At 34.0% G+C, this 58,128-nt stretch overlaps 5 protein-coding genes across 5 annotated transcripts; all 5 read left to right on the top strand.

Annotated features, from left to right (window-relative positions):
* The first annotated feature begins 2,825 nt into the window (after positions 1-2,825).
* Positions 2,826-6,395, top strand: LOC147076807 (uncharacterized). The gene is made up of 4 exons (XM_085940478.1): positions 2,826-3,061; positions 4,091-4,243; positions 4,595-4,747; positions 5,549-6,395. The coding sequence occupies exons 1-4, from the start codon at positions 2,882-2,884 to the stop codon at positions 5,876-5,878; spliced, it is 816 nt and encodes a 271-aa protein (XP_085796604.1). The 5' UTR covers positions 2,826-2,881; the 3' UTR covers positions 5,879-6,395.
* A 14,701-nt stretch (positions 6,396-21,096) lies between these two features.
* Positions 21,097-25,425, top strand: LOC147076808 (uncharacterized). The gene is made up of 2 exons (XM_085940926.1): positions 21,097-21,323; positions 25,240-25,425. Exons 1-2 carry the CDS (start codon positions 21,147-21,149, stop codon positions 25,423-25,425), a joined length of 363 nt encoding a protein of 120 aa, XP_085797052.1. The 5' UTR covers positions 21,097-21,146.
* Positions 25,426-35,493: 10,068 nt separating this feature from the next.
* Positions 35,494-39,129, top strand: LOC147076809 (uncharacterized). The gene is made up of 3 exons (XM_085941604.1): positions 35,494-35,738; positions 37,869-38,021; positions 39,088-39,129. The coding sequence occupies exons 1-3, from the start codon at positions 35,562-35,564 to the stop codon at positions 39,127-39,129; spliced, it is 372 nt and encodes a 123-aa protein (XP_085797730.1). The 5' UTR covers positions 35,494-35,561.
* An 8,183-nt stretch (positions 39,130-47,312) lies between these two features.
* Positions 47,313-51,774, top strand: LOC147076810 (uncharacterized). The gene is made up of 4 exons (XM_085941605.1): positions 47,313-47,794; positions 50,910-51,062; positions 51,420-51,572; positions 51,739-51,774. Exons 1-4 carry the CDS (start codon positions 47,618-47,620, stop codon positions 51,772-51,774), a joined length of 519 nt encoding a protein of 172 aa, XP_085797731.1. The 5' UTR covers positions 47,313-47,617.
* Positions 51,775-52,016: 242 nt separating this feature from the next.
* Positions 52,017-56,357, top strand: LOC147076811 (uncharacterized). Its single transcript, XM_085941606.1, has 2 exons — positions 52,017-53,421; positions 56,137-56,357. The coding sequence occupies exons 1-2, from the start codon at positions 52,233-52,235 to the stop codon at positions 56,355-56,357; spliced, it is 1,410 nt and encodes a 469-aa protein (XP_085797732.1). The 5' UTR covers positions 52,017-52,232.
* The last annotated feature ends 1,771 nt before the right edge of the window (positions 56,358-58,128 follow it).

Below are 58,128 nucleotides of genomic sequence, written 5' to 3' on the forward strand. Positions count from 1 at the left end.
GGGGGTTCGCTGGCAAGCACTTTGAGGTTTGACTTGCAAGCCGCCCGAAATGTCCATACGGAGGGGAAACACTGGATGCCAACCACATCCTCTGGGAATGTCTGAGTAGGTATGTGCTCCGAACAGGAGGAAGTGCTCAAGTCGCACTAACCTGCTGTAGGCCTTACTAACCTTTGTAAATTCTTTAAACTCAGTCAGCGGTCACTTAGAGCATTAGAGCATAGTAACGTCAGTATTGGGCATTTGCTCCCAAGACATTCCAAGTCATACATTAAATAAATAACTCACATTGCCACTGTAGTATCCCGTAATACCCTCGATTACGACCGAGTGTGGTCCGGGGCGGGTTAGGTTTGGAGGGATTAACTTCAATTTTCTCATGAGTGTTCCTTTCTTCTCGGTCCACCATGTTCTGTCAAAATCACTGGGCCACACACTGAAAGATGTATGAATTATAAATGTGTTAAAATTGCCGATGAATGAAACGTTTTTAAAATGTACAGTAACAAATGTTAGGTCTCAACCGATAATGAAGGTCGCTGCGAGACCCTCACCCAAAACAAAGGAGTAATGGGTAAGCAGCTGAGTGACACGGTCGGTGGCAGAACTAAAATAAATACAATTTGAGTACATAACAGAATATGTAGGAAGAATATAGAATTTCGTGCATCGTAAAATTATTATAATAATTAAATAAATTTAATAAGGACGCGCGCACAGAAACGCGGATATGATTGAGTGAGATAAATCATATTATGCTCACTTATGTGCGGCGTACTCACATTTTTTAGATATTGGATTCATGAAAGGATGTTAAAAATAATGTAGGTACTTATTAAAAAAATGAGGCGGCATTTTATCTCGAGACGTCACTGGCTCTGACTGAGTTTAATGAGTATACTTTATTGCAAAGTGCCAGGAAGAGAAATGCACATGGAAATTACGAAAAGAAAATGAAGTTACATTTTGTATAATATACCTAGCAAAGAAAAACGAAGATAATCATACAGACGGCAAAAAATATGTGTAGAGATCTTCACGCCTAAGAGTATTTTCCTGCCGTTCGGATCACATAATATGCAGACATTCCCAGAGGATATGGTTGGCATCTCATATTTTCCCCTCAGCATGTACATGTCGGATGGCTTACAAGTCCAAGCTCAAAGAGCCTGCCAGCGAAGCCACCGTGTCCAGTCATAATAATATGACATGATGCTTGGGTGCAGTTGCCACTCCTGAGCATACTACAAAGTAATCATAAATTGCATTTAAGTGGAAAGTACGGTTCGGTGTTATTAAAATATTGTACAGTATAATAAATGAATAAAAAAAATTGTAAATGGAGTGTCGTGGAGATGGGTCATCAAGTCCAGAATTCCGCTAAAAATCCAACTTTTTGGGATTATTTAAGGGGTAGGTAGTTGGTTTGTGAAGCTGTTTATTTTGGGTGTCGATGTGATTTTCTGCGAGGGAACTGCATTCAAATACTGCACTGGATTTTTCATTTTGTGATGACGTTTTAAAATAGTGCCACAATTGATACAAAACGTTTGATATTTTAAAACTTTTTTCACCGCCTAGGTATCTGGACGGTGTGTATTATTAATAATATTAAACAATTTGTATTCTATCTTCACCAACGACCTCGTTGAAAAAATCAATGGTCACTCTCGCTACCTACCTATATTAATGATATCAATCTTATCATTTTGTTGAGTTAAAAGTCGTTTTGCTAGGTGGTAAGCATCAGTACCGCACCCAGGGGGGGGCAGGGGGCAGGGGGCCCTGGCACCCCCCAAAATATGAAAATCATCAGAATGATTTTACACATTGAAATTGAAAGCCAATAAACTATACCTTGGGCTTAGACAAATAACACGGCAAAAAAATGATTTGTAATCCTCCAGCACCCTTTTTAGAAAAATTTCATAGATTTTAATTTCTAACACAAAAATTTGGAAACATTAATGTCGGGTTTTTTTATAAACCCGATCCCTAATGAACTGTCAAAAAATTCTCGGTATCCACCCGAATTCCAGAGTGGTGTAGGTCATGGCTGGGGAGGGCTGACAGGGCTTTAGCTTGGGGGCCCGGGCTGGGGGGGGGTTTGGCGTGTCGGGTTGACCAGATAAGTGAGATAAACACACAACATAAATTAGCTTTAATAGTAAAAAAGTCGCCTGCGGGGCTATTATACTTCATGGCCATGAACATTTTAAATTATATAATTGTCCAATATATTTTATAATTATTATGTGTCGATACTCGACAGCTCCATTATTAAAGTAGATGTATTGAAAATCGACAATAATTAACTGTATAAGTACCCTCAATTTAAACTAAAACACAATTTGAAATACGTTTATATAGTGTTTCAGACTGCCTTTAATCTAAGCGGTGGATTGGGGGCCCGTCAAATACCCTAGCCTGAGGGCCCGTTTCAGGATGTGGGGGCCATGGTGTAAGTACACCAAGTGCAATAGACAAAAGACCGATAAACGATATATTAGGCTGTGTTGTGTTGAGTAGGTTGTGTATAAGTTAAAGGCAATAATACTTTTTTTCCATTTTCAATTAGGTAATATTTTGGAACCTCAATATTAAAAAACCAAAAATCTACGATAAACATTCGGCGAAAAGAACGACTACACCCACTAGACCCACTACAGTTGGTGGTGGTGTAAATCAAAATAACATTTTTTTTCGGTAGAATTCGGCATAAATATTGTAGCGCTCTAGACCAGTGTTCCCCAAACTTTCGACATCTGTGTACTCCTTCTATAATTTTCGTAACACTGAGTACCCATCGTCAAAGAAAAATGCATGTTTCACACGTGGTGCTGTGAAGGTATTGAAGATTGTGTGTTAAATATCGTTTAAAATGGAAGTAAAAACCGAAACAAATGATGTCATATTATTATCTGACAAAACGGCGGAGGAAATCAGCGACGGTGCATACCAATTTATTGACAAAAACCACTTCAAGAACAAAGGTCGATCTGATGTGTCAGTCAAACAGGAATATATCGAGGACGACAGCAATATTATCAACTTAAATGATGTAAGTGAATTTTTTATTTGCTTATGCGTTGGTATTAATAATTTTGTTGAAAATTGGCACGAATATTCTACAAACTCACAAACATTACCATTATTCCTGTGCTGGGCAAAAAAAAAATGGTTTATACAGTGGTTTTTCCTTCGTTTAAGAATTCAGAACTCCAATAATAAATAGGTGCCTACTTACTACTACATTACGTAGGTACAGAAATCCAAATAGTTGCTCAATAACAATATTATTGTTATTGAGCAACACAGTGCATCGTATTCACCATTGACAGTTGAGTATTATTTTCTTCAACGACTAAAGACTTCGATATTGAAAGGCTGTCTGATTGTTTCTTTCGAATTCAAGTGTTGCAGTATTCCAGTATTCTGGTAGCACGGGAAAGACATGTCTTATTAATCCTGCGAATAACTATTAATAATAATTGATATCTGATGTAAAAGCTATTTATTGATCACTTTCATTCATCTTGGCAGGCAAGCAGTTTATTATTATTGTCACACTGAATTCGCCGTCATTTTTTTTACACATATTAAAAAACCATGAACATAATTATTGCGATAAATATATGAATAGAGGTATTATGCATTCAACCTGTCAAACGCAAACTATGAGAATTTATATTAATAAATATAATCGAATCATACCATCATAAATCGTCTGGTGTTCGAATTTAGATCCAAGTCCATCGCAGTATAAAAAGTATTGACTGATATGTCTATTGGATTCTAATAAGCATGTAGCGCTCTCACTCAGCGCACAATGTATTCTGGTAAATCTTATACCAATGTATGCAAATAGTGTAAATAATAATCAGCTATTTAATTATTAAACATAAAATCGTAAGGAGGTAAGGTAATTGAGTACCTACATGTTTACAGAGGCAGACAACAACACGTTATGTGATGTGTTATGTCTCATGACTCGTGAAAGTTTATTGGGCCGGAATGTCTCTCGTATAAAATCACTTGACTATAATCTGGTGATACTGTAACATTTTATTAATAATGATATTATTTCCAGATGAGTGAATTCGTTCTGACCGATATAAAGTCTGAGAACGATAATAAGGGAATCGCTATCAAAGAGGAATTTGTTGACAACGCAATTCGCCAAATCAATAATGACAATCCCCAACCTGGCTGCTCCGATCCACAATACAGGCCATTAGATCAGGTGTGTACGTTCAATTATAATGGTTGTTAATGAAGCCTTATATAATTATAAATTGTAAAAATTACAAGGCGATCGCAGTGCTCGTGCATTCGAACAACAACAGGATTCCAGTCAAGGTCGTGTGCCGTCGATACAATTCGCATTACACTACACGCGTCTGGACGCGTCATTAGACATCACGCGACGAGATCTAAAAAATATGTTTACAGAAGAAGCTTACAGCATGCTATAATGTGAATTAAAATGATGTAAATTTATTGGGCTGGAATGTCGCTCAGTGAGTATAAAATTATTTGATTACAATGGTGATACTGTATATAACATTTTATTTACTAATGATATTATTTCCAGATGCGTGAATACGTTCTGTTCAATATTAAGTCTGAGAACGATAATGAGGCTGTCGTCATCAAAGACGAATTTATTGACAACGCAATCCGCCAAATCAATAATGAAAATTCTCAACCCGGCTGTTATGATCCACAATACAGGGAATTAGATCAGGTACTTCAATTATAATGGTTGTTTATGAAGCACTATAAAATTTTAAATTTTAAAAATTATACACGTTTAAATTATTTTGATTATCCGAAAGATTGATATTAACACTCGAAAATCATTTTAGAGATAAGGCCTCTGCAACTGTTTCCGCAAATGAAGGGCCACTTGTTTTTTAGTACTGCCGACCGGATTGACGTATGATTTAACAGAAATGTCAAATCGCACAACTTTGGAGGCTCATAATAATTGATTGGTCCATTTCTCGGATTTAACTTGTCGCCAAATTATCGTGTGGCACATAGTGTCATCCTGTTTAAACCAAATAACTGAATCAACAAATGAATGTCATTCATAATTTCAACAAAAATGTCATCGATTTTGGTTTGGTAACAATACCAATTTACCGTACCGCGAGCTCCGGCCTTAGTTTTAAAGAAATTTATTCCGATGATGCCACCAGCGTGTAAACCCAACTGATCGGTGCATTTTTGTCATGGTATGGATGCGATGGAGGCTCTAAGGCTTCTACTAAAATGGTCTTACTTCAAATGCGGTTTTCCTTATTGATAAACCATCAAGCCAGAAATAAGCCTCATATGCTGAACGTAATTTTGCAATTGAATGCAATTAATTATTATAAGATGTGCAAATCGACAAATGATATAAAAGTAAATTTGTGTAATTTGATAGCTTTGATCAAGCGTGAGTAATCCTTAACCATAGTGAGTGAACCGTATCATTATTAACTTATTTAGTTTAATATTATTGAACTGAATATGCCAACAATATTTTTTTTGTACCTAGATTTCGACACAGCAATGTATCACAGAACCGCATCACAGTAAACCACTAAACATAGTTAGAGAAGGTGCGATTGACAATAACTTGGTCAAGAACAAAATACGACATGCAACAAATAAAATCAACTATATGACGATACAGCATTCAGAGATAACCATAGATGAATCAAACGTCAAACGGGAGGTACAAAAATTATACTTGCCAAAGGTGGTTCGAATAATCTTGAGAAGAGTTACATATTTCCCACGTAACTTTATTTGCAATAAATGTTGTGGAGTGTTTGAATCTATGAATCATTTAAATAGTCACTACACTACGTCATGCATGAACTAAAGTCCCACAAGTAAAAAACCACATCAATGCAATGTGTGTTTCAAAATTTTTCTAGATATGTGTGATCTCAAAAAACATACAATGATACATACTGGTGTAAAACCACATCAATGCGATGTGTGCTGTAAAACCTTTAATCAAATTAGTAATCTGAATACGCATAAATTGATACATACTGGTAAAAAACCACATCAATGCAATGTGTGTTTAAAAACCTTTAATCAAGTTAGTAGTCTCAAAAGACATCAAATGATACATACTGGTGAAAAACCACATCAATGCGATCTGTGTTTGAAAAAATTTCTGTGTATTGATGATCTCAAAAAACACAGAATGACACATACTGGTGAAAAACCACATCAATGCAATGTGTGTTTTAAAAATTTTTCGCAAATTGCTAATCTCAAAAGTCATAAAATGACACATACTGATGAAAAACTACATCAATGCAATGTGTGTTTCAAAAATTTTTTGGACATTAGTTATCTCAAAAAACATACAATGATACATAATGCTGAAAAACATAAAAAAATATAATAATAAAAAAAATACATAAAATGATACATTGTGGTGTAAAACTACATCTTTGCGATGTGTGTTTCAAAATTTTTCTAAATATTGGTAATCTCAATAAACATAAAATGACACATACTTTTGAAAAACCACATCAATGCGATGTGTTTTCAAAACTTTATTCAAATTAGTAGTCTCAATAGACATAAAATGACTCATACGGGTGTAAAACCACATCAATGCAATGTTTTTCAAAAATTTTCTGGACCGTGGTAATCTCAAAAAACATAAAAAGATACATGATGGTGAAAAACCACATTAATGTGATGTATGTTCTAAAAGATTTCTGCGAATTGGTGTTCTCAAAAGACATAAAATGAAACATACTTCTAAAAAACCACTCCAATGCGTGGTGTTTTTCAAAAAAATACTAATTTTTTCTCTTAAATGGCAGTCGTTGTATACCTTTAAAACTATAGCACTTCGTCGTTTGTTTATTCAGGGATGGCCAGTAAAGGTATTTCGGTCAATCGCGGACATAATAATATGTTGTACTATATATTGTGCAAACGAGTAAAACCACTTGACGTTCCAGCACTTAAAATCCGCTAGTTCTTATCTCTTCTCTTACTTTACCTGTCTGACAATCACCGCTCCTTGCAAATTGCATAGCGTTGCCGTCCACAGTGCGCTCTTTGCCGCTCACTCCTATCACTCCCCACAGCCCGCACGCTTTCCATCGTCAATGGCACCGAACCGACCGCGGAATGCGCGTAAATGCTGCATGTAACTTTGTTTCGTTAACAGAGGAACCTTTCAGTGAGAACGTACATCGTCAGTAAAATTTATATTTAATTTATTATTTCCCCATATGCGTTATTCCAACAATTTTTCCACAATGGCAAATGAAAAATATATTGGTTTATATTTGTAGACAATTTTGAACCTCCTAGTACTGATTTGCGTAAAAATAACGTGAGACTTTGCAATCACAATTGTCTCGTCAACAGTGTTTTTTCCACCGAGTTTCAGTTTAGGCGTATTTAATTATTTTAATACCGCGTAATCATCATTATGTTATAACATAATTTACAATTCGTGGGTCGGGATGTGAAGTCAGATAAGTCACAAATTGTCATTTTGAGATATAGCAAAAACAAAGTTCAAAAAATTCCCCACATTTCCCTAATTATATTTATGTATTTTTACGAGTAACAAATCAAAGTACATGTAATTGACTTTCAATTATATGTCCTAGAAGTATTCTACATATTTTGTTTCATTACAACTTACTTGGTTTTAAAAAAAAGGGAATTGAGTTATCTGGATTTGCACAAAAAATGATTGACTTACCTTACTACGCACGAAGTGAAATTATTATTTTTCCATAGTAAATCCGACTAATATTAGCAATAAACACACATTTTACACATATATCTTATTGGTTTATTGAATAAAATAAATAAATTTAAAATTAGCATTTTTATAACTTTTTTTTAAACTTTAATGTTATATACGAGTACTTAAGTAGTGAAAAGGCACACAAACGTGAATATTATAAAGTTTCATCGTTATCATTAAACGTCAGTATGGATTTCTTCAATGGTATCAGGTTAAATATCCCTGACTGTCTCAGATGTCTCAAGTGACTCATAAAATTCTCTATAATACGGTGAAATTTATGGAAGTAAGTCTATCAAATCTTTTTGTTTCGTCTCATATATGAAATTTGTTAAAATGCTGTCGTCTCGTCGAGATTTTTTTTAAATTTCACTATTCCCTGTTTATGATTGTTGAATTGAAGCCACTTAACATCCCTCCAAACAAACTTATTCCCATCTGTGTCTATTTTTCCGAATAGTTAAAAAAATCTGCACTAGTCTTTTCAGTGACTTTAAAAGTATTTTTCTTTGCAGCCTCGCACATTAATTTGGCCCAATCATGAGGATGTTCGATCATTCCACCAAATGTTTTTTTTTCTTCTCAGTTATGCTATGGTCACTATCGCACTCCATATTATTATGTTTGTGGCCAGGGACTAAAAATTTGGGATCAATTTTGTTTAAAGTCTCAGAATGTTTCACTGCTATCATGCTTAATATTATCATGTATCCCCTCGGTCAAGTATTTGAACAGGCATGAAGCGATATCGTGAGCTCGTTAGCTTCTCTATTAGCAAGAGCCTCGTGCCATACATAGCAATATCCCTGGTGATTATCACAATCATGCACTGTCAAATTTAACGTCCATAGCTGTCGTTTGTAAAAGGCCAGGGAACTTTCAACAACTGGTGTGGGCAGACATTGCTGCATGTCAAATGTTACAATTTGGCAAGAGGGATCTTTCAAGCTGTACTCCTAATCACAACTCTTAGCTGAATATGCAAAGTCAGCTTCGTCATGATGCTCTTTCAATGCCTCACGATTTTTATTTCTTTTCTCATCGTCGGTGGAATTCTTAATTTGTATATTAAGTTTAGCGCATTTTTGGCAAGTATCCTTATTTGGCCGTTTGAATGTTAAGTTCATGCCATGGAATATTTCTGCGTATAAATTAATATTGATGGGATTAGAGCTAATACTCTTCAAATATTGAGAATATAATATCTCAGTTATTGTCAAATGTGGCGGTACCTAAGTATTTTCTGACACTGACAGAGTCCCTTCTAGAGTAATGACTCTCATATTGTGATGGGATGGGAGAGTATGTGTCTTTAGTATTTGGCTATCTTCTTCGCTGTTTATTTTTAGGGATATTTTTTCCTCTAGCATCTTCTTGAATAAGTATACCGGAAGTAGTCGCATGTTTTTTTTAAAAACATGTTCAAAAAAATTGTGACTGTCACCTAATGTTTTTAGTGTTCAACCTTTATAAATTGGTTTCCGTAACAGTTCAACAGTCAAGTTATATTGGACTGTTACTTGGCGAAAATGTTGTTTTCCTGGTTCGCTTTGTCTGATAGGACTTTTTTTCGTATTCTCGTATTCATAACTTCACGGTGGCCGCGTGGCTTAAGCGTTGGACTATCATGCCGTGGGTCTCAGGTTCGAATCCTGGGTCTGGCAAGTACACATATTGTTTTTCAATTTGTGTGTGAGTCAGGGTATGGACCTAATAGGTTGAGCAAGTGGCTGACATCCATTTCTCGTAAAAAAACAAAATCTGTTAATACAAACCTCTACTCTGTGGAGGTCCATATGATCCTATTAGGATCGGACATGGTCGAAAAAAAAAAAAAAAAATTATACTTATTGTGTAATTTTTGCCAGTATTTCTTGCAACTTCTTTATCATTTCTGATGGCTTTTGTATCATCCTTTAAGTTACGTTTTTGGTGATTATTTCTTCTGAATCGAGAATGAGGGTTACAGGTTAAAACATCGTTGCGATGTTTAATCTTGGAAGCATTATTTGAGCCCGAAAGGGGTGGTTCTTTAATGTCACTATCATCAAATGGTAAATTAGACTGTACTAATTCTTGAATATTAAAATCAGGATCTTTTATGCTGTCATCTGAATCCTCAACATACAAGTTATTGGAGTATATGGTTGAACCTAGAAGCAAGATTATTTGTTTAGATATTGTGTACGTGTTTTTAGATTTAAATAAATCAAATTCGATAAATTTGGTAAATTTTGTAATAATATTTATATAAGTCATAATTATAATATGACTATTTTTCTTACGTTCTGTTGTTATTTTTTTTCAAAATATCTTAAAAAATACGTTTGATTCACCAAAATCAACACTGATTAGGTATGATGTTTGAAGGTAAACCAACTATGAGTAGTAAGGTAAGTCACACAAAATGTTGACTTATCTGACTACTCATGTGACTTAACTGTGTACACACCCCGTAAAATAAAAAATATGTTTTGACTGAAAATGCATCTCGCCAATGGTGAGACGTACGGCTCACCTGACTACATACGACGAAGGAGTATTTTTTTTTAGTATATTAGATTGATAAAATAAATTTAATGTCCATTTAATCATATAATTAAGAAGGTATATAAAAATAAACTGAAATATCTGCAAAAATAAATGATCTCGTTCTGGGAATGTGCCCTGCGAACCCTTTAGGTAGAGTCGCCAGTGGCGGCCGGTGATATCCAAAATTGTTTTCGTTGGGGGTACACTAAAAACTTTTTTACCTTATTCGAATAGAACATGAATTCGGCGTTGTTTCTGCTTAGGGAACACCTCAATAACTTTATCATTAAAGTCTGGAACTGCTGAAAAGTCTGTTTTGATTTATAGTATATCGTATAAACGATTTAATTCTTTTAACAGTTGAAAAATACTTTCCACAGATGTGATCAGAATCGTACAAATAATGTTATTCATGTCGAAGACTCTTAATTTTAATCCGAAAAAAATCCGGGTGCCGAAACAATTGGACGCCGCATGGTCGAATTAAATTCGCAAAGGAATAGACGTACTCAACGATTTGCTAGAAAAAGTAGATAAGTCAGTTTTATATGCTTCTATCTACTTAGTAATTGTACCTGATATAAATTTAGCGCTTGACATATTTTTAATACGGAATGAGAATTATTATTACTTATGTTCATAAAAAGAAAAAAAATCCCTTCGAACTTAAAGATTTGCATCATAAATTAATTTATTGTGTATACCTACATGGGTACCTATTTATATTTCCAACAACTATTTAAAATAATATTAAATGTGAGAATAAAAAAAACAGTATATTTTATCGTTTTCTTCACTTAATATTATAATAAAGTTTAAACGTGTATATTGTTATGCATAAATACGTCGGTATTTTATGATATTATGAAATTACAAACAAAATAAGTAACTTATCTGGTGAGTATATGTAAATGTTTCAATAGCTTGATTGATAAACTAGGTAGGTACTTATTTACTAGATAGCTGGTACCTACTAATGAGCCTAATTTTCATAATATTGATGGAGATTGAGAATTATTATGCCTACTGATCTTTAATAAAGGAAGTTTTTCGTTGTCTACATATTTTACAAATCAATCAATATTTGTTTGATTTTATATTTAAACTTTAGTTCGGCAGATACCTTCCCATTTTAAATTTACCTGATTTAGGTATCATCTGTTTCGAATAATGTCATAATTAGAACATTTTCAAAGTCAAATATTTTCAATTAATATCTAGGTCTATTTAGCTATCGGTGTTATATCGTTTAAGCGTATTTTAAGTGATATAATAAGCGTGGAACGAAAATTTTACCAATTTTTTGTAAGTAAGTACTCATATGACCTAATATTTATTCATTTAAAGAGTTGCCCATATTACGTAGAATTTTTTCACTTATCTACCTACTGGCATGAAGATATTTTGATATATTTTTATAATTATTTGGACCCATGTAACCAGACACTTGATAGTAGTAACTCAGACATATAATAATAAAATATGTACCTAAGCACCTAAATTAAACTATTTCAAAATAATTATTTTAAGATACACACTGGCATTATTAATCCACATATCCCTTCCTTTTCAGGCTTCTTTACATACGAAACATACTTACCTAAATATTGAAACCGCCGCGAATTGTCAGAGCTTGTGGAGGCCCTCTTAGTCTGAATGACTGAAGAATTACCCTTCAAGCTCGTAGGTACTCGGCTGAAGTAGTCTTTCGACGTGGCGTAGGAGACATGGCAGCGACGGGGGAATAAATTTAAGTGCCGGCATACCTCGGCATTTGTTTTTTTAAGATATCACATTTAATGGCGATTGGAGATAAGCAAATATTTGACTTCCGACAAATTAATTTGTAACTGGCCACGGTGGGTTCGCTGGCAAGCACTTTGAAGTTGGACTTGCAAGCCATCCGACATGTCCATGCGCCGGGGAAATACAGGATGCCAACCACATCCTCTAGGAATGTCTGAGTAGGTATGTGCTCCGAACAGGAAGAAATGCTCAAATCGCACTAACCTGCTATTGGCCTTATAAACCATTATAAATTCATTAAACTCAGTCAGACCTCACTTAGAGCGTAGAAACCTCTACCATCTGCTCCCAGGACATTGCAAGTCATACATTAAATAGATGCCTCACATCGCCACTGTAGTGTCACGTGATACCCTCGATTACGACAGAGTTTGGTCCGGGGCGGGTTTGGTTTGGAGGGGTTAACTTCAATTTCCTGGTGAGTTGTTCTTTTCTACTCGGTCGACCAGGGTCTGTCAAAATCGGTGGGCCACACACTGAAAGATGTATGAATTATAAATGTCGCTGTGCTAGTTCAATACTGTTACAACTAAAAAATGAGAGTTTTTCGACTTATTGTTGATTTGGATTCCATGTATCGACTGGTGGTGGGGAGGTATAACCCTGTAACATAACGAAATTAAATATTATTATTGAGATATCTCAACGTTTAAGTATAACACGGATAATTTGTTAAGATTCTCAATACAATACATTACAGTATACTTTAGTGACGATGTAGGCACTAGTTCAATACAATACCATTCCGAAATAATATTGTATTGTCTTAAACATAAAATTAATATCTTGGACAGAGTCAATGCAATACAATAATTTTTAGGTGTGTTATTGTATACCTACACTGTGGAAACTACAACTAAAATGAGAATATAGTAACAAGTAAGAATTCATTCATGATTGACAGTTAGCGTGGTAGTGTTGTTAGTGAGTTTGACTTTTTTTAAAGAGTTTTAAAACAAAAGTTTCTTGCGATAGCGATAATTATGGATAAATTAATAAGAAACTTGCCTAAAAACAGAGGGAAAATGATGTTGTTGGCGTGAACAGCTGAATCAATTGTAAGTAAAACATGCTCAATATTTAGTACCCATAACCTCAATATTTCAATTTGAAAATTATATTTGGTCACTCTACGTTTAGGCTTTATTACAATTATGGTTTTGGCAATAAATATGATGATAAATAGATGTCTAATTAGCCGCCGTAGGAAACGGTTGATTTGTTTTAACCGCTTGATAATTGATTTTAAAAATTAAACTCTTTTAAAATTACACAAGCCGCAGAAGACAATTTAGCAACAGTGTTTGGCGTATGGAACATAAATATATTGATTGATGTTTATATAAATATTAATGTGTTAAACAAATCTAATTATATTTTATACTCGTGCAGTATACTTACAAAACCTAAATTTGATTCCAATTTTTGTTCATTCTGTTTGTGCCAGTGCCGTGATCAATAAGCAGTAATTATCGTAATCATTATTAGTGTATCGCACTCAACATTATTATTTACAAGTACATTCAACTATAATAATATTTGCGATGCCGTGTGCTAAGTTAAACTGCGCGTTGAGAACCGGAGCTGCAGCTGACTTGGAATGCAGCATATGCAAATCAACCTTCCATCAACAGTGTACCGGATTACCAGCACTAACACTCAGAAAAATTACCTCCAGCACCCGATCAAAATGAAAGTGCGGTAGCTGCAGCGATACCACTAATACCCCTGCTAAATCTGTTGTCGGTTCACAGAATTTACACGACAATCCCGGTTTAACTGACAAATTTAATGTGGTTAAGGGCATTCAAATTGACGTTTTGGAAATTAGAGATCTGAAAAAGAAAATCTTAGACATAAAAAATACTTAAATTTTATGGACGAAAAATTTTTGTCCTTCGACAAGAAGTTTAAAGAATTTGAAAACAAAATCAACAAAAAAACAAATTTAGAAACCCAGTAAGAAGCGGTCAAAAAAAGTTAAATGACCTTCAAGAAGAAAACAACAAAAATGCTCAGTGGGGTTGTCTCCTTAATGTAGAAATAATTGGTATTCCAGAAAGAAAGGACGAAGACCTTCGAAAAATTGTCTCTATGCTAGGGGCCAAAATCGAAGTAGCTTTTCCTCCCAAAAATGTCGATAATGTCTCAAGAATAAAGCAATTCACGCCCGTTCCGAATAGACCTAATCCAATATATTAAGGATATATCGCAGGGATATAAAAGCTGCAATTATATTATCGGGAGCGCGAAAATCTAGATCCGGCGGAAGAATGTTACATTTCGCCGATATCGGCATCTGAGAATCATCACTTCCAGTGTACATTAATGAACATCTGAGGCAAAAGATTTGGGGTTTAGGACTTATACCTGGGTCAGAAATGGTCGTATTTTCATAACGAAAAACGATACCTCCCCTGCTATTTGTATCGCAAAAGAAGAAGATTTAGGGAAACTCACCTTTGTGAGCACTTCATTTTTTATTCATTTTAAGATACCAGGAATATCATATTTTGTGTAATTAACATTATTGGCGCAACGATATATTTTTACTTAACTATTTATTACTTAAGTAATCTCAGGCTCTGATATCCAAATGTATTATCAAAACGTAGGTACGTGGAGTCCGCACGAAGACGCATGACTTTTTAAATAGTGTCCTTAACTGCGACTATGATATAATTTGTCTTACTGAAACTCGGCTTTCGGACGAAATTAGAGATCACGAACTAATTGACTTTAGGTTTAACGTTTTTCGCCGAGATCGCGATTATAAATCAGTTGGGGGAAAATGGGTGGTGGTGTATTAATCGCAGTGAGATTGGAATTCAGTGCATCCCTTCAGCCTCAATAGAAAAGTAGTGCTGAGGTTCTTTGGGTTACCTTGAAGACTGAAAGTCTCACTAAAATTATAAATTTATGTTGTTCCAATCATCCACGCGGAACCGATTTTAAAACCAATCTGAGCGCGCACTTGGAAAAAAGCTCTATCATATATCATTCTCATACTGATGAAGTTTTTATTATGGTAGGAGATTACAAACTTCCAAATTTCCCTGATTACAACAATGATCCGTTTGGTACCAGTTATAAAAAGTAGTCATAGTTATATAATATATAATATAATAATAAATAGTCATAAAAAATGGAAAAAGTACAGTTCCCCAGTAGACTTTCGTCATTTTAAGAAAAAGGCAAAAACGCCTTGCTAAGAAACGTTATGAACAGTGGCGGCCGGTGGTTTCCAAAATTGCTTTCATTGGGGGTGCACTAAAAATTTTCTTACCTTATTTAAAAAGCATATCAATTCACCGTTGTTTCTGTTTAGCGAACACCTCAATCACTTCTCATTAAAGTCTTGAACTGTTTGTTAAAGTTTTTTCTCACTGCTCAACACAGGTAGACATGTTAAGTCAGTCCTGATTCATGGTAAGTAATTCTAAAAGACGATTTAATTCTTTTAATGGTTGAAAAACACTTTTCAATTTCCACAGATGTCATCGGACCATCCTTTTTTATTCTGACTTTTTTTATTATTATTGATAAAGTCTACGTTTACCGACATCATTTTAAAACACATACACTTCACTGATTAAACTATAATTATAAGTATTAAGTATTATAAATCTTTTATTCAAAATGTATCATTTTAAAACACATACACTCATACACTTTACTGATTAAACTATAATTATAAGTATTAAGTATTATAAATCTTTTATTCAAAATTTATCATTTTAAAACACATACACTTCCCTGATTAAACAATAAGTATATATATATTGTTATGAATTTATTTTTATGAACAAAACTATCGAAATAACGTGACAAAACACCTAAAAAAGCCGGCTATACCGTCGACCGCAGAAATCATACTGAATTGTATGTAAGAAAATAATATTTGAAGAAACTATTAAAAAAACAAAATGAGTAACTATCGATTGTAGGTAGGTACGTATTTTTCGACTCTCGACAAATCGTCAGTTTTTTCGTCTTCAAAAAGCAATAAAACTCCAGCAAAATGCCTGCATTGTTAAAAATATGACATGCTAATAATTCACTTACTTTGAGAATGAACATGATAACTAAGATTTTATTTTTTTATAAATTATATTCAAATATTTGCAAATATAGAACGATTAAAGGATCGATCCACAATATTTATGTTTATAATCAATTTTTATTCAATATCGGCCTATTTTCAATGAATTTTATTTATGTGAGATTTAAATAAAAAAAATCTATTTTTTTATCAATCCTGCTAAATCTCAGTTAAGTACTACATTTTTCCGCGTAACTTTTGAGCTGCGTCCCAAGTGGTCATAAAATTTTGTGTATTAATGAGTTATTTATCGTTTTCACGTGTCGGCTTCAACTGTTATTACCCAATGTAATATGAACGGCAAACTAATTCCATATTTGTGCGTTCACGTCGAGCGCACAAGTTCGGTGATTGTTTACTGAGTATATGCTTTTGGTATAAATTTACATGGATTAAATTGCGATAAACGAGTGATGACTTATGAATAGCATTGTTGCACATTGAGTGATGTTTAGGAAAAAGCAGTGCAGCGCACATGCATGGTGTTAAAGGAGCCGCCGCTGGTTATGAAGACTTCATTTTTCGGGCAGAAAAATCCATTAAGCGAAGCTCAAAATGTTTTTGGTCATTCGTTAAATGCAAATCCAATGGGTCCAATATTCCTGGTGAAAGAAATGCCCTTGATGAAAAAATTGTTTCAGATGGCAAATCTATATGTAATTTATTCAATGACTATTTTAAATCTGTATTTATTCCGTCATCCGTGCAAACACCTATTTTGCAAGATGTTAGCACTATGATAATTAGTTCAATAATATTCACTCCGTCATCAGTTCTTTCCTACATTAAAAACATAGAAATAAATAAAGGCGCAGGTTCTGATCGTATTCCTCTCATTTTGATTGCTTCTTGTGGTGAAGAATTGGCCTCCCCATTATCAATTTTATTTAACATTTCTGTTAAAAACGGATGTTTTCCCAATGTATGGAAGAAAACATTAATTACTCAAATATTTAAAAGTGGGGACAAAAGCATCATTACTAATTATTACAGGCCGATATCAAAAACTTCCTATTTTCGGAATATTGTTAGGAAAGATCATTTCCGACCATATTTTTGCAACTCTACGTAACTTCATCACACCAAATCAATATGGTTTTTTCAGGAGACGCTCCGTAGAAACTAACCTACTCGAGTTCTTTTCTAAAGCTTTCGATAAAATCAATCACTGCATCTTACTTGAAAAACTCTAAGCCCTAGGGATTCACGGTGATTTATTTCGTTGGATTTCTTCATACATCTCAAATTGGTCGCAAGCTGTTGCAATTAAAAGACTCGTTTCCAGTTTTATACACATTCCATCTGGAGTACCTCAGGGGTCCCACCTTGGTCCCTTATTATTCATCTTATATATTAATGATATGAGCACCTGTTTTCTTAACTCACAATTTTCCATCTATGAAGATGACACAAAAATATATATAAATATCTCTTCAGTCGATGATTGTATTGAGTTACAATCTGACTTAGATAGACTGTATAGATATTGTCAATTGAATCACCTTTATCTAAACGTCAACAAATGCTCGTCAATAACATTCTCCAGAAGTATGAATCCCATCAACACAGAATACAAACTAGGAGTCGAACCCTTGAAACGCAGCTCAAAAATACGTGACCTGGGTGTAATAATGGATAATAAGATGAATTTTAACGCACATATCAATGAAACTATCAATAAAACATTAAAATTACTAGGTTTCATTCGTCGGATCTCTAAACCATTCGGATCACCTGATCTTTTGAAGGTAGGTACTTCACTTCTCATAATATGTTAGATCCATAGTTTAGTTTGCTTCTGTCGTGTGGAATCCACAGTACGTTACATACATTAATCGTCTCGAAGCGATACAAAAGCGATTTCGTAAGCACGTCAATTTTAAAGTTTACTGTTATGATTTATCTATTAATCCTATTTCGACCACTGCCACTTTTATGGTACCATCTTTGGAAAGTCGACGTTCTATATCTGATCAATATTTTCTTTTTAAAATTATCAATGGTTTCTGCCATTCTTGGTGGTATTGGCTTGTGTGTCTCTGATAATTACCTTAGGAATCGAGGGCATGCGTTGTTTGTTCTCCCACGGTGCAGAACTAACCTGCCATTAGTAATGCCAATTGGGAGGGCAGTAACCATGCTTAATGAAATCGCTTCGGATATTGATATATTCCACTTACGTGAGGGTGAATTTAGGTGGACGTTGTTTTATAAGTTTTTAAGATAGGGTTTATCAAAGTTCACTCTGTGTGCTTCCATCTACTTTTATTTTGTTACTTATTTAATTTATTTTCTTATTTTATTACTTTTTCTCTGTATTTAAATTTTTTTTTAATTATTAACACTTATTTTATGTCATGTCGTGAACGCTTTGAATTTATAATTTGTTATGTTCATTATATGTAAAATAAATAAATTTGATTTGATTTGATTTGATTTGATTTGATTTGACTCGCCAAACCTACTCGAAAGGGTGGGTTTCCATTGTCCATCAAGATTTACGCGAAATCAAACTTTGTACCATATCAGTCGTAGCGCTTCTAATTATGCACAGAACTCTTTTATTCGGCGCTCTTGTTTAAAATATTATAATTATGTCGACACCTCCTACGTATAATATTGTAACTAACAAAATGATGTTTTTCACTTTTTTTCATTTTTCGTATCCATAGTATGTATTACATATGATGCCATTTACAGAATTTCAAAATTCGTATTATAAGTGCGATTTTCAAGCATTGCATATTATTGTATCTCAAATTTCTTGAATTTTTTTCGACGTAAAGTATGGTAATGTATTTAACAACACTATACGCGGGAAACGCACGGAGAACTTGCCGCGCGGGTGTATTGTTACTGCTAATTACCATACTTCACTTCGGACGGGAGGCGACACACCGCTACCACTGTGAACTTTCGGTTATATTGTATTTTTTGTATGGTTTGGTAAATATTAAATACCATAATGAAGAGATCTAGACAATGTCAATAAATATTGCGCAATATGCCCGCCTCTACAGGACTTAAGTGTCAAGAATACAAAAATTGATAAAAAATCTATGCGTGCACAAAATGTGTGATTATGCCAGATGGGACAATTAATAGTACAGCGTATAATATTATAGAAACGGATAATAAAAGTAAAACAACAATGGACGAAATAAATTCTACCCAAGGAACCTGTGACTTTAGGATTCAAAGTAAGTTAATATTTTTAATCTTTTTCTCGTACGACAACAAAAAGTATCGTAAGTTATACTTACCATTGTCTACGTCGTTTCTTTGCTTGTAACTATTATTGTATGTAATATTTACCATATTTTACGTCGGAAAAAACTGAAAAAAAAATATTGTATCTATCACTTATGGTAATTTACGTCATGCTGATTTTAGTAAAATAAATTGTATGTAGTACTTACCATATTCTACGGCGACATACAATTTTAGTTACAACATTATACGCATGATAACTTTTATAAATTCATGTTTATTTAGTTGTTTTGCTTTTTATAGAGTCACAACTGCCTCCAGGTGCTGATTAAAATATGATAATAGAACTTTTAGACATTATTTGTGACGATGATGAGAGTGACTAGTGCCAGCGTTGCTGATACAAACAGACTACATTCTGTCGAAAAGATTAACAGTAAAAGTAATTGGATATGCTATAAAATATAGAGCTATTTTTGTGAAAAATCATCTCAAGAGGTACTGTTACCATGAACTATGAGATTTATAATGCTTTATAATCATGTTGTTTAAAAAAAAACACCTCAATTTTAATGGTTAAGGTTTCGGGTGATCAAAATAAAAGTGGTAATACTTTGCTAAATTAGCGATAAATGAAAAGCAACGCAGAGTTTTTACTGAAACTCAATTGTGGCGAAGTTTTACCATTAAATATCATCTGACGAAATATCAAAATGAAAATAACATGGAGCTGGTTAAAGTCTGCAAAAAAAGTTTCAAGCTATATCCTCCATTTGTGACCAATTCGTATTCATAGCTTTGGGCGAGGTGGATAATGAAACTGGCGTTTTAACACCTGATCAACGAAGTCGACACAAAAATTACGTTGAACACACAACAACACACATAAAACTCAAACTGAAAGGCAGTCTCAATTATTCATAAACAATGAAAATTTTAAATTGTGTTGTGTCACTATGTCCCTAAAAATGACTAGTGTGACCAATGTCATATTTTCAAAAACTTACAAGTACGAGTAGCATCCACGGAGTAACTCCCAGTTTATGGCAAGAACCTTGCTCATCAGTTAAAATTATTTGATAAACATGATATTCAATCATCACATGGCAAAATTGTATCTGCGAATTTTGACTTCCTAAAAGTTTTGAATACCCTTCACGGAAATTTGAGTGTATTTTATTATAAACGTAAATTATCAGTTTTCAATTTCACAGTTTTTCAATTCACACATAAGGTGGCTACATAATACATATGGCAGGAGGCTGAAGGCTGAAGGCAAACGCGGTGCAAATGAGGACTCGAGTTTTCATCGATGTCTCGATAGGCCAGAACAGAAATCGCATTGTTTATGACTTTAACATGACTGTATGTGGTCCATAAATATAATGTTAATGTAAAGCACACATTTCTGGAAAGGGAACATACGGAAAATGAAGAGGACTATGTTCAAGCCCTGATTGAAAGATGTTCGAAAAACAAACAAATGTTTGCACCTCCAGAACGGTACTGTCTAGTTGGGTGAGCAAAACTATAATTTTTGACAAAATTATAAAATTCGTGGAATACGTGTGATAAAAAATGGCAACACTAAATTTAACTCATAATTACTATGGTAGAAAATTTGAGTATATTTGTCTATGGTCAGTGGATTATCACGTGGCGAAGTGAAGGTATTGCAAGATTTTGTGTTAAATATCGTTTATAATGGAAGTGAAAACCGAAACAAACGATGTCGCACTGCCTGACAAAACGGCGGAGGAAATCAGCGACGGTGCATACCAATGCATTGACAAAAACCAATTCAAGAGCAAAGGTAGATCTGACGTGTCAGTCAAACAGGAATATATCGAGGACGACAGCAATATTAGAAACCTTAATGATGTAAGTGAATTTTTTTATTTACTTAGGCGTTGGTATTCACAATTTTGTTGAAAATTGGCAAGAATATTCTTCAAACTTACAAACATTACCATTATTCTGGTACTGGGCAAAAACAAACATGGTATATACAGTGGTTTTTCCATCGATTACGAAATCAGAACTCCAAAAACAAAATAGGTGCCTACTTACTTATTTACGCACCTACATTACGTAGGTACTGATATCAAAATACTTAAGGCCATGCATTAGTTGAGGCACGGTCTAAAAAGATCGTCGCTAGGCGATGCGCGGATTGCGGGTGGCGGGTGAAAATGACGCCTGTCAAACGAAATATTAATTGTCATATAAATCCAACATACGTCCATTTTATGTTCTGTTTATTGTTCTATTAGTAACAATAATAATATATTCATTGACATGTTTTCTTTTTAAAGTAAATGGGTAACGTTTTTAGTCATCTTTACACGATTTTAGAATTAATTGACCCGTCGCCATCACGCAGCAAAGTGACGTGTTCCTGGGTCAACATTCTCTCAGTGAATGGCAGCGAGTCCAAAATTTCGTCGCCCGTACAGTTGAAAAATATTTGGCGTTTCACTGATGCGTCACCTTAAGTAAAACAACATATTGTCATTGAGTGAACATAGTGCATCGTATTCACCATTGACAGCTGAGTATTATTTTCTGCAACGATTAAAGACTTCGACATTGAAAGGCTGTCTGATTGTTTCTTTCGAATATAAGTGTTGCGGATATTTTGGCAACACGGTAAAGACAAGTTTTATTAATCCAGCGAATAACTATTAATGATTGATATCTGATATACTAGCTATTTATTGATTACTTTTATTCATCATGGCTGGCAAGCAGTGTATTAGTATTGCCACACTGAATTCGGCATTATTTTTTTAACACATATTAAAAACCCACTAGCTGAGCCAACTGGCGGTCGCAAGTCTGTTTTGCTAGGTCTTGCAGACGGCTTGGCGGTGTTGGATTTTAATATAATTGTGAAGTATGCATAGATGGCGCCATAGTTTTCCCTTCGGGATGGATTTTTTATTCACGTCAGACAGTTTGACATTTCGCTGATTTGTCAGTTTTACGATTTGCAAATCGTCTCTGCCAATATAAATTTGAGCTCATATGCGTAGTCTATTCAGGAGTCTGGTGTTCACAATATCGTCTTACACCACCTTAGGCTGCTATGCTTAGCAGAACAGCTGGCAATCACCGATTGCTACCACCGATATTTTAATTTTAATACAATATATGTGTAGGTATGTGCAGTGAAATATGATAAATAATTATACATCTCAATCAATCGAACATAAAGCAATATATTATGTGATTATCATAAATAGCGATCCAATATAACGTGATATTAATCTCCTTCGGGTCCCATTGAGATAAAAGAAGAAGGTTAACAGTGTAAATAATAAATTTAAACATTATTTTGTTTCATTCTCTATAAAAAATAAATGCTTGCAGCCATAGAATAATATTTTAAAAATCAAAATTTGAATTAAAAATTAACCTTAAACAATATAGTTTCCCGTTGCGGGACATTCATATCAAGACAATTGTTGATAAATAATAAAGCAATACATATTATATCTGAGAGGAATAGAACAATTCTGATAAGAATATGAATTTATAAGACCTAGAGATGTGGAATCAGCTTAAAGAAACCTTCATCCAGTAGTGGATTGATACAGGTTGATGACGATAAGTAATGACAATATAAATGGGTAGGTATATAAAATCACAAAATTAAAAAAAATATTGCAATTTATATGACCAAGTAGAGTAGAATTAGGTTGAAATAACCTTCATCCAGCAGTGGATTGATCTTGGTTGATGATGATAATGACGATATTATTAATGGGTAAATATAATATCAACAATTTTGATAAATATAGGAATCGTTTAACCGCTAGTAGTATAATCAGGTTGCGGAACCCTTTATCCAGCAGTGGATTAATCCTGGTTGATGATGATGATGAATATGATGACGATATGAATATGTAGATAAATAACATTAGCATTTTTAATAAATATAGAAATTCAATACTGTCAAGAATACAATCAACGTAGAGAGGCCTTCATCCAGCAGTGGATTTATTGAGGCTCGTGATAATAATGGCATTATATATAGATAGGTAGATAATAATATCACTGATAAATATAGCAGTTCAAATGACAGAAAGGATAGAATCAGGCTAGGGAGACCTTTATCCAGCAGTGGATTGGTTCAGGTCGATATTGATAAGGATGATAGAAATAGGTATAATATCACATATTCGTTTAACCGTTGGAAGTAGAATCAGGTTGCGGAACCCTTCATCCGGCAGTGGGTTGATCCTAGTTGATGATGATGATGATAACGATATGAATATGTAGATAAATATAAATCACCGATTTTGATAAATACAGCAATTCAAATGACAGAACAGAGTAGAATCAGGCTAGGGAGGCCTTTATCCAGCAGTGGATTGATCCTGATTGATATTGATGATGACGATATGAATATGTAGATAGATAAAATATCACCGATTTTGATAAATACACCCATTAAAATGACAGAAAGAATTAAAATCAGGCTTGGGAACCCTTTATTCAGCAGTGGATTTATCCTGGTTAATGATGATGATGATAACGAAATAAATATGTAGATAAATATAATATTACCGATTTTGATAAATACAACAATTCAAATGACTGAAAGGAATAAGTCCAGGCTAGGGAGGCCTTTATTCAGCAGTGGATTGATCCTGGTTGATGATGATGATGACTATATGAATATGTAGATAAATATAATATCACCGATTTTGATAAATAAAGCAATTCAAATGACAGAAAGGAGTAGAATCATGGTAGGGAGGCCTTTATCCAGCAGTAGATTGGTTCAGGTCGACGATGCTGATGATGATATGAATATATAGAAAAATATAATATCACCGATTTTATTATATACAGCAATTCAAATGAAAGAAAGGAATAGAATCAGGCTAGGGAGGCCTTTATCTAGCAGTGGATTGGTTCAGGTCGATGTTGATAACGATGATAGAAATAGGCATAATATCACAAATTTGTTTAACCGCTAGTAGTAGAATCGTTGCGGAACCCTTCATCCTGCAGTGGATTGATCCTAGCTGATGATGATTCGGGATGATATTAAACCAGTGTTGCAAGTAAGTTATTTTTATCCCAACCGAGTGCACGGTCAGTCACATGTCACGCGAAAATGTATTGGGAAATAAACAAAAATCACCGATTTCGAATGAAAATTAATCATGCGGGTGTCAACTATCGAAAACTCATTTTAAACGATCCGAGAACCGATTATTTTTTGAACCCATCGGACATGACGAATAAGGCACACAATCGCTCGCCAAAACCTGGAAAAGCTGTAGGATAATAATATATAAAGATGATCATAACTATTGCGATAAATGTATGAATGTAGGTAGTATGTATTCGACCTGTCAAACGCAAACTATGAGAATTTATGTTAATAAATATAATCGAAATATACTAGCATAAATCGTCTGGTGTTCGAATTTAGATCCAAGTCCATCGCAGTATAAAAAGTATTGAATGATATGTCTATTGGACTCTAATAAGCATGTGGCGCTCTCACTCAGCGCACAATTTATATTGGTAAATCTTGTACCAATGTGTGCAAATTGTGGAAAAAATAATCAGCTACCTATTCAATTATTATACATAAAATCGTAAGGAGGTAAGGTAATTGAGTACCTACATGTTTTCAGAGGCAGACAACAACATAGTGTTAAACCACCGCCATCTCATGACTCGTGACAGTTTATTGGGCCGGAATGTCTCGTATAAAATTATTTGACTATAATCTGGTGATACTGTAACATTTTATTAATAATGATATTATTTCCAGATGAGTGAATACGTTCTGACCGATATAAAGTCTGAGAACGATAATAAGGGAATCGCCATCAAAGAGGAATTTGTTGACAACGCAATCCGCCAAATCAATAATGAAAATCCTCAACACGGCTGCTCCGTTCCACAATACAGGCCATTAGATCAGGTGTGTACGTTCAATTATAATGGTTGTTTATGAAGCCCTATATAATTTTAAATTGTTAAAATTACAAGGCGATCGCAGTTCTCGTGCATTCGAACAACAACAGGATTCCCGTCGAGATCGTGTGCCGTCCATACATTTCGCATTACATTACATCTTACATTACACGCGTCTAGACGCGTCATTGGACATCACGCGACGAGATCTAAAAAATATGTTTACAGAAGAAGACAACAGCATGCTATGTTGTGAGTTAGCCGATGAAAAATTATTGCGCTGAAATGTCGCTCAGTGAGTATAAAATCACTTGATTACAATGGTGATACTGTATGTAACATTTTATTTAATAATGATATTATTTCCAGATGCGTGAATACGTTCTGATCAATATTAAGTCTGAGAACGATAATGAGGGTATCGCCATCAAAGAGGAATTTGTTGACAACGCAATCCGCCAAATCAATAATGAAAATTCTCAACCCGGCTGTTCTGATCCACAATACAGGCCATTAGATCAGGTACTTCAATTATAATGGTTGTTTATGAAGCACTATAGAATTTTCAATTTTCAACAAAGCAATTTCTAAGCGTTCTTTTATGGCCACTTGTTTTTTAATACTACCGGCCGGATTGTCATATGATTTGACAAAAATGTCAAATCGTACAACTTTGAATGCGCATAATTAATTGATTGGTCCATTTCTCGGACTTAACTTGTCGCCGAATTATCGTGTGGCACATAGTGTCATCCTGTTTAAACCAAATAACTGAGTCACCAAATGGATGTCATTCATAATTTCAACAAAAATATCATCGATTTTGTAAAAATAAAAAAATCAATAAAATTATCGTACCCATTTACCGTACCGCGAGCTCCGGCCATAGTTTTGAAGAAATTTGTTCCAATGATGCCACCAGCGTGTAAACCGAACTGAACGGTGCATTTTTTTCATGGTATGCATGCGATGGAGGCTCTAAGGTTTCTACTAAAATGGTCTTACTTCAAATGCGGTTTTCCTTATTGATAACCATTTAGCCAGAAATAAGCCTCATCCGCTGAACTTAATTTTGCAATTGAATGCAATTATAAGATGTGCAAATCGACACATGATATAAAAGTAAATTTGTATAATTTGATAGCGTTGATCAAGCGCGAGTATTCCCTAACCCTAGTGAGTGAACCATATCATTATTAACTTATTTAGTTTAATACTATTGAACTGAATATGCCAACAATATTCTTTTTGTACCTAGATTTCTACCCAGCAATGTTTCACGGAACCGCATCACAGTAAACCACTGGACACAGTTAGAAAAGGTGCGGTTAACAATAACTTGGTCAAGAAAAAAATACTACATGCAACAAATCAAATCAAAAATCTGACGATACAGCATTCAGAGATAACCATAGATGAATCAAACGTCAAACGGGAGGTACAAAAATTATACTTGCCAAAAGTGGTTCGAATAATCTTGAGAAGAGTTATATATTTCCCACGTAACTTTATTTGCAATAATTGTTGTAGAGTATTTGAATCTATGAATCATTTAAGTAGTCACTACACTACGTCATGCATGAACTCAAGTCGTCGTGAGTCATACAAGACGCAAAGTGGTGAAGAGCTTTATGATATTCATCATTCATACAAATCTTCGAAGTATGGTAGTAACAAGATTGGTAAAATACCACATCAATGCGACGTGTGTTTTAAAAAATTTCCGGACATAAGTAATCTCAAAAAACATACAATGATACATACTGGTGAAAAACCACATCAATGCGTTGTATGTTTTAAAACCTTTAATCAGATTAGTAGTCTCAATAGACATAAAATGACACATACTGGTGTTAAACCACATCAATGCGATGTGTGTTTCAAAAATTTTCTGGATATTGGTAATCTCAAAAAACATACAATGATACATACTAGTGAAAAACCACATCAATGCGATGTATGTTTTAAAACCTTAAATTACATTAGTAGTCTCAATAGACATAAAATGACACATACTGGTGTTAAACCACATCAATGCGATGTGTGTTATAAAACCTTTAATCAAATTAGAAATCTCAAGCAACATACAATGATACATACTGGTGAAAAACCACATCAATGCGATGTGTGTCATAAAACCTTTTCGCGAAATTTACATCTCAAAACACATAAAATGACACATACTGGTGAAAAACCACATCAATGCGATGTGTGTTTCAAAAATTTTCTGGATAGAAGTAATCTCAAAAAACATAAAATGATACATAATGGTGACAAACCACATCAATGCGATGTGTGTTTTAAAAAATTTCTGGATAGAAGTAATCTCAAAAAACATAAAATGATACATAATGGTGAAAAGCCACATCAATGCGATGTATGTTTTAAAAGACTTCTGCGAATTAGTGTACTTAAAAAACATAAAATGAAACATACTACTAAAAAACCACACTAATGCGTGGTGTTTGTTTTTTAATACTTATTTATCCTCTTCAATGATTAAAAATGACAGTGGTTGTATACACGCACGCTTTCCTCGTCAACGGCACCGAACCGAGAGCGGAATGCGCGGCAATACTGCATGTAACTTTGTTTCGTTAACCTTTCTGTGAAAAAGTACATCATCAGTACAATTTATATTTCATTTTTTATTTACCCCATATGCGTCATTTCAACAATTTTTCCAAAAACCCATAGACATAGACACTATCATAATGGGTTAGAGGTTTTTTTTCCACTATGGCAAATGAAAAATATATTGGTTTATATTTGTAGACACTTTTGAACCGCCTAGTACTGAGTTGCGTAAAAATAAAGTGAGACACTAGTAATCACGATTGTCTCGTCAACAGTATTTTCTCATCAAGTTTCAGTTAGGGCGTATTTAATTTAATTAATTATTTTAATACCGCGTAATCAACATTACGTTAAAACATAATTTACAATCGTTGCTTTAGCTATTTCTATAATAATAATTAATAACTCTTTAAAATTGCGACGGGTTTAGATTGATAAAATAAATTTAATGTCCATTTAATCATATAATTAAGAAGGGATATTAAAATAAACTGAAATATCTGCAAAAATAAATGATCTCGTTCTGGGAATGTGCCCTACGAGCCCTTAAGGTAGAGTCGCCATTGGTGGCAGGTGACAACCAAAATTGCTTTCGTTGGGGGTGCACTAAAAACTTTTTTACCTTATTTAAAAAAATGAATTTGGTGTTGTTTCTGCTTAGGGAATACCTCAATAACTTTCTCATAAAGTCTTGAACTCTCTGTTGAAAAATACTCTTCTCTTTCCACAGATGTCATCAGAAACATACAAATATTTTTTAATAGTTTATTATATCGTTAAAATCATGTCGAAGACTCTTTGTTTTAATCCACACGTTTTTGTAATATTTAATACAGGTTTTGGTGCACCAGTTTTTTTATATCGAAGAAACTCTTGTTATTTTTGATAAATTCTGCATCTACCGACATCATTTTTAAACATTTAACTTACTAAATCTTATCACTGCGAGCCAATTTTTACTAGGTGGGCACTTGTAGGCCAGCTATTTTCGGAATAGAATAAATCCTTTATAAAATATGAAATAGCAACGGAATGATAAATATCTGTGAAAACTTAGCAACAAAACATGTTTGTCAAGTTTATCGTAAATGTTTTCGCACTAAAATGATAAATATTGTTTAGAAAATATACACAGAATATTTATTTAGAAGTTATGACGTTTACAAGAGCCCGCGAATATATTCGTCCGTGGCCTGATGCGACATACATGCTTTGACGAGTTAATTCGTCCGTGGTACGGATCATTACACTTTTCTGCGTTTACTTCACCTAATACTACAATAAAGTTTTAACGTGTATATCATTATTCATAAATACGTCGGTATTTTAAGATATTATGAAATTGAAACAAAATAAGTAACTTATCTGCTGAGTATATCTAAATGTTTCAATAGCTTGATTGATAAACTAGGTAGGTACTTATTTACTTGACAGCTGGTACCTACTAATGTGCCCAATTTTCATAATATTGATGAAGATTTAGAATTATTATGCCTACTGATCTTTAACGAAGGAAGTTTTTCGTTGTTAGAATTAAATAAATTTTACAAATCAATCAATATTTGAGTGATTTTATATTTAAAAACATATTTGAATCTTTCAGCGACTTCCTGGTTTCAAGCAGAAAAATTAAAACATGTGTTGGTATAAACATAAATAAAAAAAATATCTATAATATTATATTATTAAATTAAGAATAATAAGTTTATTGTACTATTAATGAATCAATAACGCAAACATACTGCCAATCTGGATTCAGGTAATATTATTTTCAAAGAATATCGTCTTAGAAATGTGCCTTTCAAGTTAAATTCTGGGCGTTTGTTTGTCTGTTGTGATATTACTTCTATATATTCATGTTTTATAATAAAAAAAAATGCCTAGCTAATCAATTATATATTATAAAATAGGTACCGATATTGTCAATAATTGAGGACTGTCGATTTCTAAATTATAGTGAAAGGAAAAACTTTTTTTTCAAGCTTTCATTATGCAGATACCTTCCTATTTTAAATTTACTAGATTTAGGTATCATCTGTTTCGAATAATGTCAGAATTATAACATTTACAAAGTCCAATATTTTCAATTAAAATCTAGGTCTTTTGATTCAGTTATCTGTGTTATATCGTTTAAGCGTATTTTAAGTGATATTATAAGCGCGGAACGAAAATTTTACCTATTTTTTCTAATTACCTACTAGTATGACACAATATTTATTCATTTAAAGAGTTGCCCATATTAGGTAGAATTTTTTCACTTATCTACCTACTTGCATGAAGAAATTTTGATATATTTTTTAATTTGGACCCATGTAATCCCTGATAGTAGTAATTCATACATGTAATAATACAATATGTAAGTACCTAAATTAAACAATTTTAAGATAGACACTAGCATTATTTAACCACATATCCCTTCCTTTTCGGGCCTCTTTACATAAGACACACTTAGGTACCTAAACATTGACACCGCCGCAAATTGTCAGAGCTTGTGGAGGACCCCTTAGTCTGAATGAGTGCCGGCACACTTATATGTTTTTTCCAGACATCAAATGGCGATTGGAGATAAGCAAATATTTGATTTCCGACCATCACACCAATCAATTTGTAACTGGCCACGATGGTTTCGCTGGCAAGCACTTTAAGGTTGGACTTGCAAGCCATCCGACATGTCCATGCGGAGGAGAAATACAGGATGCCAACCACATCCTCTGGGAATGTCTGAGTGGGTGCTCCGAACAGGAGGAAATGCTCAAGTCACACTAACCTGATGTTGGCCTTATAAACCATTGTAAATTCTTTAAACTCAGTCAGAGCTCAATTTGATCGTAGTAACCTCAGTATTGGACATCTGCTCCCAGGACATTTCAAGTCATACATTAAATAGATGCCTCACATCGCCACTGTAGTGTCCCAGTGATACCCTAGATTACGACCGAGTGTGGTCCGGGGCGGTTTGGTTTGGAAGGATTAATTTCAATTTCCAAATGAGCTGTTCCTTTATACTCGGTCGACCAGGTTCTGTCAAAATCTCTGTGCCATACAACGAAAGATGTATGAATTATAAATGTGTTAAAATATAATATGCCGATGAATGAAAGGTTTTTAAAATGGACTGTATTAAATGTTAGGTCTCAACCGATAATGGAGGTCGCTGCGAGACCCTCACACAAAACAAAGGAGTACCTAATGTGTAAGCAACTGAGTGACACGATCGGTGGCAGAAATAAAATAAATACAATTTGAGTACCTACATAACGGAATATGTAGGAAGAATATAGAATTTCGGTGACTCGTCATCGAAAAATTATTATAAGTACTAGGTAATAAATTTAATAAGGACGCCCGCGCAGAAACGCGGATATGATTGAGTGAGATAAATCATAATATGCTCACTTATGTGCGGCGTACTCACATTTTTTAGGTACTTATTGGATTCATGGAAGGATGATAAAAAATAATTTATTAAAAAAAATGAGGCGGCATTTTATCTCTTGACGTCACTGGCTCTGACTGAGTTTAATGAGTATACCTTATTGCAAAGTGCCAGGGAGAGAAAATCACATGGAAATTACGAAAAGAAAATGAAGGTACATTGTGAATTAGTATAATACATATAGGAAAGAAAAACGAAGCTAATCATACGGACGGCAAAAATTATGTGAAGAGATCTTCACGCCCGCAATAAGAAATCGCAATTTTTTAAACAAGATAGTTGACCTTAGTACCAACCAAGTTAGACGGGTTAATGGGTTTAACAGCTGGTTGGAACGACTTGAGCATTTATCTTGCCAATCGGATCACATATCGAACGTGAACCGCCAACACCTCCTATCTACATACATGTAAAGTTTACAGAAGGAGGTAAAAACCTTTTCGTTTTTTTGTACTAAACAAATTATTTTTTCAAATAGCATAAATTGTTATAAATGGTATATTTTCACAGACCATACGGTATACATGTTTATAGTTTTCTTTTAATAACACATAGGAGTTATTGGCATATAAAATATTGGCACAAATACTGCACTTAGGAGCTACCTATCAACTCTTGTAATCATGTGATATTAAGTAGTCATAATGCTTATTATTATACTTTATTTCCACAAAATTTAAAAGGTTAACAGAAATTATAAATCAGATTATTAGTTTTTAATTAGAATGGAAAAAAATAAGTAGGAAAGTAATGAATAACGCAATACACCTACATGATTTTTTCCCTACTAATTTCAGTGGTGTGGAAGAGAATCACAAAATGAATGATCATCGGCAGGAATTACTCTTTTAACTCTTGCAAATGGTTAAATTTAGTATTATTTGTGATAGGATTTTTTTAGTAATGCAGGCATTTCTATCATTCTATATCTTTATACAGGTCAACCTCCTTCCTTGTTTATTGCGGGGGATACATTCTGGACATGGTCGCGATCAACGAGGCATTCCCTTGTTTGGCCTTTCTACTTTTACATATTGTGCAAAATTTGCGATTACTATCAAGTAATCCATTACAGCCACGTTTTACAGCACTAACTCGTTCGTAATCTTCATCCATGCATTGATTGTGCATACTGTGATACACGACTGGGAGACTTCATTCCACGCTTCGTCGTTATTTCTGATAGCTTTCATCATATATTGTATCCACCAAACCCGCATAGCATCTCTATCACCTCCATCAGTTTATTCAATGAGTTGAAAAGACAATCCTTGGATGCTTTAAATCCAGAACCAGTCTTCTCCTTTATGGAAATAAACGTACATGTTAGCATTCGTTTCCAATAGAGTCCCGTCTCATCCTAATTAAAAATTAAATTTGGTGGATAATTACCCCTTTCCACAATTTCCAGTTTTAAAAAAAGATCGCGATAGGTACATCGAATCTGTACTCGCCGGGGTCGCGATGAACGGAGGGGAGGTTACCTGCAATATATAGTACTAGCTGTAATGAAAGGACTAACTTTAACCTTCTAAAAATCAGCTGTCAATACAATGCACCTCCGTGTATATCTCTTCTTTTTCAGTTATTTCTCCTCCCTTGCCCTTTCTTTTTTGATGATACGATTTTCGTTTTGCACATGATTTATACAATTAACAGATTGGCCAACTCATATGTTACACGTCATGTCTTTTGACGGGGACGAGTATGTCTACGTTATGATTTTCTTGAAATGAATGCATACCAAAAGCGCTTTTTGACCCAAGACTGCACCGTACAACCCCAAACCAAGGGTATTTACCAACATGTTTCTGCAAACTGATATATACCAGGTACATCAAGATGGTAGCATATATACATCAGCCAAGTCAGTAGATGATGGTGTGGGAGACGTTGCTTCTGCATATTAACAGATCATTAATATTGTGATAGTGTTTCAGTAATGTTCGTTTCGAAAGATTGTGGTTCTGCAGACATGCGGATTGCATGATTGTTTCCAGTTGCCATATTTTCTATAGCCAAAAGATCCATGTTTTTTGTGTTTTGATACTCTAGTAACCAAAAAATAGTGCAAATAATAAAAAAAACTATATCGGTATATAGGTCTATACAAGTTAGGAGATATTGTTTGCACTGTTATGGTCCATAAGATAGTAGATATTTCCATAAATGAAAAATAAATATTTAGAGCAAAAATATATTTATAAGCTATTACCACATGGTGTATTTCCATGCCGATGGCATTAAAAACATCATTTCAGAAAAAATGCTAGTTATGAGGTATTGGCGGTTCACGGTCGATATGCAGACATTCCCAGAGGATATGGTTGGCATCCTGTATTAAATTTCCACTCAGCATGTACATGTCGGACGGCTTACAAGTCCAAGCTCAAAGAGCCTGCCAGCGAAGCCACCGTGTTCAGTCATAATATGATAATATTATGATCTATGATTCTAACCCGCTCGGTGCGGTTTCTACGTCCTCAGCATGACAATGAGGATAATCATCTATTTTCTAGTTATCCAAAATCTTCGAATGGAGTGTCATGAAGATGGGGCCTCAATCAAGTTCAGAATGCCGCTGAAAATCTCAAATTTTTGAGGGTATTTAAGGAAATGGTACCTGGTTCGTGAAGCTGTTTAATTTGGGGTGTCGATGTGATTATCTGGGAGTGAACTGCATTCATAGGTATACTGCACTGGCTTTTTCATTTTGTGATGACGTTATAAAATAGTGCCACAATAATTGATACAAAACGTTTGATATGTTAGAACATTTTTCACCGCCTAGGTATCTGTGGGTCTATTCTATACTTCTTATCGACCGCTAAAGTGATAAAGTGATAAATATTATCAAACTTAGGGTAGGTTTGTATCAAAATATTAGCACTTATTGTAACAATTACACGAAGCTGGTTTTTATTGTTGCAATAAGTGCGATATTTTAACAGCAGCAAGACAGGTGCTGTTAAAATATAGCACTTATTGCAACAATAAAAACCAGCTTCGTGTAATTGTTACAATAAGTGCTAATATTTTGATACAAACCTACCCTAAGTTTGATACTATTTATCACTTTAGTGTTCGATAAGTATAGAATAGACCCACTGGAGTGTATTGTGTATTGTATTTTCACCGACAACCTCGTTGAAAAAATCAATGGTCACATTTTCGCTACTAGGTATATTAATGATATAAGTATTCAATCTTATCATTTTGTTGAGTTAAAATTTGTTTTGCTAGGTGGGTAAGCATTATATAGAATGAACAGCGTTTTCATTGAAAGGTAAGAGACCACTTCATGTCCTGAAACCATCTTTTAAGATATCCCGGTTTAATGTTATCAACAACGCATTTAAAAACAGTGGGAAAAAAAGTATTTTTGGAGCACACTTCTTCAGGGTTTTCAATAGACCACTCATGGACATCCTTCGTCCACATTTTCTTCATCGGACCAAATAGGTACGTTATACATCTACTGGTTGAAGTATCCTCTTTGCATTACATAAATAGTGCAAATACCGCTATTTGCAATGTCTTACATTTTAAGCCTAATTCGTACGACATATTTTGTGATGTTGTGTCTCCATCGATGATTAAAATGACTGGATAGGTATTATTATTATTTGATGTTATTTTTTACTAAATGAGTTTGATATCCGATAGGAATAAATGGTAGTCTCGGATGACAATCGCCATTACGGAGGTGATATTTTAGCATTTTTTTCAGGTATACCAACGTTTGTATTCCTCAGTTCTCAATTATTCTCTTAAGACACAAAGAGAATATGTGCGGTCTTTAAAAAATGAACAAATTATAATATTTCCGATACACGTACTGCATACGTACCATTTTTCGGACACAATTTGAATTACGTTATCTCCTCTACCTACAATTATTTAAAAACATGTCCTCTCAATAGGTATTTTAATTATTTATTTTTTTAGAGCTTAAAAAAAACTATGGTATAATTATTATTTTCAATCGAGGACCGTACTATAATTTTTGCCGAAATTCTAAAATAATTCATGAACTAGTGGGGATAAAAAATGGCAACACTACATCTAATTCATAATTTCTATGGTATATTTGTTTATGGTCTGTAAATTATCACGTGGCGCGGTAAAGTTATTAAAAGATTGTGTGTTAAATATCGCATAAAATGGAAGTAAAAACCGAAACAAATGATGTCATGTTATCTGACAAAACGGCGGAGGAAATCAGCGACGGCGCATACCAATGGATTGTCAAAAATAACCTCAAAAGCGAGAGTCGATTTGACGTGTCAGTCAAACAGGAGAATATCGATGACGACAGCAATAGTATCCACATCAAAGATGTAAGTTGATTCCTTATTTGCTTAGGCGTTTGTATTTATAATTTTGTAATATAATAATTTACAATTTCTAAATTAACAACAATTAGCATTCTGATGCTTGGCAAAACCAAAAATGGTTTACTCAGTGGTTTTTCCTTCGTTTATGGAATCGGAACTGCAAAAATAAATAGGTACTTATTCTTGCACCTACATAACGTACTGATATCAAAATTCAAGGCACTGTGTCACTCAAAAACAACATGTTATTTAGTGACACAGTGCTTCGTATTGACCATTGACAGTTGAGTATTATTTTCAGCAACGATTAAAAACTTTGATATTTCAAAGCTGTGTGATTGTTTCTTATTTGAGGATCGCATCTTTCAACCTAAATCAAACTTAACCATAGACAATATACGTACAAATTGTATGAGTAGAAAGTAGACCGGGAATGGTTTGAGATTTGACGTTTGGTTCAGTGTATCATTGAAAATCACTCCGTTCTCGGACCATCAGAAATGGTTTGACATGAAACGTCAAACCAATTTGGACGATCCATAGACTAATGACGATCTGTCAAATTGATAAGCATTATTCAGCATTTATATATCGTGAAATCTTCATATTAATATCTTAGACATTTACACCATAGGAGTTCATTTAAATTATGTATATTATAGATTAATAATCAATACCAATTATTCATAAAGCGATAATTACATTGGGCTACTTTACGAGCTGTTTGTTGGCGAATTTACAATCTGCCTGTAAAGTCGCCCAGTGTAATCAACGATCAAGTTAACAAGCAGATTGTAAACACTCTACAGAGAAAAGTTGAAAGCCGGTCAACTTTACACGCTACTGCGTCTGCGCAGTAGAGCGCGGTAGCAACCTCCCGGTAAAAAACCGAACTACGTTCTGTCAAAATAGTCGCTGGCTTGTGGCTTCTCAGCGAATGGAAAGTTTTGTGTGTCATCATCATAATCGCAGTAACTGAATCGCCCGCTATTAAATTCGCCAACAGACACCTCGTAAAGTAGCTCAGTGTAATTGACGCATAAGTAACCGTACGCGAACAAGAAGCCGCTTTTGGTCTTATTATCCCAAAATCCAGCCATATTTTCTATACAAAGAGCTCGATTTAATATCATTACTATAATTATTTTGTCAGACCAAGAATTTATTTTCATTTTATTTATGTTTTGTAACGGAGATTCTAAACTACAAACCGTGTTAAATCAACCCGGAATGACTTTATATTACCTACCTAACGAATTTTATCAATTTAATATGTTCGATTGTCGTCTAAGTCACAATATCATACTGTCGACATGAAAACATTCAAACAAGTGGTCATTAACGAAAAGCTTTAGTCAAAAGTAATTTTTAAAAACTTTTGCCATACCTATAAATATTATAAATTAACTAAATGGCTACCTATTCACGAAGCATTCTTTATATTTTGTACATTTAAAATGAATGAATACGACAGTTTGTTAAATTTGTGGATGACGATAGGAGGTTAGAATTTCATAACAAGTTGACGTTTCAATAAATGTGTTTCTGTTTTAGAGACTGATCTGTTATGAAGTTTTGACAACACTAATTAGTCGTCAGAAAAGCGTTTCCGTTGACATTCTGCCAAACGGTCCCAAATCAAACAAATCCAACGTGCCATTTGATTCGTTCAATTCAGGTTCAATGATACGAACCATTCGTGTTTTAAGTGTTGCAAGTATTCTGGTAACACGGGAATGACAAGTTTTATTTATCCAGCGAATAACTATTAATAATTGATATCTGATATAATAGCTATTTATTGATCACTTTTATTCATCATGACAGGCAAGCAGTTTATTTAGTATTGTCACACTGAATACGCCGTTATTTTTTTTACGCATATTAAAAAAACCATGAACAGTGTAAAAAATAATCAGCTATTCAATTATTAAACATAAAATCGTAACGAGGTAAGGTAATTGAGTACCTATATGTTTACAGAGGCAGACAACAACACGCTATGTGACGTGTTAAACCACCGCCATCTCATGACTCGTGACAGTTTATTGGGCCGGAATGTCTCGTGTAAAATCACTTCTGGTCAAATCTGGTGATACTGTAACATTTTATTAATAATGATATTATTTCCAGATGAGTGAATATGTTCTGACCGATATAAAGTCTGAGAACGATAATAAGGGAATCGCCATCAAAGAAGAATTTGTTGACAAAGCAATCCGCCAAATCAATAATGTGAGACCTCAGCCTGGCTGCTCCGATCCACAATACAGGCCATTAGATCAGGTGTGTACGTTCAATTATAATGGTTGTTTATGAACCTTATATAATTTGAAATTTTAAACATTATACACGTTTTGATTATTTTTTTATCCGAAAGATCGATATTACCACTCGAAAATCATTTTAGAGATAAAGCCTCTGCAACTGTTTCCGCTAATTTAGGGCCACTTGTTTTTTAGCACTACCGGCCGGCTTGTAGTACGATTTGAAAGAAATGTCAAATCGCACAACTTTGGAGGCGAACAATTGATAGGTCCATTTTTCGGACTAGACTTATCGCTAAATCATCGTGTGGCGCATAGTGTCAAACTGTTTAAACCAAATCACTGATTCACCAAATGAATGTCATTCATTATTTTAACAAAAATATCATCGATTTTGTTATGTTAACAATAACCATTTACCGTACCGCGAGCTCCGGCTTTGTTTTGAAGAAATTTATTCCGATGATGCCACCAGCGTGTAAACTGAACTGAACGGTGAATTTTTGTCATGGTATGCATGCGATGGAGGCTCTAAGGCTTCACATGCGGTGTTCCTTATTGACAAACCGTTAAGCCAGAAATAAGCCTCATCCGCTGAACGTAATTTTGCAATTGAATGCAATTATAAGATGTGCAAATCGACAAATGATAATTTGGATAATTTGATAGCTTTGATCAAGCGTGAGTATTCCCTAACCATAGTGAGTGAACCCTATCATTATTTACTAATTTATTTTAATATTATTGAACTGAATATGCCAACATTATTCATTTTGTACCTAGATTTCTACCCTGCAATGTTTCACGGAACCGCATCACAGTAAACCACTGGACACAGTTAGAAAACTTGCGGTTGACAATAACTTGGTCAAGAACAAAATACGACATGCAACAAATAAAATCAACGATATGACGATACAGCATTCAGAGATAACAATAGATGAATCAAACGTCAAACGGGAGGTACAAAAATTATACTTGCCAAAGGTGGTTCGAATAATCTTGAGAAGAGTTACATATTTCCCACGTAACTTTATTTGCAATAATTGTTGTGGAGTGTTTGAATCTATGAATCATTTAAATAGTCACTACACTACGTCCTGCATGAACTCAAGTCCCACAAGTAAAAAACCACATCGATTTGATGTGTGTTTTAAAACCTTTAATCAAATTAGTAGTCTCAAAAGAGATCAAATGATACATAATGGTGAAAAACCACATCAATGCGATGTGTGTTTTAAAGACTTTAATCGAATTAGTAGTCTCAATAGACATAAAATGACTCATACTGGTGTAAAACCACATCAATGCGATGTGTGTTTCAAAAAATTTCTGGACATTGGTTATCTCAAAAGACATAAAATTACTCATACTGGTTTAAAACCAAATCAATGCGATGTGTGTTTTAAAAACTTTATGCAAATTGGTGATCTCAAAAGACATAAATTGACACATACTGGTGAAAAACCACATCAATGCGATGTGTGTTTCAAAAATTTTCTGGATATTGGTTATCTCAAAAAACATAAAATAATACATACTGGTGAAAAACCACATCAATGCGATGTGTGTTTTAAAAACTTTTCGCGAATTGGTTATCTCAAAAAACATAAATAATACATACTGGTGAAAAATCATATCAATGCGATGTGTGTTTTAAAAACTTCTCGCAAATTGGTCATCTCAAAAGACATAAAATTACTCATACTGGTGTAATACCACATCAATGCGATGTGTGTTTCAAAAAATTTTTGGATATTAATTTTCTCAAAAAACATAAAATGATACATAACGGAGAAAAACCACATCAATGCGATCTGTGTTTTAAAAACTTTATGAAAATTGGTGATCTCAAAAAACATAAATTGACACATACTGGTGAAAAACCACATCAATGTGATGTGTGTTTTAAATACTTTATGCAAATTGGTATTCTCAAAAAACATAAAATTATACATAATGGTGAAAAACCACATCAATGCGATGTGTGTTTAAAAAACTTTATGCAAATTGGTGATCTCAAAAGACATAAATTGACACATACTGGTGAAAAACGACATCAATGCGATGTGTGTTTCAAAAATTTTCTGGATATTGGTTATCTCAAAAAACATAAAATAATACATACTGGTGAAAAACCACATCAATGCGATGTGTGTTTTAAAAACTTTTCGCGAATTGGTCATCTCAAAAGACATAAAATTACTCATACTGGTGTAAAACCACACCAATGCGGTGTGTGTTTTAAAAACTTTAATCAAATTAGTAGTCTCAATAGACATAAATTCACACATACTGGTGAAAAACCACATCAATGCGATGTGTGTTTTAAACACTTTTCGCGAATTGGTTATCTCAAAATACATAAAATTAAACATAGTACCAAAAAACCACACTAATGCGTGGTGTTTTTCAAAAAATACTAATTTATCCTCTTAAATGACATAAAATGACAGTGGTTGTATATCATTAAAACTAAAGCACTTCGTCTTTTGTTTCTTGAGGGATGGCCAGTATAGGTATTTTGGTCAATCGCGGACATAATAATATGTTGTACTATTTATTGTTCAAACGAGTCAAAACCATTTGACGTTCCAGAACTTAAAATCCGCTAGTTCTTATCTCTTCTCTTACTTTACCTGTCTTGCTGACAGTCACTGCTCCTTGCAAATTGCAACAGCGTTGCCGCCCGCAGTGCGCTCTTTGCCGCTCACTCCTATGACTCCCCACAGCTTGCACGCTTTCCCTCGTCAATGGCACCGAACCGACTGCGGAATACGCGGCAATGCTGCTTGTATTTTTGTATCGTTAACAGAGGGACCTTTCTGTGAGAAAGTACATCACCAGTACAATTTATATTTCATTTTTTATTTCCCCATATGCGTCATTCCTACATTTTTTCCAAAAAAACCAAAGACATAGCACTATCACAATGAGGCAAAGGATTTTTTTCCACTATGGCAAATGAAAAATATATTGGTTTATATTTGTAGACAATTTTGAACCGCCTAGTACTGAGTTGCGTAAAAATAAAGTGAGACATTTGTAATCACGATTGTCTCTCAACAGTATTTTTTCACCAAGTTTCAGTTAGGGCGTATTTATTTAATTAGCTTTTAAAATAATTGGACCCGGGATAATTGGCTCCCGGACCATTGGACGCTGTTACACTTGGGTGCCGGTACAATTGGACGACGCATGGCCAAATTAAATTCGTAAAGGAATAGAAGTACTCAACGATTTGGTAGAAAAACTAGACAAGTCAGTTTAATATGTGTCTACCCACTTAGTAATAATTGTACCTTATATAAATTTCGCGCTTGTTATAATATTATAGGTATTGAGACAATTATTATTCTTCCCTTGTTAAACCTTAAAGATGTGCACAATTAATTTATTTATTGTGTATACATGGGTACTTATTTACATTTCCAACAACTTTTTAAAATAATATTAAATGTTAGAATGAAAAAACATTATATTTCATCACTTAATATTATAATAAAGTTTAAACGTGTATATTATTATGCATAAATACGTCGGTATTATATATTATGAAATTACAAACAAAACAAGTAATTTATCTGCTGAGTATATCTAAATGTTTCAATAGCTTGATTGATAAACTAAGTAAGTACTTATTTACTTGACAGCTGGTACCTACTAATGTACCCTTTTTTATAATATTGATGGAGATTGAGAATTATTATGCCGACTGATCTTAAATAAAGGAAGTTTTTCGTTGTTTGAATTAAATATATTTTACAAATCAATCAATCTTTGCGTGATTTTATATTTAAAACAATATTTGAATCTTTCAGCGTATTCTCGGTTTAAAGTAGAAAAATTTAAACATGTGTATTAACATAAATATCTATAATATAATATTATTAAACTTCGAATAATAAGTATATTGTACTATTAATAAATCAATAACGAAAACATACTGCCTACCTGGATACAGGTAATATTATTTTCAAAGAATATCGTCTTCAAAAGGTGCTTTTCAAGTTAAATTCTGGGCGTTTGTTTGTCTGTTGTGTTTTTTAATTCTATGTATTCATGTTTTATAATAAAAAAACGCCTATGTAGATTATCAATTATATATTATAGAATAGGTACCGATATTGTCAATAATTGATGACTGTCGTTCTACAAATTATAGTAAAAGGGTTAATTAATTAATTTTCAATTAAAATCTAGGTCTTTTGATTCAGTTATCTGTGTTATACCGTTTAAGCGTATTTTAAGTGATATAATAAGCACAGAACGAAAATTTTACCTATTTTTTGTTTGTACCTACTCATATGACACAATATTTATTCATTGAAAGAGTTGCCCAAGTTGAATTTTTTCACTTATCCACCTACTGGAATGAAGATATTTTTATAATTTGGACCCATGTTACCAGACACCTGATAGTAGTAATTCATCTATGTAATAATAAAATATGTAAATACGTAAATTAAACAATTTTAAAATAACTATTTTAAGATACACACTGGCATTATTCATCCACATACCCCATCCTTTTCGGGCTTCGTTACATAAAAAACATGCTAAGCTTAATATTGACACCGCCGCAAATTGTCAGAGCTTGTGGAGGCCCCCTTAGTCTGAATGACCGAAGAATTTCCCTGTCAAGCTCGTACTCGGTAGGAGTCGTCTTTCGACGCGGCGTGGAAGACAGGGGAATTAAGTGCCGCACACTTATATGTTTTTTCCAGACATCAAATGGCGATTGGAGATAAGCAAATATTTGACTTCTGACCATCACACCAATTAATTTGTAACTGGCCACGGTGGGTTCGCTGGCAAGCACTTTGAGGTTTGACTTGCAAGCCGCCCGACATGTCCATATGGAGGGGAAACACTGGATGCCAACCACATCCTCTGAGAATGTCTGAGTAGGTATGTGCTCCGAACAGGAGGAAGTGCTCAAGTCGCACTAACCTGCTGTTGGCCTTATAAACCATTGTAAATTCTTTAAACTCAGTCACAGCTCAATTAGAGCATAGCAACCTCTGTATTGGGCATCTGTTCCCAGGACATTCCAAATCATACATTAAATAGATGCCTCATATCGCCGAATTGTTAGGTCTCAACCAGTGACGTCCCTAAGCAAGATGCCGCCCCTAGGCAGTGCCAAAATGCCGCTAATTTATTTTATACATACTTTTTATCATCCTTTCATGACTCATCTATTTAAGAAATGTGTTGTATGGATAAATTACTAACAATATATAAGTATACCACTAAATCTAATTTAAATGCGATCTCTGCTTCAATAGACAATATTGTGAGTATTCGGTTTCAGATATGTAGATACATTTAAAAATACACATGACAATTTCAAAAACTCGCGAGTGACTGGCAAACATATTTGGATAAGTTTTAAATTAGGTATGCATTACTGTTCACCAAGAACGTGACGTCCAAAGACAACGGAAGTACACTAAACATCGCGAACCCGACCAAAAAATAAAGTCCTGTTAAAACTTATTTATTAAAAATGTTTCCTACCACAACCAGTGAGCTGTATTTTTTAATGGAAAGATATTTCCGTTATTACTAAGTTTAGGTAGCTTTCTATGTATACCTACTGATTCTCCTTGATTTGCCGCCCTTTGGGTAACTGCCGCCCCCAAGCGAAGCTCAATCTGCATACCCCCACGGGACGTCACTGGTCTCAACCGATAATAGAGATCGCTGCGAGACCCTCATCCAAAACAAAGGAGTAATGGGTAAGCAGCTGAGTGACACGGTAGTTGGCAGAACTAAAATAAATACAATTTGAGTACATAACGGAATATGTAGGAAGAATATAGAATTTCGGTGACTCGTGCATCATAAAATTATTAAACCAACAAAATTTAATAAGGACGCCATTTAATAAAGCGTGCTATAGTACTTAATTAACCAATCTACTTCATCTTTGCCAATCTATTAAAGCCTTTCATTACCTATGTAAAATAAATTCTTTTGTAACGACATACGAACGCAACCTTCAATGGAACACTTTTCAGCGACCTGAGAAGATCGATTTCTTAGGTAACTTCAGAAAAGTACTTCATTCTTTTCTTACGGCTGTAATGCAGTCCTTTTAGACTGAGCCACCGCCATCTTTAGATTAATAAAGCCTGAGCATAACTTTTTGCACGAGCAACCGGTGGTCCACTTTTCAGCTGTAAAAATCAGATCACAGATTGCTTGACATATTGATTCGCCCGTTCTCGTATCAAATTGAATTATAAAAAATCTTAAATCAAATATCGTGGGTATTCTGCGAATAAGCATTAAGTCAAAAATACTAGTTTTGAGATAATCGAGTTTGAAAGTTTGGACGGTCTTAACTTTTTTTATATACATAAAAGGCAAATTCCTTTCTGCGATATTGCTTTGAGTATGACTTAGTGCAGTTTCGCACGCAGAATTTTGTGAATATAGCATAAGAATGAGAGAAGCAAATGCACTAAGTCCATTTAGTGCTTTTTCTCTGAATAGATGTATGTATTTTTGACTTATAACATAAATTATCTTCGCCAGTTTTATAGATGTGACTGTGTGTGTTTTTGTAGACTATAGAGCGTACTCTTAATAAGATTACCTCATCATTAAATCAAAACAGCAAAATTTTGACTTAGTGCTTTTTCGCAGAATACCCACGATATATTGACTCTCAGTGTTATTAATAAATAATATACATTCCTGTTATTCATCAGCAATCAAAGTCAGACTAGTCCTTCACACAAAAATGGATGGTAATATCGTTTTCAAAAAATTATGTAGCATTGATCTATGCATTACATTTTGTAGTATTATGTAACTTATCTATTCAAATCAAACCATTCCCTGTGTGAACAAGACAAACGCATCAGCATGAGCACTCTATAGAACAAAGAAAGTTCATCCATAGGCAACAACGGGAGGGGCGGAAAAAGTATGACCAGTCGTTGTGAATGTATCGGCTTTCTATTTGAGTCGGCAATGGCTGAGCCCTTAGCGATGACATTGAAGTTAAGCCCCCTCCATTGAAACTATCCCCGCACCACACTCGGTCTAAATCAAGAGTATCTCGGGACCCTACAATTATTGGTGATGTGACGCAGTGACGTCCCGTGGGGGTAGGCAGATTGAGCGTCGCTTGTGGGCGGCAGTTACTCGAAGGACGGCAAACCGAAGAGAATCATTTAGTATATATAGAAATAGCTAGATACCTAATTTTGGTGACAACGAAAATATCTTTACATTAAAAAAATCAGCTCACTTGACTCTAATTTTTTGTCGGGTTCGCTATGTTTAGTTTACTTCCGTTGTCTTTCGATGTCCGATAAATACATTGTGACTTATTAACCAGTGCCCATGGAATTTAATTCCTCAAAACAGAGCAAATGAATGCATCGCACATTAATGTATAGCAAAAATGACATGTAAGAACCCACTATATTACCAACGTCAAAAAATCCTCACATTAAAAAAATATTCATAAATTTAATTTTATGTGTTAGTGGTATATATTTTGTTAGTAATGTATCCATACAACACGTTTTTAGATATTGGCGTCATGAAAGGATGATAAAAAAATGTGTAAAAAAATGGGGCGGCAATTTGGCGCTGCTTAGAGGCGACATTTGTCTAGGGACGTCGCTGATGTGACGCATGTGAAACAGTAGTTGTTAAGGTCCATTAAGTAATGGTTTAAGTCCAATTATTGGACTAGGAGAAGATGTAGACCAAGACTTAGGTTTTTATGCTCAAAGTGAACTCTGGCCAGTAACGTCCCGTGGGGGTAGGCAGATTGAGGGTCGCTTGGGGACGCAGTTTCTCGCAGGACGGTAAATCGAGGAAAATCATTTGGAATAGGGAAGATATAGAAATAGCTACATAAACTTAGTAATAATGAAAATAAATATTCTTTCCATTAAAAAAATCGGCTTACTGGTTTTATCGGATTGATGATATGTAGTTAAATTCCGTTACCCTTCAACGTCCCTGGTGACCAGAAATCAGAGACCACACTTGCAGATTTTCGATTAGTCATATTTTGTTAGTAATATATCTATACAACACATTTTTTATATATTGGATTCATGAAAGGATGATAAAAATAATATGTATTAAAAAAAATGAGGCGGCATTTTGCCGCTGCCTGGAGGCAGCATTTTAACTAGAGACGTTACCAGTATTTCCCCTCAGCATCTACATATCGGACGGTTTGCAAGTCCAAACTCAAAGAGCCTGCCAGCGAAGCCACCATTTCCAGTCATAATAATATGATATGATGCTCGGGATAATATTATGATCTATGATTCTAACCCGCTTGGTGCGGTTGCCACGTTCTAAGCATGACAGTGAGGAAATTTAATCATTTATTTTCTTGTTGTCCAAAATCATCGAATGGAGGTCTCAATCAAGTCCAGAATGCCGCTAAAAATCTCAACTTTTGGGGGTATTTAAGGGGTTGGTAGTTGGTTCGTGAATCTGTTTAATTTGGGGTGTCGATGTGATTTTCCGGGAGTGAACTGCATTCAAATACTGCACTGGCTTTTTCATTTTGTGATGACGTTTTAAAATAGTGCCACAATTGATACAAAACATATGATATTTTAGAATTTTTTTCGCTGCCTAGGTATCTGTCGTGTATTATTAATAATAGTAAACAATTTGTATTCTATCTTCACCAACGACCATGTTGAAAAAATCAAAGGTCACACTTTCGCTACATAAATATTAATGATAATATTATAATCTTATCATTTTGTTTAGTTAAAATTAGTTTTGCTAGGTGGGTAAGCTTTATATACAATGAACAGCGTTTTTATTAACGGTTAAGAGACCACGTCATGTCCTGAAACGATTTTTATAAGATATCCCGGTTTAATGTTATCAACAACGCATTTCAAAATAGAGGGAAAATACGTATTTTTGGAATAAACTTCTTTAGGGTTTTCAATAGATCAGTCATGGACACCCTTCGTCCACATTTTCTTCATCTGACCAAATAGGAACTTTGTACATCTACTGGTTGAAAGTATCCTCGTTGCATTAATTATTGTGCAAATACATCTATTTGCAATGTGTTACATATTATTATTAAACTTAATTCGAACGATTTGATTATGTGATGTTACTCGATCGATGAATAAAATGACTGGATAGGTACTATTTGATGTTATTTTTTAATATATGAGTATGAAATCCGATAGGAATAAAGGGTAGTCTCGGATGTCAATCGCCATTATGGAGGTGATATTTTAGCATTATTTTCCGTAATACCGACGTTTGTATTCCTCAGTTCTCAATTATTCTCTCAAGACACAAAGAGAATGGGCGTTCTTTAAAAAACGACCAAATTATAATATTATTTCCGATAAATTTCACGGTGTATACGTGCCTACTGCATACGTACCAATTTTCGGACATCATTTGAAATACGTTAGCTACTCTACCTACAATTATTGAAAAACAAGTCCTCAAATGTGATAAAAAATGGCAGCACTAAATCCAATTCATAATATCTATGGTAGACAATTTGAGTATATTTGTCTATGGTCAGTAAATTATCACGTGGCGAAGTGAAGGTATTGCAAGATTTTGTGTTAAATATCGTTTATAATGGAAGTGAAAACCGAAACAAACGATGTCACACTGCTTGACAAAACGGCGGAGGAAAACAGCGACGGTGCATACCAATGCATTGACAAAAACCAATTCAAGAGCAAAGGTAGATCTGACGTGTCAGTCAAACAGGAATATATCGAGGACGACAGCAATATTAGAAACCTTATTGATGTAAGTGAGATTTTATTTACTTAGGCGTTGGTATTCATAATTTTGTTGAAAATTGGCAAGAATATTCTTCAAACTTACAAACATTACCATTATTCTGGTACTGGGCAAAAACAAAAATGGTTTATACAGTGGTTTTTCCATCGATTACGAAATCAGAAATCCAAAAACAAAATAGGTGCTTACTTAGCTATTTACGCACCTACATTACGTAGGTACTGATATCAAAATACTTTAGTAAAACAACATATTATTGTTATTGAGTGAACAAAGTGCATCGTATTCACTATTGACAGTTGAGTATTATTTTCTGCAACGATTAAAGACTTCGATATTGAAAGGCTGTCTGACTGTTTCTTTCGAATATAAGTGTTGCGGGTATTCTGGAAACACGATAAAGACAAGTTTTATTAATCCAGCGAATAACTATTAATAATGATTGATATCTGATACAGTAGCTATTTATTGATTACTTTTATTCATTATGACTCGCAAGCAGTGTACTCGTATTGTCACACTGAATTCAGCATTATTTTTTTTAACACATATTAAAAACCCACTAGCTGAGGCAGCTGGTGGTCGCCAGTCTGTCTCGCTAGGTCTCGCAGACGGCTTGGCGGTGTTGGATTTTAATATAATTGTGAAGTATGCATAGATGGCGCCATTGGTTTCCCTTCGGGATGGGATTTTTATTCACGTCAGACAGTTTGACATATCGCTAATTTGTCAATTTTACGATTTGCAAATCGTCACTGCCAATATAAATTTGGGTTCATATGCGTAGTCTATTCAGGAGTCTGGCGTTCACAATATCGTCTTACACCACCTAAGGCTGCTATCCCATCAGAACAGCTGGCAATCGCCGATTACTACCACTGATATTTTAATTTTAATACAATATATGTGTAGGTATGTGCAGTGAAATATGATAAATAATTATACATCTCAATCATTCGAATATTTAGCAATATATTATGTGATTATCATAAATAGCGATACAATATAACATGATATTAATCTCCTTCGGGACCCATTGAGGTAATAGAAGAAGGTTAACAGTGTAAAAAATAAATTTAAAGATTATTTTTTTCTTTGTCTATAAAAAATAAATGCTTGCAGCTATAGAATAATATTTAAAAAATCAAAATTTGCATTAAAAATTAACCGAAAACAATATAGTTTCCCGGTGCGGGACATTCATATCAAAGCAAATGTTGATAAATACTGAAGCAATACATATTATATCTGAGATGAATAGAACAATTCTGATAAGAATAGGAATTTATAAGACTTAAAGATGTGGAATCAGCTTAAAGAGGCCTTCATCCAGCAGTGGATTGATATAGGTTGATGACGATAAGCAATGACAATATTAATGGGTAGGTATATATATAAAATATAGCAATTTACATGACCAAGTAGAGTAGAATTAGGTTGAAATAACCTTCATCTAGCAGTGGATTGATCTTGGTTGATGATGATAATGACGATATTATGAATGGGTAAATATAATATCAACAATTTTGATAAATATAGGAATCGTTTAACCGCTAGTAGTATAATCAGGTTGCGGAACCCTTCATTGAGCAGTGGATTAATCCTGGTTGATGATGATGATTATGATGACGATATAAATATGTAGTTAAAAACAATAGCATTTTTAATAAATATAGAAATTCAATACTGTCAAGAATACAATCAACGTAGAGAAGCCTTCATCCAGCAGTGGATTTATTGAGGCTCGTGATATTAATGGCATTATATCGAGGGCTTAGTGTCAAACAACACTATCTACAAAAGTGCAACTTTACAGGAGAGCCAAAAATCGTTATTTTAGATTCTTGTAACTTAACAAAGGAAATGTTAATTTAAAACCTAATGTAAATATTTTATAATTTAATGTGTATTGTACATTTATCTTGCTTATGATGATGTTAAAATTTATAGGGATAGTTTTAAAAAAATATGAAAACTTTTAAACGTTAAACTTTACTGTCGATTTAATATGAAATTAGAAAAGATTGACATAACGTTGTTTGACTATCATTTAGCAATAAAAAATAACGTTATCTCAAAAAAAACAAAAACACTTTTTTGTAGATAACGTCTGACTTTAAGCACTCGATATATAGATAGGTAGATAATAATATCACTGATAAATATAGCAATTCAAATGACAGAAAGGAAAGAATAAGGCTAGGGAGGCCTTTATCCAGCAGTGGATTGGTTCAGGTCGATGTTGATAACGATGATAGAAATAGGTGTAAGATCACATATTCCTTTAACCGCTAGTAGTAGAATCAGATTGCGGAACCCTTCATCCTGCAGTAGATTGATCCTGGCTGATGATGATTTGGTATGATATTAAACCAGTGTTGCAAGTAAGTTAATTTTTTCCCAACCGAGTGCGCGGTCAATAAAGTCACATGTCGCTCGAAAATGTATTGGGAAATAAACAAAAATCACCGATTTCGAATGGAAATTAATCATGCGGGTGTCAATTATAGAAAACTAATTTTAAACGATCCGAGAACCGATTATTTTTTTGAGCCCATCGGACATGACGAATAAGGCACACAATCGCTCGCCAAAACCTTGAAAAGCTGTAGGATAATAATATATAAAGATGATCATAGCTATTGCGATAAATGTATGAATATAGGTAGTATGTATTCGACCTGTCAAACGCAAACTATGTGAATTTTTGTTAATAAATATAATTGAAATATACTAGCATAAATCGTCAGGTGTTCGAATTTAGATCCAAGTCCATCGCAGTATAAAAAGTATTGAATGATATGTCTATTGGACTCTAATAAGCATGTGGCGCTCTCACTCAGCGCACAATTTATACTGGTAAATCTTATACCAATGTGTGCAAATTGTGGAAAAAATAATCAGCTACCTATTCAATTAGTATACATAAAATCGTAAGGAGGTAAGGTAATTGAGTACCTACATGTTTTCAGAGGCAGACAACAACACGCTATGTGTTGTGGTAAACCACCGCCATCTCATGACTAGTGACAGTTTATCGGGCTGGAATGTCTCGTATAAAATCACTCGACTATAATCTGATGATACTGTAAAATTTTATTAATAATGATATTATTTCCAGATGAGTGAATACGTTCTGACCGATATAAAATCTGAGAACGATAATAAAGGAATCGCCATCAAACAAGAATTTGTTGACAACGCAATCCGCCAAATCAATGATGTGAGTCCTCAACCTGGCTGCTCCGATCCACAATACAGGTCATTAGATCAGGTGTGTACGTTCAATTATAATGGTTCTTTATGAAGCCCTATAGAATTTTAAATTGTTAAAATTACAAGGCGATCACAGTGCTCGTGCATTCGAACAACAACAGGATTCCCGTCGAGATCGTGTACCGTCCATACAATTCGCATTACATCTTACATTACACACGTCTGGACGCGTCATTAGACATCATGCGACGAGATCTAAAAATATGTTTACAGAGGAAGACAACAGCATGCTATGTTGTGAGTTAAACCGATGAAAAATTATTGGGCAGGAATGTCGCTCAGTGACTATAAAATCACTTGATTACTATGGTGATACTGTATATAACATTTTATTTACTAATGATATTATTTCCAGATGCGTGAATACGTTCTGATAAATATTAAGTCTGAGAACGATAATAAGGGTATCTTCATCAAAGAGGAATTTGTTGACAACGCAATCCGCCAAATCAATAATGAAAATTCTCAACCCGGCTGTTCTGATCCACAAAACAGGCCATTAGATCAGGTACTTCAATTATTATGGTTGTTTATGAAGCACTATAGAATTTTAAATATTATACACGTTTTAATTATTTTGTTTATCCGAAAGATCGATATTAACACTCGAAAATCATTTTTGAGATAAGGCCTCTGCAACTGTTTACGCAAATTTAGGGCCACTTGTTTTTTAGTACTGCCGACCGGATTGTCGTATTGTCGTTTGGTAACGATACCCATTTACCGTACCGCGTGCTCCGGCTTTATTTTTGAAGAAATTTATACCGATAATGCCACCAGCGATTAAACCTATCTGCACTGTGCATTTTTGTCATGTTATGAATGCAATGAAGCCTCTAAGTCTTCTACTGGAATGACCTCACTTCAAATACGGCGATTTTCCTTATTGATCACACTGTTAGTAAAGTAAATTAGGATAATTTGATAGCGTTGATCAACCGTGAGTATTCCCTAACCCTAGTGAGTGAACCCTATCATTAATAACTTATTTTGTTTAATATTATTGAACTGAATATGCCCACAATATTCTTTTTGTACCTAGATTTCTACCCAGCAATGTTTCACGGAACCGCATCACAGTAAACCACTGGACACAGTTAGAAAAGGTGCGGTTGACAATAACTTGGTCAAGAACAAAATACGACATGCAACAAATAAAATAAAAAATATGACGATACAGCATTCAGAGATAACCATAGATGAATCAAACGTCAAACGGGAGGTACAAAAATTATACTTGCCAAAGGTGGTTCGAATAATCTTGAGAAGAGTTACATATTTCCCACGTAACTTTATTTGCAATAATTGTTGTGGAGTGTTTGAAACTATGAATCATTTAAATATTCACAACACTACGTCATGCATGAACTCAAGTCCCACAAGTAAAAAACCACATCAATGCGATGTGTGTTTCACAAATTTTCTAGATATTGTTAATCTAAAAAAACATAAAATGATACATAATGGTGAAAAACCACATCGATGTGATGTGTGTTTTAAAACCTTTAATCAAATTAGTCATCTCAATAGACACAAAAAGACACATACTAGTGTGAAACCACAACAATGCGATGTGTGTTTTAAAAGTTTTCTAGATATTGGTGATCTCAAAAAACATAAAATGATACATAATGGTGAAAAACCACATCAATGCGATGTGTGTTTTAAAAATTTTATGCAAATTGGTGATCTCAAAAGACATAAATTGACACATACTGGTGAAAAACCACATCAATGCGATGTGTGTTTCAAAAATTTTCTGGATATTGGTTATCTCAAAAAACATAAAATAATACATACTGGTGAAAAACCACATCAATGCGATGTGTGTTTTAAAAACTTTTCGCAAATTTGTCATCTCAAAAGACATAAAATTACTCATATTGGTGTAAAACCACATCAATGCGATGTGTGTTTTAAAAACTTTATGCAAATTGGTGATCTCAAAAGACATAAATTGACACATACTGGTGAAAAACCACATCAATGCGAAGTGTGTTATAAAAGCTTTTATTATATTAGTTACCTCAAAAGACATAAAATAATACATACTGGTGAAAAACCACATCAATGCGATGTGTGTTTAAAAAACTTTTTGCAAATTGGTGATCTCAAAAGACATAAAATGACACATACTGGTGTAAAACCACATCAATGCGATGTGTGTTATAAAACTTTCAATCGAATTCGGAGTCTCAATAAACATAAAATGACGCATACTGGTGAAAAACCATATCAATGCGATGTCTGTTTTAAAACCTTTAATCAAATTAGTAATCTCAATAGACACAAAATGACACATACTGGTGTAAAACCACATCAATGCGATGTGTGTTTCAAAAATTTTCTGGATATTGGTAATCTCAAAAAACATAAAATGATACATAATGGTGAAAAACCACATCAATGCGATGTGTGTTTCAAATATTTTCTGGATATTGGTAATCTTAAAAAACATAAAATGAAACATACTGGTGTAAAACCACATCAATGCGATGTGTGTTATAAAACCTTCAATCGAATTCGGAGTCTCAATAAACATAAAATGACGCATACTGGTGAAAAACCATATCAATGCGATGTCTGTTTTAAAACTTTTAATCAAATTAGTAATCTTAATAGACACAAAATGACACATACTGGTGTAAAACCACATCAATGCGATGTGTGTTTCAAAAATTTTCTGGATATTGGTAATCTTAAAAAACATAAAATGATACATAATGGTGAAAAACCACATCAATGCGATATATGTTTCAAAAGATTTCGGCAAATTAATGTTCTCAAAAGACATAAAATGAAACATATTTAAAAAAAACCACACTAATGCGTGATGTTTTTGCAAAAAATACTAATTTATCCTCTTAAATGACATAAAATGACAGTGATTTATACCTTTAAAACTATAGCACTTTGTCTTTTGTTTTTCCAGGGATGGCCAATAAAGGTATTTTGGTCATTCACGGACATAATAATATGTTGTACTATTTCTTGTTCAAATTAGTCAAAACCACTTGACGTTCCAGCACTTAAAATCCGCTAGTTCTTTTCTCTTCTCTTACTTTACATATCTTACTGACAGTCAGCGCTCCTTGCAAATTGCAATATGTAGTAATTGTACCTTATATAAATTTCGCGCTTGACATAATATATTGAGACAATTATTAGGAATTATGTTCATAAAAAGAAAAAATACTTCCCTTAGAACTTAAAGATGTGCACAATGAATTAATTTATTGTGTATACATGGGTACTTATTTACTCGTACATTTCCAACAAATATTTAAAATAATATTAAATGTAAGCATGAAAAAAACATTATATTTCAGTGTTTTTTTTCACTTTATAGTATAATAAAGTTTAATCGTGTATATTATTATGCATTAATACGTCGGTATTTTAAGATATTATGAAATTGAAAACAAAATAAGTAACTTATCTGCTGAGTATATCTAAGTGTTTCAATAGCTTGATTGATAAACTGGGTAGGTTTTTATTTACTTGACAGCTGGTACCTACTAAGGTGCCCAATTTTTTAAATATTGATGGAGATTGAGAATTATTATGCCTGCTGATCTTTAATAAAAGAAGTTTCTCGTTGTCTACATATTTTACAAATCAATCAATATTTGTGTGGTTTTTATCTTAATACAATATTTGAATCTCTCAGCGACTTCTCGGTTTCAAGCAGAAAAAATTAAAACGTGTGTAGGTTTAACATAAATAAAAAAGTATTTGTAATATAATATTATTAAATTAAGAATAATAAGTATATTGTACTATTAATGAATTAATAACGCAGATATACTGCCTACCTGGACACAGGTAATATTATTTTCAAAGAATGTCGTCTTAAAAATGTGCCTTCAAGTAAATGTCTGGGCGTTTGTTTGTCTGTTATGTTTTTTACTTTAATGTATTCATGTTTTATAATAAAAAAAATGCCTATGTAGATTATCAATTATATGATATAGAATAGGTATTGATATTGTTAATAATTGAGGACTGTCGTTTTATAAATTATAGTAAAAGAGTTAAAAATAAAACCGATTGCTTTCAAACTTTTTTTCAAGCTTTCATTGGGCAGATACCTTCCTATTTTAAATTTACCAGATTTAGGTGTCATATTTTTCGAATAATGTCAGAATAATATTATTTTCAATTAAAATATAGGTCTTTTGATTCAGTTATCTGTGTTATATCGTTTAAGCATATTTTAAGTGATACAATAAACACGGAACGAAAATTTTACCTATTTTTTTTTAGTACTTATATGACACAATTTTTATTCATTTAAAGAGTTGCCCTTAAAGTAGATTTTTTTTCATGTATCTATCTACTGGCATGAAGAAATTTTGATATATTTTATAATTTAGACCCATGTAACCAGACACTTGATAGTAGTAATTAGGGATTCCAATCCCGGGATCCCGAATCCCAGAATCCCGGGATTGATAAACTTAATCCCGGGATTTCGGGATTGATTTTTTTTATCAATTTTTATGGAACATAAGATAAAAGCGAAAATATAACAGGAAAAATACTTTTAATAAAAAATAACTACATTAGAAATAAACTGAGTTTGAATCAAGTTTGATTTATACCCATGTGTAAGTTGCCGATTCATTTTATTTTTTCACATAAATTATTAAAAATGAGAAAGATTGGAAAAAAACAATGCTTCGCAGTTTTAACAAAGTAATTCCACCATGACCTCATACGTTTTACGGCAGTTTCATATTTGCCTGACTAATTAGATTTATGAAGCGGAAAGGCCATAAGTACGCCATGATTATTTAAATTGTAATCCCGAAATCCCGGGATCAGAATTTTGGCTCGGGATTGGATTCCCTAGTAGTAATTCATACATGTAATAATAAAATATGTAAGTACCTAAATTAAACAATTTTAAGATACACACCGGAAATATTATTCCACAAATCCCTTCCTTTTCGGGCTTCTTTACATAAGAAACATACTTACCTAAATATTGAAACCACCGCGAATTGCACGAGCTTGTGGAGGCCTCCTTAGTCTGAATGAGTGCCGTCACACTTATATGTTTTTTCCAGACATCAAATGGCGATTGGAGATAAGCAAATATTTGACTTCCGACCATCACACCAATCAATTTGTAACTGGCCACGGTGGGTTCGCTGGCAAGCACTTTGAAGTTGGACTTGCAAGCCATCCGTCATGTCCATGCGGCGGGGAAATACAGGAAGCCAACCACATCCTCTGGGAATGTCTGAGTGGGTGCTCCGAACAGGAGGAAATGCTCAAGTCACACTAACCTGATGTTGGCCTTATAAACCATTGTAAATTCTTTAAACTCAGTCAGAGCTCACTAAGGTCGTAGCAACCTCAGTATTGGGCATCTGCTCCCAGGGCATTCCAAGTCATACATTAAATATATGCCTCACATCGGCACTGTAGTGTCCGGTGATACCCTAGATTACGACCGAGTGTGGTCCAGGCAGGTTTGGTTTGGAGGGATTAACTTAAATTTCCTCATGAACTCTTCCTTTCTACTCGGTCGACCAGGTTCTATAAAAATCTCTGGGCCACACCGAAAGATGTATGAATTATAAATGTGTTAAAATAAAATATGCCGAAGAATAAAAGGTTTTTAAAATGTACTGTATTAAATGTTAGGTCTCAACCGATAATGGAGGTCGCTGCGAGACCCTCACACAAAACAAAGGAGTACCTAATGTGTAAGCAACTGAGTGACACGATCGGTGGCAGAAATAAAATAAATACAATTTGAGTACCTACATAACGGAATATGTAGGAAGAATATAATTATAGAATTTCGGTGACTCGTCATCGAAAAATTATTATAAGTACTTGGTAATAAGTTTAATAAGGACGCCCGCGCAGAAACGCGGATACGATTGAGTGAGATAAATCATATTATGCCCACTTATGTGCGGTGTACTCACATTTTTTAGATATTGGATTCATGAAAGGGTGATAAAAATAATGTATTAAAAAAAATGAGGCGGCATTTTATCTCGAGACGTCACTGGCTCTGACTGAGTTTAATAAGTATACTTTATTGCAAAGTGCCAGGGAGAGAAAAGCACATGAAAATTACGAAATGAAAATGAAGTTACATTGTGTATAATATACCTAGCAAAGAAAAACGAAGATAATCATACGGACGGCAAAAATTATGTGTAGAGATCTTCACGCCTTAGAGTATTTCCTGCAGTTCGGATCACATAATATGTAGACATTCCCTGAGGATATGGTTGGCATCTCATATTTTCCCCTCAGCATGTAGGTACATGTCGGATGGCTTACAGGTCCAAGCTCAAAGAGCCTGCCAGCAAAGCCACCGTGTCCAGTCATAATAATATTATGATATAATGCTTGGGTGCGGTTGCCACTCCTGAGCATACTACATAGTAATAATAAATTGCATTTAAGTGTAAAGTACGGTTCGGTGTTATTAAAATATTGTACGGTATAATAAATGAATAAAAAAAATTGTAAATGGAGTGTCGTAGAGATGGGTCATCAAGTCCAGAATTCCGCTAAAAATCAAACTTTTTGGGGGTATTTAAGGGGTAGGTAGTAATACCGACAGAACTGTATGCCTTCAGCAAACGGCCCCTCTAGGGTACGAAAAGACCGGATCATCGCCCTCTAGTATATTAGTCAGCTGGTCTTGAATAAGTAAGTAACCCTCCTCCTAGCTACCATTCAAATATAATGAAAATGTTTACTAAGTAATTATAATAATATTAAATAAGTAGTATTAATTATATTAATATTAGAATCATTCAACCTTAAAGGGTTAGAGACGTGGCGTGATATAATTATACAGGTCGATCCGCATTGGTTGATAGACCTCATACAATATGTCGGATAGCCTGTCGACGCTCCAAGGACAGGAAGCAAACAGGAGAAATAAAATCAAAAAAAAAATGGTGGTAGGAGAAATTCATTTCGAGTGAGATGACGTCTAAGGGCGTGAGCAAATGGGTCTAGGACGATTTGGCACCGCGAACTGGCCTCCGCCGATTGGCCTCCGGTAATTGGCCGCTGGTACAATC

This window comes from Rhyacophila brunnea, unplaced genomic scaffold (assembly GCF_057557595.1).
Source record: "Rhyacophila brunnea isolate RB1 unplaced genomic scaffold, BYU_Rbru_1.0 scaffold_13, whole genome shotgun sequence".
NCBI classification, from domain to species: domain Eukaryota; kingdom Metazoa; phylum Arthropoda; class Insecta; order Trichoptera; family Rhyacophilidae; genus Rhyacophila; species Rhyacophila brunnea.

What these genes read in the sequence shown, in the direction of transcription:
- LOC147076811 (XM_085941606.1), top strand. Translation starts at nt 52,233, where the DNA reads ATGACGATACAGCATTCAGAGATAACCATAGATGAATCAAACGTCAAA. An exon ending in CAAAAATTTTCTGGATATTG is followed by an intron (nt 53,422 to 56,136) that starts GTAATCTCAAAA and finishes TGTTTTTTCCAG; the next exon opens with ACATCAAATGGCGATTGGAG.
- LOC147076807 (XM_085940478.1), top strand. Translation starts at nt 2,882, where the DNA reads ATGGAAGTAAAAACCGAAACAAATGATGTCATATTATTATCTGACAAA. An exon ending in ATATTATCAACTTAAATGAT is followed by an intron (nt 3,062 to 4,090) that starts GTAAGTGAATTT and finishes TATTATTTCCAG; the next exon opens with ATGAGTGAATTCGTTCTGAC. An exon ending in AATACAGGCCATTAGATCAG is followed by an intron (nt 4,244 to 4,594) that starts GTGTGTACGTTC and finishes TATTATTTCCAG; the next exon opens with ATGCGTGAATACGTTCTGTT.
- LOC147076808 (XM_085940926.1), top strand. Translation starts at nt 21,147, where the DNA reads ATGGAAGTGAAAACCGAAACAAACGATGTCGCACTGCCTGACAAAACG. An exon ending in ATATTAGAAACCTTAATGAT is followed by an intron (nt 21,324 to 25,239) that starts GTAAGTGAATTT and finishes TATTATTTCCAG; the next exon opens with ATGAGTGAATACGTTCTGAC.
- LOC147076810 (XM_085941605.1), top strand. Translation starts at nt 47,618, where the DNA reads ATGGAAGTGAAAACCGAAACAAACGATGTCACACTGCTTGACAAAACG. An exon ending in ATATTAGAAACCTTATTGAT is followed by an intron (nt 47,795 to 50,909) that starts GTAAGTGAGATT and finishes TATTATTTCCAG; the next exon opens with ATGAGTGAATACGTTCTGAC. An exon ending in AAAACAGGCCATTAGATCAG is followed by an intron (nt 51,573 to 51,738) that starts GTACTTCAATTA and finishes CTTGTTTTTTAG; the next exon opens with TACTGCCGACCGGATTGTCG.
- LOC147076809 (XM_085941604.1), top strand. Translation starts at nt 35,562, where the DNA reads ATGGAAGTAAAAACCGAAACAAATGATGTCATGTTATCTGACAAAACG. An exon ending in ATAGTATCCACATCAAAGAT is followed by an intron (nt 35,739 to 37,868) that starts GTAAGTTGATTC and finishes TATTATTTCCAG; the next exon opens with ATGAGTGAATATGTTCTGAC. An exon ending in AATACAGGCCATTAGATCAG is followed by an intron (nt 38,022 to 39,087) that starts GTGTGTACGTTC and finishes TCATTTAAATAG; the next exon opens with TCACTACACTACGTCCTGCA.